General features: G+C 47.8%; 1 protein-coding gene across 1 annotated transcript; it reads left to right on the forward strand.

Annotated features, from left to right (window-relative positions):
- The first annotated feature begins 13,736 nt into the window (after positions 1-13,736).
- Positions 13,737-46,410, forward strand: LOC139275672 (5-hydroxytryptamine receptor 3A-like). Its single transcript, XM_070892838.1, has 9 exons — positions 13,737-13,800; positions 23,292-23,452; positions 27,655-27,699; positions 34,761-34,870; positions 38,182-38,351; positions 42,295-42,461; positions 43,641-43,851; positions 45,618-45,851; positions 46,127-46,410. Exons 1-9 carry the CDS (start codon positions 13,737-13,739, stop codon positions 46,408-46,410), a joined length of 1,446 nt encoding a protein of 481 aa, XP_070748939.1.
- Positions 46,411-72,089: the final 25,679 nt, after the last annotated feature.

The raw sequence follows: 72,089 nt of genomic DNA on the forward strand, positions 1-72,089 counted from the left end.
GAAAGGTTCAGGGAGGGAACTTGGGAGCTTAGAGTATGGGCTCAGAAAATCCCAAAAGGGGACCTTTTGTTGCAAGGTTGCATTTAGAAATTTCATTTTTAAAGCCTCCAAGCTTAAAATATTTGAAGCGTAACCTCAAAGGAAATCTAGCCGCAAATTAATTTTGCCAAATCCCAATTGAGATTTTGGGGAATCCAGTCTTCAGATACTCAAATCTGAATGATAAATTGGGATTTCCCCACAGTCCGATGAGTCTTTTGAGGGCTTTTGGTGAAACCTGTGCTCAAACTAACGTGGACAAACCCTCGGTATGGATTCACCACACTTTACTGTCAATGAGGTGGAGACAGAGTCAAAATTAACCTTATGAGCAAGTTTGGAAATTAATAAATTGAACTGGATTCCCATGAGATTTGGAAGCAATGTCGTATCAAATCTTCGTAACATAGTGCTGTCCATACCCTTCACCCTGGGTATCTTTGGACAACTGACCCTTGGAGACTCTACGTGGGCAAACAGCTCTTGGAGAGCCTCCTTGTTGTGATGGTAAAGAAGATAGCTGTGGATTACCATCCCATGTTCACTGGGACTAGCCAACGCTGTTTCCCTGTCTTGTACATTCTGATGTTCCTATATTAGTGAATGCCATGTTTGCATGTACACTTCTTGCCCTTTATAAAAGAGCTCTTGTGTAAACTGAATGTACAAAAAAATACATTAAACATATTGGGCTGGATTATCGGCTCTGCTCATTTCGGGGCGGTAATGGCGACGGGGCGGTAAAGTTTGCGCCCGGGAACAGTTTGCGCCTCAGTCAGCAATATTGGGCAGCTGGGCCCCGAGTGTGGGGCGGGGCGCTAAGGGAGGCATTGCACACCTCTCTCAGGGCGCTAGGCCGGCTGAGCAAATGAAAATCCCGAGCTAAACAGCCAGCCTCGGAGCACTCTGAGAGAGGGCTCGGGGGGTGGGGGGGGGAGAAAAAAAAACACCAAACACATTCCCGATAAATAAGTCACGCCACCACAACATAAATCGCTAAAAAAAAAAAAATCACACTTACCTGAGGTCGACACTACTTACCTCACCGGGGCTGCTACAGCTCGGACTGCCCGTTTTCACAGGCGGTCCCACCAGGGGGCGCTCTACGCAGCGCTACGGGTTGGGCGGCAGCCAAACATCGAGCCGGTGTCACAACCGGGGGAGTTGCACACCGGCTCGCCTCTTCCGGGCAGTCATGCTCCGCGCCCTGCCAAAATCGGCCCCAAAAGTCCCAGCGGGGCACTGGAAGCTGGCCGCCCGCCCGGAAGTGCTTACCTCCGCCATTGCCGCCCCCTCCAGGGCGAAAACAGAGGCGGCAACAAGCGGAAACTCCAGCCCTAATTCTGAATGAAATGCGACCTTTTGTCTAAATTTTTCTACGGAGAGACAGAGGTGGAGGGCCAAGGTCCTATTGTGTGACAGCACCAAGAGTGAAAGGAGTCAGAGAGAAGGTGAGATAAATCAGATATTCAGGATCAGGCGAGACCAAACATGGGTTTTAAAAGTCTGAAGACTTCAGGAGGAAGATAAGACCAAAGGAGCACCACAGTGCTGAGATCTTTTGAAAGACGGAGTTAGATTATGAGGTGGTGCAATTCAGCCTTGACTTTCATCAGCGAAGGTGCAGGAAGGAAGAAGATGCATTTATATAGCGCCTTTCACCACCTTAGGATGTCCCAAAGTGCTTCACAGCTAATGATGTGCTCTTGAAGTGTAGTCACTGTTGTAATGTAGGAAGCGCTGCAGACCATTTGATCACAGCAAGGTTATACAAACAGAAGGTCAAGTCCAGCTCCAGAGACTTGAGGACAATAACCGAAGCTGACACTCTCAGTGCAGTACTGAGGGAGCGCTGCACTGTCGGAGGTGCAGTACTGAGGGATTGCCGCACTGTCGGAGGGGCAGTACTGAGGGAGCGCCGCACTGTCGGAGGGGCAGTACTGAGGGAGCGCTGCACTGTCGGAGGTGCAGTACTGAGGGAGTGCCGCACTGTCGGAGGGGCAGTACTGAGGGAGCGCCGCACTGTCGGAGGTGCAGTACTGAGGGAGTGCCGCACTGTTGGAGGGGCAGTACTGAGGGAGCGCTGCACTGTCGGAGGTGCAGTACTGAGGGAGTGCCGCACTGTCGGAGGGGCAGTACTGAGGGAGTGCTGCATACTGAGGGAGTGCTGCACTGTCGGAGGGGCAGTACTGAGGGAGCGCTGCACTGTCGGAGGGGCAGTACTGAGGGAGCGCCGCACTGTCGGAGGGGCAGTACTGAGGGAGTGCTGTACTGTCGGAGGGGCAGTACTGAGGGAGCGCCGCACTGTCGGAGGGGCAGTACTGAGGGAGCGCCGCACTGTCCGAGGGGCAGTACTGAGGGAGCGCTGCACTGTCGGAGGGGCAGTACTGAGGGAGCGCTGTACTGTCGGAGGGGCAGTACTGAGGGAGCGCTGCACTGTCGGAGGGGCAGTACTGAGGGAGCGCTGTACTGTCGGAGGGGCAGTACTGAGGGAGCGCTGCACTGTCGCAGGGGCAGTACTGAGGGAGCGCTGCACTCGGAGGGGCAGTACTGAGGGAGCGCTGCACTGTCGGAGGGGCAGTACTGAGGGAGCGCTGCACTGTCGGAGGGGCAGTACTGAGGGAGCGCTGCACTGTCGGAGGGGCAGTACTGAGGGAACGGCGCACTGTTGGAGGGGCAGTAATGAGGGAGCGCTGCACTGTCGGAGGGGCAGTAATGAGGGAGCGCTGCACTGTCGGAGGGGCAGTACTCAGGGAACGCTGCACTGTCAGAGGGGCAGTACTGAGGGCACCCACACTGTCGGAGGTGCCATCTTTCAGATGAGACATTAAACCGAGGCCCTGTCTGCCCTCCCAGCATCCCGAAGGGAGAAAACTGAACAGTGGCACGTGCCTGCAGTAAACACACCACCTGCTAGCTCAGCTCATAGTGACAGTGACACAGAAGCTGTGAGGTGGGTATGATCTCTGCCACCTTCTCAAACAGGGCCGTGCCAGAAATCCAAAAAAAAAACCGAAATGTGGAGACCAAACGTCAAACGTGGCTTGCCAATAACCACAGCCGCCCTGATTGGCAGCAGCACTAATGAAACGGTACAGCGGGAACTGTATCTATGTTGCTGTGTGTTGCCTCTTGATTGAAAAAAGGTTGCATTCAAATGAAAATGTCTGTGTGCAATTAGCAAAATAGTTTTAGTCTCTGAATGAAGGGCTAACTGCACCTCGGATCTATCCAAATTCATTTTCGTGAAGCTGATTGACAGAGAGGAAGGAACATGAATGAACAATCAACTGGTCCATATGCATTTCAGATGCCGTTAATGACCATCATTAGACATCAAAAAGACCACAATGACATTGGATAAACAGAGGTTAGTTAAATTGTTCCATTTGAAAAAGGTCAGGAGAGAAAATCCCGATAATTTCTTGACCTTTTCAGAAGCGTCACCTTAAGTTAGAGACAGTTTGAAGTAAATGTTATTTTTCTTGTGTAGTTCTTCGCTGATTGTACAAAGCCCTCACCTTTCCCCTTGACTCAGTCCCATGGTTTTATTCACAGCAGATTTCAATACACTCGAACGGGAAAGCACCTTTATTGTGGCCCGTGTCGTAAACTGTAAAGATATTTAGGAACAGGAAAAGCCAACGAGATCGATCAAGCCTGTGCCTTTAACTCCTCTGAAACTGCTACAATTGCCAAGGCCTCCACATCGTATCCAGATGGCCTGTCAGCTGTGGCTCAGTTGGTAGCAATTTGCCTCGGAGTCAGAAGATTGTGGGTTGAACACAAAATCCAGTCCGACACTCCCTGTGCAGTACTGATGGAAAGTGCTGCGATGTCGGAGGTGCCATCATTCAGATGAGATGTTAAACCTATCTTCCCTAGCAGGTCGCTGTAAGAGATCTCATGGAATTATTTTGAAGAAGAGCAGGGGAGATATCCCTGGTGCCCTGGCCAATATTTATCCCTCAACCAACACCTACAAACTGATTGTCTGGTTATTATCACATTCTGATTGTGGGAGCTTGCTGTGCACAAATTAGCTGCTGCGTTTCTCACATTACAACAGTGACTACACTTCAAAGATACTTCATTGGCTGTAAAGCGCTTTAGGGCGTGCTGAGGTTGTGAAAGGCGCTATATAAAACTTCTCCCTCCAGAAATGTATCTAAAGGCATTTTCACACCGCGTGTCAGTTTCAGCAAAGTCGGGTTATACCAAGCACTGCTTTCCCTGTCTACCATTTCCACCTAACACCAGCCTCTGCCAGTCATTGGCCAAAAATGACGAATCATAAGACCAACAATAAGTGGGTCTTCACTGGAACAAGATCATTTTATATCTCTAACCACAGATTAGGGAGAGAAAATCAGCAGCAGGTTTTAAACATAATACAAGCAGTAGCTAAATTGTCTCTTAAGCAATTGCTATTCACTTCAATGCTCAGTGGGCAGCACTCTCGCCTCTGAGTCAGAAGGTCGTGGGTTCAAGTCCCACTCCAGAGACTTGAGCACAATAATCTAGGCTAACACTCCAGTGCAGAGCTGGGAGAGTGCTGCATTGTTGGAGGGGCAGTACTGAGGGAGTGCTGCACTGTCGGAGGGGTAGTACTGAGGGAATGCTGCACTGTCAGAGGGGCAGTACTGAGGGGGCGCTGCACTGTCGGAGGGGCAGTACTGAGGGGGCGCTGCACTGTCGGAGGTGCCATTTTTCGGATGAGGCGTTAAACCGAAGCCCCGTCTGCTCTCTCAGGTGGATGTAAAAGATCCCATGGCCTTATTTCGATGAAGAGCAGGGGAGTTCTCCCCGGTGTCCTGGCCAATATTTATCCCTCAATCAACATAACAAAAACAGATGATCTGGTCATTATCACATTGCTGTGTGTGGGAGCTTACTTTACATAAATTGGCTGCTGCGTTTCCTACATTACACTCACACTTACAGTCACACTCCAAAGGTACTTCATTGGCTGCAAAGCATTTTGAGACATCCAGTGGTCATGAAAGGCGCTATATAAATGCAAGTCTTTCTTTAACTCTTTATCCTGTGATTGAAAAGGGCTTGACAACCAATATTGCACCCAATTTCCTCAGTTGAACTAGTTTCTTCTGGTATTTGAGCCCTTCAACATGGCCAACAATTAGACTGGGCCCGTCTCATCGATACCCTTCATATAGTTTTAAAAACTTTACTCAGGTCACCTTAAAGTCACCTCTTTTCTGAAGGAAGCTAGCTGAACACTTTGATGCAAGAGAAATTGGTTGTGTCTTGTGAAAGCACTGCTGAAGATTGGTGCATTTAAAGTAGAAAAGTGATCGGGGGAATGCGTGTGTCATGACAGCACTCGTAAGCCAAGCAGCAGCGTGGGACCATAATGTAATAAAGGCCAACATACCATTTACTATCCTACTTGCTTGCTGTATCTGCATGTTAACTTTGTGATTCGTGTACAAGGACCCCCAGGTACCTGTGAACACCAACATTTCCCAGTCTCCCATCATTTAAAACATATTCTGCTTTGCTATTTGTCCTACTAAAGTGGATAACTTTGATAAACGCAGACTGATCTAATCAGGGCCAAACAGATTAAAACTAATGAACAAGTTAATTGAGGCAATTTGGATAACATATTCTGATTTAATTGGCAAATTTAAGAGATGATTACCAACAGGTTTCTGGTCATTTGAAAGGCAATAGGTCAAGTGACATTGATCCCAACTGCAGCCACAACCTTTGATGGTGGAAGGAATGTTCCAGCACAACCCAATTACGTTTGTGAAGTGCACTGTCATCAGGGTTTGCATTCGAAGAAAGAAAGACTTGCATTTATATAGCGCCTTTCACGATCACCGGATGTCCCAAAGCGCTTTACAGCCAATAAAGTACTTTTTGGAGTGTAGTCACTGTTGTAATGTAGGAAACGCGGCAGCCAACTTGCACACAGCAAGCTCCCACAAACAGCAATGTGCTAATGTTCAGATAATCTGTTTTAGTGATGTTGATTGAGGGATGTTGATTGCCAGGACATAGAAACATAGAAAATAGGTGCAGGAGTAGGCCATTTGGCCCTTCTAGCCTGCACCGCCATTCAATGAGTTCATGGCTGAACATGCAACTTCAGTACCCCATTCCTGCTTTCTCGCCATACCCCTTGATCCCCCGAGTAGTAAGGACTTCATCTAACTCCTTTTTGAATATATTTAGTGAATTGACCTCAACAACTTTCTGTGGTAGAGAATTCCACAGGTTCACCACTCTCTGGGTGAAGAAGTTTCTCCTCATCTCGGTCCTAAATGGCTTACCCCTTATTCTTAGACTGTGATCCCTGGGATAACTCTCCTGCTCTTCTTCGAAATAGTGCTATGGGATCTTTTACATTCACCTGAGGGGGCAGACGGCGCTTCGGTTTAAAGTTGCATCCGAAAGACGGCACCTCCGACAGTACGGCACTCCCTCAGTACTGCCACTCCGACAGTAAGGTAGTCCTTCAGTACTGCCCCTCCGACAGTACGGCACTCCCTCAGTACTGCCACTCCGACAGTAAGGTAGTCCTTCAGTACTGCCCCTCCGACAGTGCGACACTCCCTCAGTACTGCCCCTCCGACAATGCGACACTCCCTCAGTACTGCCCCTCCAACAGTGCAGCACTCCCTCAGTACTGCCCCTCCGACAGTGCAGCATTCCCTCAGTACTGCCCCTCCGACAGTGCAGCACTCCCTCAGTACTGCCCCTCCGACAGTGCAGCAATCCCTCAGTACTGCCCCTCCGACAGTGCAGCACTCCCTCAGTACTGCCCCTCCGACAGTGCAGCACTCCCTCAGTACTGCCCCTCCGACAGTGCAGCACTCCCTCAGTACTGCACTGGGGTGTCAGCCTCGATTTTTTTGTGCTCAAGTCCCTGGAATGGACTTGAATCCACAACCTTCTGACTCAGAGGCGAGTGAGCTGCTCACTGAGCCACTGCCTGATACCGTCAGGATAAACAGAATCCCTATTTCTTTGCTTCTCATTTCCCAGCCCTGCCACACTGAGCCCTCGCTGAATGGGATTGCCAACCAGTGCTGATTTGTGCTGTGTAATGGCCACTGCAGTGAGGCACCAGAGGGCGATCAACAACGAGGGAATGGCAGCCCAACATGAGTCGGCAACTCCAGCAAAGGAAAGGGAGAAAAGTTAAGGGATTTAGTTGTACGCATCAAGGTGAGGATTAGCACAGCTGAGAAGTGGAACACTTCCATGTTCAAGGCAAGTGTCGCACCGAGCAATTCCAGGTCAGGTCCAGCAAGGCCCAGTTCCCTCCGCTCCAGCCCCAACCATTGCCCTGCACGCCACACCTCGGAGTACCTCCCACTGCACCATGCCTTGCTCCATTTCCCAAACCATCCTCGGTCCTGTCCGAGCGACATTACTAAACGGGCATCAAATTAGGGGGCAGTTTGGTGCAGCAAGCACGCGCTCAATATGAACTGGATCGAGACTGGCCAATTTCATTTCACATCGGCCTTTCGCAGACTGAAGGGACTTTATTCTACACAAATCATTGTTGAGCTTGTTGGGCCTATACTCATTGGAGTTTGGTCAGCCTGACATTGGCAGTGGGTAAAATGATGGAATCAATTATTAAGGATGTCATAGCAGCGCATTTGGAAAGAGGTGACATGATAGGTCCAAGTCAGCATGGATTTGTGAAAGGGAAATCATGCTTGACAAATCTTCTGGAATTTTTTGAGGATGTTTCCAGTAGAGTGGACAAAGGAGAACCAGCTGATATCAGAAGGCTTTCAACAAGGTCCCACACAAGAGATTAATGTGCAAAGTTAAAGCACATGGGATTGGGGGTAGTGTGTTGACGTGGATTGAGAACTGGTTGGCAGACAGGAAGCAAAGAGTAGGAGTAAATGGGTACTTTTCAGAATGGCAGGCAGTGACTAGTGGGGTACCGCAAGGTTCTGTGCTGGGGCCCCAGCTGTTTACATTGTACATTAATGATTTAGACGAAGGGATTAAATGTAGTATCTCCAAATTTGCAGATAACACTAGGTTGGGTGGCAGTGAGAGCTGCGAGGAGGATGCTGTGAGGCTGCAGAGTGACTTGGATAGGTTAGGTGAGTGGGCAAATGCATGGCAGATGAAGTATAATGTGGATAAATGTGAGGTTATCCACTTTGGTTGTAAAAACAGAGAGACAGACTATTATCTGAATGGTGACAGATTAGGAAAAGGGAAGGTGCAAAGAGACCTGGGTGTCATGGTACATCAGTCATTGAAGGTTGGCATGCAGGTACAGCAGGCGGTTAAGAAAGCAAATGGCATGTTGGCCTTCATAGCGAGGGGATTTGAGTACAGGGGCAGGGAGGAGTTACTACAGTTGTACAGGGCCTTGGTGAGGCCACACCTGGAGTATTGTGTACAGTTTTCGTCTCCTAACCTGAGGGACATTCTTGCTATTGAGGGAGTGCAGCAAAGGTTCACCAGACTGATTCCCGGGATGACGGGACTGACATATCAAGAAAGGCTGGATCAACTGGGCTTGTATTCATTGGAGCTCAGAAGAATGAGAGGGGATCTCATAGAAACGTTTAAAATTCTGACGGGTTTAGACAGGTTAGATGCAGGAGGAATGTTCCCAATGTTGGGGAAGTCCAGAACCAGGGGTCACAGTCGAAGGATAAGGGGTAAGCCATTTAGGACCGAGATGAGGAGAAACTTCTTCAGCCAGAGAGTGGTGAACCTGTGGAATTCTCTACCACAAAAAGTTGTTGAGGCCAATTCACTAAATATATTAAAAAAGGAGTTAGATGTAGTCCTTACTACTAAGGGGATCAAGGGTATGGCGAGAAGGCAGGAATGGGGTACTGAAGTTGCATGTTCAGCTATGAACTAATTGAATGGCGGTGCAGGCTCGAAGGGCCGAATAGCCTACTCCTGCACCTATTTTCTATGTTTCTATGTTTCTATCCGGGAGGACGCTGAGCACCTCGAGTCTCATCACCGAGAGCATGTAGAAATCAAGCGCAGGCAGCGGAAGGAGCGTGCGGCAAACCAGACTCCCCACCCACCCTTTCCTTCAACCACTGTCTGTCCCACCTGTGACAGAGACTGTAATTCCCGTATTGGACTGTACAGTCACCTGAGATCTCACTTAGAGTGGAAGCAAGTCTTCCTCGATTTTGAGGGACTGCCTATGATGATGATGGTTCTCTCGGTCAGCCTGATGCAAAGATTGACACCCTCTGACACACTCTTCCCATCAATGAAAACGCAAGCAGAATGCAGAACCAAGGTCGCTCTACACAACAGAAGGAGGAGTCTCCAAGTTGACCCAAGTGCAAAAATGGTCCCATCCTGTATGCTCAACACCCCCGTATTCAGTACCACAGAGGTAGATCCTCAGAGGCTTCATAAAATCATGGAAACAGAGAAATTTACAGCATGGAAGGAGGCCATTTCGGCCCATCGTGTCCACACCGGCCAACAAAGAGCTACCCAGCCGAATCCCACTTTCCAGCTCTTGGTCCGTAGCCCTGCAGGTTACGGCACTTCAAGTGCACATCCAGGCACTTTTTAAATGCCATGAGTATTTCTGCCTCTACCACCCTTTCAGGCAGTGAGTTCCAGACCCTCACCACCCTCTGGGTGAAATGTTTTCCTTTATTACGGAGCAGATCTTTCTGTTTGTCAATGAAGTGCGGGCTGTCGCCTGTCTTCTCAGACACGAGAGCAGCGATGCTCGCTGCTGCAGCTGCACATTCTCCAGAAAATCCTCCACTCCGGTGACAGTGCTGTGTTTGGTCCAGATCCTCTGCTTCTTGTTGAGTCTTCTGCATGGCAGGGGTGGGGGTGGGGGGTTGTGCAGTACCAGCTCCTTTCTTCTTTCTTTGTTTTTCTAAGATTTATCTGCCTCTCTTTTATGGATGTAGCTTACACCACTGTCTGATATTCCGGGTCCTAACAACACTCCGCGTAAAAAAACAAATTCCGAATCTCTCCCTTTTAATAATCGTAAATTAACATAAAAAATAGGAGCAGAAGTCGGTCAATTGCCCTCCTCCCCCACCCCCCGCTCCACCATTCAATAAGATCTGATCTTGGGCTCAGCTCCACTTCCCTGCCCGCTCCCCATAACCCTCGACTCCCTTATCGCTCCATGTTAACTATATTCAATGACCCAGCCTCCACAGCTCTCTGGGGCAGAGAATTCCAAAGATTCACAACCCTCTGAGAAGAAGTTCCTCCTCATCTCTGTTTTAAATGGGCGACTCCTTATTCTGAAACAATGCCCCCCTAATTCTAGATAACTTCACGAAGTGAAACAGCCTCTCTGCATCTACTCTGTCAAGCCCCCTCATAATCTTATATGTTCTAATAATTGGAGTCTATAATTCCCTGTTTTCTCTCTCCCTCCTTTTTTAAAAAGTGGGGTTACATTGGCTACCCTCCACTCCATAGGAATTGATCCAGAGTCTATGGAATGTTGGAAAATGACTGTCAATGCATCTGTTATTTCCAAGGCCACCTCCTTAAGTACTCTGGGATGCAGTCCATCAGGCCCTGGGGATTTATCGGCCTTCAATCCCATCAATTTCCCCAACACAATTTCCCGACTAATAAGGACTTCCCTCAGTTCCTCCTTCTTTCTAGACCCTCTGACCCCTTTTATATCCGGAAGGTTGTTTGTGTCCTCCTTCAATTGGTCTGCCATTTCTTTGTTCCCCATTATGACTTACCCTGATTCTGACTGCAGGGGACCTACGTTTGTCTTTACCAATCTTTTTCTCTTTACATATCTATAGAAGCTTTTGCAGTCCATTTTAATGTTCCCTGCAAGCTTCCTCTTGTACTCTATTTTCCCTGCCCTAATCAAACCCTTTGTCCTCCTCTGCTGAATTCTAAATTTCTCCCAGTCTCTGGGTTCACTGCTATTTCTGGCCAATTTGTATGCCACTTCCTTGGCTTTAATACTATCCCTGATTTCCCTTGATAGCCACGGTTGAGCCACCTTTCCTTTTTTATTTTTACGCCAGACAGGGATGTACAATTGTTGTAGTTCATCCATGCGGTCTCTAAATGTCTGCCATTGCCCATCCACAGTCAACCCCTTAAGTATCATTCGCCAATCTATCCTAGCCAATTCACGCCTCATACCTTCAAAGTTACCCTTCTTTAAGTTCTGGACCATGGTCTCTGAATTAACTGTTTCCTTCTCCATCCAAATGCAGAATTCCACCATATTATGGTCACTCTTCCCCAAGGGGCCTCGCACAATGAGATTGCTAATTAATCCTCTCTCATTACACAACACCTCCTCCACCTCCTCCACTTAGAATCACGCTGGTATGGTCTTGCGCTGCTGGTTGCTATTGCACGTCCTTATATATATAGTGCCCTTCATGACCTCACTACTATAGCGTTTCCCACATTACAACAGTGACTACACTCCAAAAGTACTTCATCGGCTGTAAAGCGCTTTGTGATGTCTGGTGGTCGTGAAAGGCGCTATCGAAATCGGAGTCTTTTTTTCTTTTACAACCCTCGAGGACCCCTGGCTTGTCATATTTAAGCTGCCTGTTTCGGATGGGCAAGTTGCTCGTCCGTTTAAAAGCCTGCCTGAAAATTGCGTGAGGCAGGACCTCGGGTATCAGTGGGGCGGCTGAGGTGTGCGCCCCTCCACCCCACCCTTCCCCCCAACCCAACAGTCAACTTTTGGCCATCCATTGTTCAGGCGAGAAACGGGCAGTTGGCAGATGGCTTGGTTAAAAAAGAGACAACATTTCAGAATTATTCAGAAAACTAGAAAACGAATGTCTGACTATTGAGCAGATAGCAGGCCTGATATAGTTCAGGAGCCAGGAGGTTCAAATATGGTGCTGGAGATTAAACAGTATGTTTTAATAACTCACTTAAATGATATTAAATCTGCTATTAGTATCATACTGTTCTCTGCGTTATTGATAATGAAAAATCTCTGAGTGTCATTTTGGAACAAATTAAATTAATATTGTTCTTTTTAAAACTACCTTATTTTGTAAGTATATATATCTGCGTGCTGACAGCAGTTCATCAAAATCCCAAACTTATTTCCGATCAATTTAATAAGATTCGGTTACATCTGATCTACTTAGCAAGTTCTCTGCAAGTCATTCGACCCTGATTACTGGCAGGCTTGATTGCTTCCATCCGAGGGGGAAGAGATTCCTTCGGGAAAATATCAAGTGCAGAGCACAGCCTGGCGAACACACATCATTGCATTTTCTCTCTCGGTCTGAAACCCGAAGCTAAATGGCTCCTTTTTATTACATTATTGGGAGAAGCAAAGTATGGCAGAGGCACAGGCCGGTCCATTAGCACCATTAGTAAGCTGCTGGACAATCGGATTAAACCTCTCTTTTGTCGTCTTCCCCCTCCCCCACACCCGCTCTCACCACCCCATCCCCTTTCTTCCTCATTCCAACCGAAGAACTGAGAAGAGAGATAAACTATTTCACTGTCGCTAGGGTTGCAAAATTTCTCGCAAAGTTTGGACGAGATGAGGAGATTGGTTTAATGCAAAAAGTGGCTCCTCCGTGGAGTATCAGGGTAACGGGGGGGTGTGGGGGGTGGGGGAGGTGGTTGCCTGGGCAACAGCCAAGCACAGGCATCTTCCACCCTACAACATGTAGTTCGGGATCTGGAATATTAGGTCCTTCATTGAAACACCTGTGAACTCATCCCTTTTTGGCGTGGAAGCAAGTCATCCTCGATACGAGGGACTGCCTATGATGATGATGATGATGATGGAGTGAAAAGAAAGAAAGACTTGCATTTATATCGCACCTTTCACGCCCACTGGACATCTCAAAGTGCTTTACAGCCAATGAAGTACTTTCGGAGTGTAGTCACTGTTGTACGTTTAAGTCCGTTTGTCCCACCTGTGACAGAGACTATAATTCCAGTATTGGACTGTTCAGTCACCTGAGAATTCATTTTTGGAGTGGAAGCAAGTCTTCCTCGATTTCGAGGGACTGCCGATGATATGGTGATGATTAGTTCCCACCTGTTCCCTCAGTGCCAGGGACTTGAAAACTGCAGCCCTGTAATTATTGTGAATTGCGCACTCTCTTATTTACCATATAATCATCCAATTAAAAAAATATTCTACAAAGCAATAAAAATCTCAATATTTAAATGGATCATATGGTAATGTAATACAAAAATGTATCCATACAAATTATCACGTTGAACAAATCACAGCGCATTAAAATGTAATTTATTTATCTCCTTGGCCAATTTTTAAATGTCTGTCTGCTACCATTTTTATTTGAAGGCGATTTTTGATTTGGTTCTCGAGTTGTCAGCCCGCTGTGTTATGGGAATCACCAGCGCTCTTGGGTCTGTGCTGTACAGGCAGACCACAGCAATGACATCAGCCAGCAAGCCTGGCTGAAACCCGATGCAGATCTGTCCTTCGCATCTGATTACGCGACCAATTAATCATCGCGAGTTGCCAAAAACACGAGGAGAGGCCAGATGGGGAAAAAAAAAATCTCCTGTGGATTTGGGTCCAACTCAGTTTTGATGGAGAGAAGAAGATCATCACAAGGCTTCAACTGTCGTGGAGAGCTGTCGGTTCCACCTGCGACGCACTGGTCCACAGAGGCTCCGGCTACTGCCTTGGAAATCACTGGTCAACATTGGCTCGAGGTGGAAGGAGAGGCACAATGAGATTCTGCTCATTCTGGGCAACTGTTGCTTTGCTCCTCACAGCTTTGCTGCTTTCCGAAGGTAAGTCGATCTTCATTGTTCCTTTAAAATCACACATAGACAGCTGCCCCTTTAAATTCCATCCTTATCCTGCTTGGTATCCAGCTTGCGAAGTGCCCCGAGACATTGCTTTTACAGGCCCTATATAAATGTAAATTGCTGCCGTGCTCACCCTGATAAAGCATTATGTTGGTCAGTATAAACCGACAGCGGCTGCCACGTAATGCACCCGAACTCCAATACGTGACCCAAATTGTTTAATAGATATTGCTCTCGTGATTGGCCATTAGCAGCATTAACTGAAAGAAGGCTCGACGATACCAGCCTGTAAATGGTACTTTGCTGTCCTGTTCTGTCAGCACCATCGTGGTTTCTTGATAAATTAGCCAGCTAGTCAGTTCCCTCCATGACATTCACTGAGCATCCAGTTAGAAGGTCCTTAAAGCTGATAGCACAGATATTTTGCTGTACTTTCCAAGGTAGTTCCCCGAAAAGAATCACTTATTTATATTGCTTGATAGCTTTCACTATATAAACAAAAAAAAATGACAACACGCAGTGCACATTAAAGCACTGGCTCAGTGGGCAGCACTCTCGCCTGAGTCTAGAAGGCTATTGGGTCAAGTCCCAGTCCCGAGACTTGAGCATAAAAATCTAGGCTGACATTCCCAGTGCAATGCTGAGGGAGTGCTGTACTGTCGGAGGTGCCGTCTTTCGGATGAGACGTTAAACCGAGGCCCCAACTGCCCTCTCAGGTGGACGGAAAAGATCCCATGGCACAATTTCGAAGAAGAGCAGGGGAGTTCTCCCTAGTGTCCTGGGTTCAATATTTATCCCTCAATCAACATAACAAAAAATAGATGATCTGGTCATTTTCACATTGCTGTTTGTGGGAGCTTGCTGTGTACAAATTGGCTGCCGCGTTTCCTACATTACAACAGTGACTGCACTCCAAAAAGTACTTCATTGGCCGTAAAGAGCTTTGGGACCTCCAGTGGTCGTGAAAGGCGCTATATAAATGCAAGTCTTTCTTTCTAGTATTGGAGGCAGTGAGGAACCCACTGAGGAAGCAAGTTAGGAAGTCATGGATGTCGGATGGTGTTTCTGAAGCTTATGGATAAATACAGAGTGTTACTAATACAGCATTCTCGGAGCTGATGCTACTTTCCTGGTTTATGTTGAAGTAATATTCAGGGTTTCCCGGTTTATAACCCGGGATCGATGGATACTCTTCTAACATATTACACCTCCCAATCTCTTTCACTGGCAAATAACAAAAACATTGAGCTGCACCTTTCTAGAAGGGTACTGTGCCGGGCTTTGTCGAGTCCACCGAGACACATGATGATAAAGCAACTTCTGCTGATGGAGCACATCCAGGATTAATTAGTAACAGTGGAAAGGGAGTTTCTGATAAGGGTCATTCATTGGTCGTAAAGCGCTTTGGGACATCCGGTGGTTGTGAAAAGTGCTATATGAACGCAAGTCTTTCTTTAAACCTAATGCCAGTCTAGAACAGAATGGAAATAAAAGCATTCTGGCCATATGAGCCATGAGGAATTTTAGCTATGAGGAAAGATTGGATAGAACTGGGCTTGTTTTCTTTGGAACAGAGGAGGCTGAGGGGAGACCATATTGAGATGAATAAAATTATGAGGGGCCTAGTCAGAGTGGATAGGAAGAGCCTATTTCCCTTAGCAGAGGGGTCAATAACCAGGGGGCACAGATTTAAAGTAATTGGTAGGAGGCTTAGAGGGGATTTGAGGGGAAATTTCATCACACAGAGGTGGTGGGGGTCTGGAACTCATTGCCTGAAAGCGTGGTAGAGGCAGAAACCCTCACCACATTTAAAAAGTACTTGAATGTGTACTTGAAGTGCCGTAACCTACAGGGTTACGGACCTAGAGCTGGAAAGTGGGATTGGGCTGGATAGCTCTTGGTCGGCCGGCGCGGACACGATGGGCCGAAATGGCCTCTTTCCGTGCTGTAAATTTCTAACATTCTATAAAAAATCAAAAAAGGGGCCATTGTGTCTTAAAACCAACACTGCTCACCTCTCTCCTGATGTATAAATATGGCCCCTCTTTGAGAAACACAACAGCCAATCGCTGCCTCTGTGGTACATCTTTGGCAATGTACTACATATTGGATGTCGATACAACATATTAATGTAAATGTAAACTGAACTTCAACTGAATTTTTTCCCCTGTGGGGTTTAATGTTGCTGCATCACTTTCTATAGCTTTCAATTTCTAGACAGCTTCTTTCTTTCGGAAACCACTGATCCATTTGGTACATGAGCATTACAGCAACATCACTTCAATAATGATAAGTAGATAACAAGGGAGTTAAACCAATTAACTAGACTTCCAAAGGCTCCCCTGCTGATTAGTGTGGAAAGGCAAACCAAGATTCATCCGTGTTCCGTACCAAGTTAGCGGATATTAGGTGGGACAGAGGTAACCACCCTTGGGCTGAACTAGAGAACAATCGTTCAGTGTTCCCACTAATCATTATTATCCATTGACCCCCAACACGGCAGCGTTGATGGAGCTGACCGCTCGGTCCATGTTGGACAGCATGGTCTCCATGCTATCCGTGCAGCATCCTGACACACTGGGAGTTGGACTCCTGCATGCTCCGCGACTCCGGGGACCAAGGGATAGGGGGGATCGGGCGGGAAAGTGGAGTTGAGGTAGAAGATCAGCCATGATCTCATTGAATGGCGGAATAGGCTCGAGGGGCCGGATGGCCTATTCCTGCTCCTAATTCTTATGTTCTTATGCGGCAGTGTGGGCACAAGCTCTCTGGCATGTTGGCCAGTGCACCGAACACTAAGACCATGGGGGGGGGGGACGACAGTTGGTCGTCAGTGGCAGTGCGAAACAGATGATAATGAATTGGCCGCCCATCTCACACCCTGCGTGAATTTCTTTTCAATTGACTTCAATGGTAACGTAAATCGGGCAGGGTGTAAAGCGGCCTACCAGATTGACTATTACCCCACAGAAGACCGATTTCACCCCCTCACCCCCATGGGGGTAACTTGGACAGCTGCTAATAGTGCGAATTGGGCGATATTGGATTGGCTGTCCGTCATACATTTCTCCCGATTATCGTTCCCACCGCACACAGTTAAAAATAACCACCCATGAGTGCTTGTTGGTTCAGCTGTGCCACCTCCCAACTTGCGACGCTTCCTCACTGGGTTCGCACGTAATGAACGCTTATTGAGTGTGGTACTGGAGGGCACCCAGCACCCATGGAGCCGTGCCCCGGTGAGAACCACCCCTTCAAGAAAGAAAAGCAAAGAAAGAAAGACTTGCATTTATATAGCGCCTTTCACGACCTCAGGACATCCCAAAGCACTTTGTAGCCAATTAACTACTGATTGAAGTGTAGTCACTGTTGTAATGTGGGAAACGCTAATCTGGTTTTTTGGTGGTGTTGATTGAGGGATAAATATTTGCCCAAGATACCGAGGAGAAATCTACTTTGAAATATTGCCATGGGATCTTTTATATCCATCTGAGAGGGCAGATGGGGCTTCGGTTTAACGTCTCATCCGAAAGACGGCACCTCCGACAGTGCAGCACTCCCTCAGTACTGACCCTCCAACAGTGCGGCGCTCCCTCAGCACTGACCCTCCGACAGTGCGGCACTCCCTCAGCACTGCCCCTCCAACAGTGCAGCGCTCCCTCAGCACTGACCCTCCGACAGTGCGGCGCTCCCTCAGCACTGCCCCTCCAACAGTGCAGCGCTCCCCCTCCGACAGTACCGCGCTCCCTCAGCACTGCCCCTCCGACAGTACCGCGCTCCCTCAGCACTGCCCCTCCGACAGTGCGGCGCTCCCTCAGTACCGCCCCTCCAACAGTGCAGCGCTCCCCCTCCGACAGTACCGCGCTCCCTCAGCACTGCCCCTCCGACAGTACCGCGCTCCCTCAGCACTGCCCCTCCGACAGTGTGATGCTCCCTCAGCACCGCATTGGAGAGTCAGCCTAAATTTTTGTGCTCAAGTTTCTGGAGTGGGACTTGAACCCACAACCTTCTGATTCTGAGGCCAGGGTGCTGCCCACTGAGCCACAGCTGACACTGTCACAGGCAAAAGTGGGAAAGAATACTCATACTATTAATTAAGGAAAAGGTTTTTTTGATAGCGTCTCGGTCCATGTTTCTGATAGATTATTCTTGGGTGACTGTGAAAGACTTCATATTGTGATGGTACCGAGAAATGTTTTGTATTTTTTTCCCTCTGTTTATCTACAATTCCAATTGGAGTTCAACTTCTGGTGCACTTTGAAGTCATTTATTCCAATATTGTAAGATTTTGCGACAGGACAATGTTTTTATTTCCCGTTACTTTGTGTCATTTTGAGCCAAAGATAATTATGTGGAGATCAACATTCTGTCTGCTGAGGTCCCGACCATTTGCAAGCACATTAATGGATTGTCATTTAACAATGAAATGTAAATAGACATCTTGCCGATGCATCAAGGGTGTTTATCTAACCCCAAATAATTTTCCCATAGCATTCTTCATTTTAATTGTTGGGAACCCTTGCATTGCCCAAGCTGAGGGAATAGAAAGCTTTGCTACTCTTTCCGCTCAATCTCAGCCTTGTTCTACATAAGAATATAAGAAATAGGAGCAGGAGTCGGCCATTCGGCCCCTTGAGCCTGCTCCACCATTCAATAAGATCATGGCTGATCTTCGACCTCAACTCCACTTTCCAGCACTATCCCCATATCCCTTTGTTCCCTTAATATCCAAAAATCTATCGATCTCTGTCTTGAATATTCTCAAAGACCCCTTATTATATAAGAACATAAGAAATAGGAGCAGGACTCGGCCATACAGCCCCTCGAGCCTGCTCCGCCATTTAATACGATCATGGCTGATCCAATCATGGACTCAGGTCCACTTCCCTGCCCGCTCCCCATAATCCCTTATCCCCTTATCAGTTAAGAAACTGTCTATCTCAGTTTTAAATTTATTCAATGACCCAGCTTCCACAGCTCTCTGAGGCAGTGAATTCCACTGATATTCTGAGACTGTGGCCCCTGGTTCGAAACTCCCCAGCCCGGGGAAACATCCTCCCTGAAACTACCCCTGTCAAGCCCTGTAATAATTCGATAGCAACTAAGTTTGGCACTTCTACAACACTGTCCAAACAAATATCCTCAGAATCCCGCACACGACTGCTCCAGTGTGATAGTCCCATGGAAACGAAGGTGAGTTCGAGAGTGCTCGAGGTACTCAACGCATCCTGTTCATGGACACACTCAAAATCAGAAGAATCCTTGTTCCACCCAACTTTCTTGCCCATGTTTATTTGGTCTTTTCCTTCGAACTGCAGGAATTTCTGTCTGTACGAGCGCATTGGCCATGACATAAAGCTGCCTGCGCCATTTGAATGAGTGTCGGACAAACAAGGGATACTGCACAAGGGGAAGGGGAAATGCACATGGGGTGTTCTAACCTCCATCCCTACACCAACTGAAAGCCGGACTTGGGGGTACAGTTGTTTGCATCTGGCCCCGATGTTCACAGCTCAGACCTTTCATTGCCCCGCCCTCCTCCCCAAGAGGAATAACTATGGGTCTACAAATTGGATCACTCCCGAAAATGGGCCTGCAGGGCGGGGCGTACATTGCACGCAATATTCGTGTTGCTAATTAGAATCATCGTTACCCCCGCTATTCATTGGCTGCACCAATGTCAGGGGTACAATATATGGCATCTATGATGCTACTTAAAGGTAGCCAGCACATCTTAAAGGGGAGGTGCATTCTGGTTGCAGACACCCAAGAAACAACTTGAGTAACAACTGGCTGGCAGAGGGAGCAGAGGGCACTAGGGTTCTCCGATGCTGCACTGGAGGCCTTTGGTGCAGACAGTGGGAGAGGAGGATGGACGTCCTTTCCCCCTCCCCAACCCCCCCACCTTCCAGGGGCAAGAAACCTTCCAAGGCATCTACTGAGGAGGCAGCGGGAGGAGAGCACAGAGTCTGTCAACGCCAGGGGTGCTACAATGACGGAAGGAAGTTCAGTGATCTAACTGGAGTAAAGCCACCTGTTTCTCGGTGTTCCTGGAGCATTGGGGAGCGTGTGTGGAAAGTGGAGCTGAGCCCAAGATCAGATCAGCCATGATCTTATTAAATGGCGGAGCGGGCTCGAGGGGTCAAATGGCCGGCTCCTGCTCCTATTTCTTATGGTCTTATGAATGAAGTAAAATGGGGCAGAGAAGGCCTTTTACTGAAATCCCGGTCTTAAAAATGGGCGGCAGTATTTTCCTCCACCCCCTGAATGTAGTCACCTGCTTGTTGTCTGCCCCCCCCCCACCCCTACATGTAAATGATGGTGAGCGGGCTCGGAATCTAGTATCCCTCCCTCTGCTCCACTGATCAGACAGAAGGCCAGCAAGGAAGGGCCATTGGGGTAAACGATGGCAGTAGCAGGCATGTAGAACAGCCCCTTACAGGACTACCGAAGGCGAAGTGGCCACTCCAGGCTGGGATTATTGCATAGAATGGCACGTCACCATGCACAGTCTATGGGCTGAGAATCCTACACCCAACAGTGGATGGAAGATAAAGTTCTCCCTTGGGTTCAACTTTCAACTGAATAGAACTTCATTTTCGTTACTTGCTTAACACCTCGGTGTGTTGGAAACAATTAGAAGCCATTCAGAATATGCTGAATGCTGGGGAACAAAGAAACTAAACTCTATTTGCCACCAAGATAAATGAACACAACACCCACGGAGGTCCTCGCTGTCTATCCCGATGCTTCATGGTGGATAGTAAAGATCCCACGAAGAAGAGTAGGATGTTTTCGAGTGCCCGGGCCAACATTCCATCCTCAAATAACATCGTCAAAAATAGATTAGGTTGAGCAGGTTGGGCCGATACTCATTGGAGTTTAGAAGAATGAGAGGTGATCTTGTTGAAATGTATAAGATTTTGAGGGGGTTCGACAGGTTGGATGCAGCGAGGATGTTTCCATTGATGGGGGAAGACTAGAACTAGGGGGCATAGTCTCAGAATAAGGGGCCACGCATTTAAAACAAAAATGAGAAAGAATTTCTTCACTCAGAGGGTCGTGAATCTTTGGAATTCTCTGCCCCAGAGAGCTGTGGAGGCTGGGTCATTGAATAAATTAAAGGTGGAAATAGTTAGATTTTTAAAGGGTAAGGGAGTGAAGGGTTATGGGGAGCGGGCAGGGAAGTGGAGTTGAGGCCAAGATCAGATCAGCCATGATCTTATTGAATGGCGGAGCAGGCTCGAGGGGCCGAATGGCTGACTCCTGCTCCTATTTCTTATGTTCTTATTAACTGCTCATTCATCTCACTGCTGTCTGTAGGATCTTGCTGTGCTCAAAGTAACCCATTGTACATGAAGCCGTTTGGGACAATTCTAAGAGATGTGCACAAAAATGCAGGGCTCTCAGATTTGCAAAAATAAGGCACCAAAACAGCATTTGTACCAAGCCTGGTAAAGATACAAAATCTGCTCAATTATGGTCAACTCTGGACACCACTCTGGAGGAAGGATGTCAAGGCCTTGGAGACGGTACAGGAAAGATTTACTAGAATGGTACCCGGGATGAGGGACTTCAGTAACGTGGATAGACTGGAGAAGCTGGGGTTGTTGTTTTAAGATAAGAAAAGGATGAAAGGAGATTTGATAGAAGTGTTCAAAACCATGAAGGGTTTTGATAGAGTAAATGAAGAGAAACAGTTTCCAGTGGTAGAAGGGTTGGTGACCAGAGGGCAAAGATTTATGAATAATGTTTATAAATAAATAATAATTTGTACACAATGAATCTTAAAGCCAGCTAATAACTGATCTAATTTGCTTCAATTGCTGATTTTCTAATTTTAAACTTAACTTATAATTATGGCATATGTTATTTAATTTTGTTTAATTATAATTAATCTTTATTATAATGATTTTACTATTATATACTCCTTATTGTATTATTTACAATGTAATTTGAATTTAAAACATTTTGAAAAGTTTTTTCGCCTGTGTCTATCTGCGGTGCATTTTAGCTGCCGCTTCTGACCCGAGCATTTAATCTCTTTTCACAAGTCCTTCTCCCGCATTTTCTCTCTCTTTCCCTCAATGGTCACTATCTAACGTGTTGGAAAATTGCCGTGAAACGCCTTGGGACATTTTGCTACGTTAAAGGCGCTATATAAATAAAAGTTATTATTATTTAAGGTAATCGACAAAAGAATCAGGAGTGACATGAGGAAACATTTTTTTTTACACAGTGAGTTGCTGTGATTGGGAGCACGCTGCCTGAAAGGGCAATGGAAGCAGATTCAATGGTAACTTTCAGAAGCGAATTGTCTAAACACTTGAAGGGACAAAGTACAGGACTATGGGGAACGAGCAGGGAGAGTGGGACTAATTGGATCGCTCTACCAAAGAACGGGCACAGGCACGACGGACCAACTTACATCCTTACGTGCTGCATCAACAAAACAACTTGTATTTATCATCATCATCATCATAGGCGGTCCCTCGAATCGAGGATGACTTGCTTCCACGTCAAAAAGTTCACAGGTGTTTCAATGAAGGAGCTAATATTCTAGATCCCGAACTACATGTTGAAGGGTGGAAGATGCCTGTGCGTGGATTTTTTTAACGTGGGGTGGCCGTTGCACACCAGCCACCACACGGGCTTGGCAGAGCGAGGTCTTGGTCCAGTGGCAGTGTATTTATATAGCGCCTTTAACGTAGCAAAACATCCCAAGGCGCTTCACAGGAGTGTTATAGGACAGACATTTGACACTGCGCCATCTAAGGAGAAATTACAGCAGGACTTGGTCAAAGAGGTAGGTTTACAGAGCGTCTTAAAGGAGGAAAGAGAGGGAGAGAGGCGGAGGTGTTTAGGGAGGGAGTTCCAGAGCTTGGTGCCTAAGCAACAGAAGGCACGGCCACCAATGGTTGAGCGATTGTAATCAGGGATGCTCAAGAGGCCAGAATTGGAGGAGCGCAGACATCTCGGGGGGTGGGGGGGAGATTACAGAGATAGGGAGGGGTGAGACCACAGAGGGATTTCAAAACAAGGATGAGAATTTTAAAATTGAGGCATTGCTTAACCAGGTGCCAATGTAGGCAAGAACAGGGGTTATAGGTGAACGGGACTCTGTGAGTGAGTTAGGACACTGATAGCCGAGTTAATCATTCTATGAATCTATGCTCTCGGGCATAGAAAGCCATATATTTAAAACCTACTTTATTACTCATCCCTCAACCAACAACAGTAATACAGATTATCTGGTCATTTGTTTCATTGCTGTTTGTGGGAGCTTGCTGTGCGTAAATTGGCTGCTGCATTTCCTACATTATAACAGTGACGGCACTGAAACAAAAGTACTTCATTGGCTGTAAAACATTATGAGACATCCTGAGGTCGTGAAAGGCGCAATATAAATGCAAGATCTTTCTTTCTTTTCTGATACTTCCACAAATAAAAATTGCCAGCAATTATCTTTCCAGGACGGAGAGGCGTAAACCAAACAGCGAGTCCCAGAGCGAGTTTACTGCAGCTGTCTGACTACCTAATGGCCAATTATTCCAAAGGGGTTCGCCCAGTGCGGGATTGGAGGAAAACAACAACGGTGGCCATTGATGTCATGGTGTATGCGATCCTAAATGTGGTACGTACTCTCGACCTGTCAGCATTCTGTAACGTGATGCTGTCTAAATGCTCGGAATTGTTAAATTGGCTTTTGAAAAATACTCCAAAGTGGTCCCTCACTTATTATTACCTTTCGTTTCTCTCAGCACTTTCCGCCATGGTTACATGAAGGGGTACGGTGGTGCAGTAGTTAAATTACTGGACTGGTCATCCGGAGAATCTGAGTTCAAATCCCACCGTGGCAATGAGAGAATTGGAATTCCGGTTTAACAATAGGGAATTAAAATGCCACAGTCTGTAAAACAAAAAGTGATCGTGAAGCTTGTTGTTAAAAACCCAACGTGGCTCACGGATGTCCCAGCCAATCTGGCCTACATGTGACTCCAGTCCCACACCAATGTGGTTCACTCTTAACTGCCCTCTCTGGAGTGGCCGAGCCAGCCATTCAGTTCAAACCGGGGATGGGCCATAAATGCAGGCCTTTGCCAGTGACGCCCAAATTTTGAGAATGAAAATAAAATGACAGCAAGGCTTTTGCTCTGCACCTGGCTGATAAACTCTTGGGAGACTGGGGGGCAACACATTAGAACATGGCTACTGAATAAACACAGACATGTAGAACTTGTAAAACACATGGGTTTTCTTCAGTATCATTACTTCGTGGGTTCTTTGCTTAAGAATTCATAGCAGCACATTGCTATTAAGAACTAGTTAGTTTATTAGCAAAGATTTAACAATCACACTACATATTACCAGTTCATCCACCAGGCTCACAACCATCATGGATCCCCCCGAACCCAACTGGCTGGGGTTTTATTGAGTCTTGTGAACATCACGTGACTGGCTAAGCCACTCCCAACTCAACAGCTCTACAACTGTTTTGTTTAACCTATGAGTCAAATGCCCCCTTGTTAAAGGGGCACTACAACCGACAAATTAATCAATTAACTTTTTAACCAGAAACTGAAATCAAATTAGAATTTGGTTGCCGGGGGTGATGATGCACTCCAGTCCCTCCGGTGCCCACCGCTCGTGGCAGGCCGCGAGCGTACCGGTGGACACCGCGTGCTCTATCTCCAGGGACACCTTGGCTCGGATGTAACCGCGAAAGAGAGGCAGGCAGTCGGGCTGAATGAACCCCTTCAACAGCTCTACAACTATTTTTGTACAACTCTTTTAAAATAAACAAAACAAACATTAGATCAAGTGCCCCCTGATCTGAGGGACACTACAAACATTTCCCAAGGCCCTTTTTTTTTTGTATTTTTGTAGGTTTTTTTTGTGGTTTTTTTGGGGGCTCTAAAACCATAATTTACAAGTGCCCCCTATAAAAGGGGAGGGGGGCACTAAAACCGGAATTTAAAACAAATTAAACTTTAAAACATATAAAACCAAATTAAAATTTGGTTGCCGGGGCTGACAATGCACTCCAGTCCCTCCGGTGCCCACATCTCGCGGAAGGCCGCGAGCGTACTGGTGGAGACTGCGTGCTCCATCTCTAGGGACACCCTGGCCCGGATGTAGGCACGGAAGAGAGGCAAGCAGTCAGGCTGAACTACCCCCTCGACCGCCCGCTGCCTGGACCAGCTGATGGCACCCTTAGCTGTGCCCAGGAGCAGTCCTACGAGGAGGCCCTCGGACCTACCCGCTCCCCTCCGCACAGGGTGCCCAAAGATCAGGAGTGTGGGACTGAAGTGCAACCAGAAATTGAGGAGCAGCCCCTTTAAATAATAAAACAGGGGCTGCAACCTCGCACACTCCATAAAAACGTGGAACACGGACTCTTCCAGACTGCAGGAATTGCAGGCGGCCTGGGAGCCCGTGAACCGACTTAAAAATTTATTGCACGGGACTGCTCCGTGCACCACTCTCCAGGCCAAGTCCCCAATGAATAGTGGGAGGACTCCCGCGTAGAGTGCCCTCCAGCGGGGATCCCCGCCTCCTCCGAACGGCAAGATGGTACGCCATGGCGTGTCCGGACGGCAGGCGAGGATGGCAAAGTTGAGAGTGTGCAGGAGCAGCCCGTACATGAAACCCCTCCGCGCAGAACTGAAAGGCACGGAGGGGATTTCCCCGAGGCGGCTCAAGTTGTGAGGCGCCGGCTCCCGAGGGAGGTTCCGGGGTTTGGCGCCGATGAGGAATTCCATCCGGTCGGGGGTCAGTTCGGACGTGATCTCCCCACGTGCTTGAGCCTCCTCGACACACCTAACGGAGTCAGGGCCCAGAGCTATTTTTAGCGACTCGATGGCATCGGCCGCGCAGCGGACGTCGGCCGAATTTAGGCGCCGCGCCAGCATGTCTGGCGCCATCCAGCGCGCTCCTCCGCCATTGAGCAGGTCCCTGACCCTGGTCATCTCACCAGCCACAGCCCTCTCGTCCGCCTGCCACCTAAAACCTCGGTCGTGGAGGTACGGATTCCCGAGCAGCGGCTCCTGCAGGACAGCCACCACTCCAGCCGGTGGAGAGCTGCGCTTGGTGGAGACTTTGTTCCAGACCCTGGTGAGTTCCTTGTAAAAGACAGACAGCTCCCGGAGGGCGGTCCTGACGCCCCCCACACTCACAAACAGGAGCTGCGTGTCGTAGTTGAGGCTGTGCTGCTGGCGGAAGAAATATGTCGCCAGCGCACGCCACCTAGGAGGGGGCTCGACATAAGGGTATCTCTGCAGGGTCTGAAGCCGGAAAGTCGCTAGCTGGGTGCTGATGCACACCAACGACTGACCGCCCTCCCCAAGCGGGAGACTCAAGACCGTGGCAGAGACCCAGTGCTTCCTGTTGTTCCAGAAGAAGTCCACCAGCTTCTTCTGTATCTTGGCGACAAACGCAGGGGGAGGGGTCAAAGTGATCAGCCGGTACCACAGCATAGCGGCCATCAGCTGGTTTATGACTAGCACTCGACCCCTGTAGGACAGCACTCGGAGACTATTTTTGTACAAACCTGTGAGCATCCTCACAGGTGCTTACATTACTGAGGGCTAATGCAATGCTGGCCTTTATCTTGAGGGGAGCTGGAACACAAAGGGGAGGAGGTGAAGCTTCAGTTGTACAGAGCCTCGGTCAGACCCCAGCGGGAATAACTGTGTTCAGTTCTGCGTCCCGCCCCTCAGGTAGGAGATATTGGCCTTGGACGGGGTGCAATGCAGATTCACCAGAATGTACCGGGGTTAGTTAGTTAAATTATGAGGACAGGTTGCATAAACTTGATTTGTATTCACTGGAGTATTGGAGATTAAGGGGTGATGTAATGGAGATATTTAAAATGGTAAACGGATTCGATCGGGTAGATAAAGAGAAACTATCTGCCCTGGTGGGAGAGATCAGAACAAGAGGGCAGAATCTACAATTAGAGCCAGGCCATTTAGAGGCGGAATCAGGGAGCACTTGTTTACACAAAGGGTTGTAGAAATCTGGAACTCTCTCCCTTAAAAGTCTGTGGATTCTGGGTCAATTGAAACTTTCAAAACTGGGGTCGATAGATTTTTGTTGGGTAAAGGTTATGGATCAAAGACAATGGTATTGAGATACAGATCAGCCCCAATTTCAATGAAAGGTAGAACAGACTTGAAGGGCTTAATGGCCTCCTCCTGTTCCTATGTTCAAACCCAGTCTCAAACACACACAACACACACCAAACACCTACTACTATAGGGCAGAAACCATCAGGAAGCATTTATTCACACAACGGATAGTAGAAATTTGGAACGCCGCTTGATTGGCACCCCATCCACCACCTTCAACACTCACTCCCTCCACCACCGGCGCACCGTGGCTGCAGTGTGTACCATCTACAAGATGCACTGCAGCAACTCGCCAAGGCTTCTTCGACAGCACCTCCCAAACCCGCGACCTCTACCGCCTAGAAGGACAAGGGCAGCAGGCGCATGGGAACACCACCACCTCCACGTTCCCCTCCCAGTCACACACCATCCTGACTTGGAAATATATCGGCCGTTCCTTCATCGTCGCTGGCTCAAAATCCTGGAACTCCCTCCCTAACAGCACTGTGGGAGCACCTTCACCACACGGGCTGCAGCGGTTCAAGGCGGCGGCTCACCACCACCTTCTCAAGGGGCAATTAAGCATGGGCAATAAATGCCAGCCTTGCCAGCGAAGCCCACATACCAAAAAAACATTGACGGGCCAATATGCATCTCTGGATCAGCGCCTCCCCACGTATAATTGAGAATGAATCTTTGGTTAATGATGTGATTTATCTAATTACAGGATGAAAAAAATCAAGTTCTAACCACCTATATCTGGTACCGACAGGTAAGAATGTGCAACTTGATTGTGCAGAAGTGATTGTGATTGGAGTATTTTTGTTAAATCTAAAACATAAAAATTTGGTAAAGAGAGATTTATTTAGAGCCAGGAGTGATGCTCCTCTGTGGAAACATGCCATTGTATCTGCAGAGCAGCATTGGTACCTTCCTTCGCAGCTGCCAAGGCACCAAACCCATCAACATCAATCAGGTAGGTTCAGATCAAAAAGGCCCTTCTACCCATTTGATACTGACCCTCCATCTTCCCATTGCAGCATCTCATAGAAATGCTTTTTCCCCATACCCCTTGATGCCTTTTGTTTCTAGAAATCTATCTATCTCCCTGTTAAATATATTCAGTCACTTGGCCTCCACAGCCTTCTGTGGTAGAGGATTCCACAGGTTCACCACCCTCTGAGTGAAAACATTTCTCCTCATCTTGGTCCTAAATTTCCCACCCCGTATCCTGAGACTGTGCCCCCGTGTTCGAGACTTTCCAGCCTCGTTGTTTCCGAAGCTACCCTGAAACCCTGGAGTATCAGTTTAGGTGGTGCACTTAAATCCTGGCATGGGACTTGAGCCCACGAACTTCTGACCCTTTGGGGAGATCGCTACCAGTTCATACGCACATACAAAATTGAGGGGCAGGGAGAGACCAACTGGTCCATCAAGCCTGGCCCCACACCATGATGGCTGGAACATCATGACGAGACATCACTTTTCCCCCCCCCCATCCCACCCTCTCCACCACAGGCATGTAATCTCTTGCGAGAAGCAAAAGAGAAAAAAAACACAGAGCCAATAAATGCTCTGGAGAATTCCTCTCCGACCCGCTCAGGTATTCGAGACCAGTGCAGATTAGATGGAACAAGTGCTATCTACAAAGACACTTGCCTTCTACACGATGCTAGCTCTGCCCCAGTCCACAATTCCCTCTTGCAGGCAATGCAGTGAGTCAGTACCCATCACACCAGGTTCAGTAATCATGTTAAACTAAGCCTGACTGAAATTGTTTTTACATAATATCAGTTTAGAGTCGTAGAAATTTTCGGCCCACCATGTCCACGCTGGCCGACAAAGAGCTATCCAGCCTAATCCCACTTTCCAGGTGTTGGTCCATAGCCCTGTAGGGTACAACACTTCAAGTGCACATCCAGGTACTTTTTTAATGTGGTGAGGGTTTCTGCCTCTACCACCCTTTCAGGCAGTGAGTTCCAAACCCCCACCACCCTCTGTAAAAGAAATTCCCTCACATCCCCTCTAAACCTTCTACCAATTACTTTAAATCTATGCCCACTGGTTGTTGACCTCTCTACTAAGGGAAATAGGTCCTTCCTACCCACTCTATCCAGGCCCCTCATAATTTTATACACCTCAAAAAAGTCTCCCCTCAGTCTCCTCTATTCTAAAAGAAAACTACCCCAGCCTATCCAACCTTTCCTCATAGCTAAAATTCTCCAGTCCAGGCAACATCCTCAGTTTTGGTTCCCGAATCTGAGGAAGAACGTTCTTGCTATTAAGGGAGTACAGCGAAGGTTCACCAGATTAATTCCCGGGATGGTAGGACTGACATATGAGGAGAGACTGAATCAACTGGGCTTGTATCCACCGGAGTTTAGAAGAATGAGAGAGGATCTCATCGAAACATATAAAATTCTGACGGGATTGGACAGGTTTGAGGCTGGAAGAATGTTCCCATTGCTGGTGAGTTCCAAAACCAGGGGTCACAGTCTAAGAATAAGGGGTAAGCCATTTAGGACCGAGATGAGGAGAAACTTCTTCACTCAAAGAGTGGTTAACCTGTGAAATTCTCTACTGCAGGAAGTTGTTGAGGCCAGTTAGTTAGATATCTTCAAGAGGGAGTTAGATATGGCCCTTACGGCCAAAGGGATCAAGGGGTATGGAGAGAAAGCAGGAAAGGGGTACTGAGGTTGAATGATCAGCCATGATCATATTGAATGGTGGGGCAGGCTCGCAGGGCTGAATGGCCTGCTCCTGCACTTAATTTCTATGTTTCTATGTTTCTATGTAAATCTCCTCTGTACCCACTCTAATGCAAGCACATCGTTCCTGTAATGTGATGACCAGAACTGCACGCAGTACTCTAGCTGCGGCCGAACCAGTGTTTTATACAGTCCAAGCATAACCCTCTTGCTCTTGTATTCTATGCCTTGGATAATAAAGGCAAGTATCCCGAATGCCTTCTAAACCACCTTATCTACTTGTCCTGCTACCTTCAGGGATCTGTGGACATGCTCTCCAAGGTCCCTCTGTTCCTCTGCACTTTTAAGCCCAAATGGAATCCTGCCTTTTTATTTAAATTGAATGTTCACATAGTTTAGACATTTTTATTAATGTACGTATTTGAATTATCTGAAACTTGGGGTCTATAATCTGGGAAAAATATCCAACAACTCACCCATTTGTAGGTAGTATATTTGTGCGTAACTCTACAAGTGTTGAGTACATTGTACATGAATGATTTAAACGAGGGGATTAAATATAGTATCTCCAAATTTGTGGATGACACTAAGTTGGGTGGCAGTGTGAGCTGCGAGGAACATAAGAACATAACATAAGAATTAGGAACAGGAGTAGGCCATCTAGCCCCTCGAGCCTGCTCCGCCATTCAACAAGATCATGGCTGATCTGGCCGTGGACTCAGCTCCACTTACCCGCCCGCTCCCCATAACCCTTAATTCCCTTATTGGTTAAAAATCTATCTATCTGTGATTTGAATACATTCAATGAGCTAGCCTCAACTACTTCCTTGGGCAGAGAATTCCACAGATTCACAACCCTCTGGGAGAAGAAATTCCTTCTCAACTCGGTTTTAAATTGGCTCTCCCGTATTTTGAGGCTGTGCCCCCTAGTTCTAGTCTCCCTGACCAGTGGAAACAACCTCTCTGCCTCTATCTTGTCTATCCCTTTCATTATTTTAAATATTTCTATAAGATCACTCCTCATCCTCCTGAACTCCAACGAGTAAAGACCCAGTCTACTCAATCTATCATCATAAGGTAACCCCCTCATCTCCGGAATCAGCCGAGTGAATCGTCTCTGTACCCCCTCCAAAGCTAGTATATCCTTCCTTAAGTAAGGTGACCAAAACTGCACGCAGTACTCCAGGTGCGGCCTCACCAATACCCTATACAGTTGCAGCAGGACCTCCCTGCTTTTGTACTCCATCCCTCTCGCAATGAAGGCCAACATTCCATTCGCCTTTCTGATTACCTGCTGCACCTACAAACTAACTTTTGGGATTCATGCACAAGGACCCCCAGGTCCCTCTGCACCGCAGCATGTTGTAATTTCTCCCCATTCAAATAATATTCCCTTTTACTGCTTTTTTTCCCCCCAAGGTGGATGACCTCACACTTTCCGACATTGTATTCCATCTGCCAAACCTTAGCCCATTCGCTTAACCTATCTAAATCTCTTTGCAGCCTCTGTGTGTCCTCTACACAACCTGCTTTCCCACTAATCTTTGTGTCATCTGCAAATTTTGTTACACTACACTCTGTCCCCTCTTCCAGGTCATCTATGTATATTGTAAACAGTTGTGGTCCCAGCACCGATCCCTGTGGCACACCACTAACCACCGATTTCTAACCCGAAAAGGACCCATTTATCCCGACTCTCTGCTTTCTGTTAGCCAGTCAATTCTCTATCCATGCTAATACATTTCCTCTGACTCCGCGTACCTTTATCTTCTGCAGTAACCTTTTGTGTGGCACCTTATCGAATGCCTTTTGGAAATCTAAATATACCACATCCATCGGTACACCTCTATCCACCATGCTCGTTATATCCTCAAAGAATTCCAGTAAATTAGTTAAACATGATTTCCCCTTCATGAATCCATGTTGTGTCTGCTTGATTGCACTATTCCTATCTAGATGTCCTGCTATTTCTTCCTTAATGATAGTTTCAAGCATTTTTCCCGCTACAGATGTTAAACTAACCGGCCTATAGTTACCTGCCTTTTGTCTGCCCCCTTTTTTAAACAAAGGCATTACATTAGCTGCTTTCCAATCCGCTGGTACCTCCCCAGAGTCCAGAGAATTTTGGTAGATTATAACAAATGCATCTGCTATAACTTCCGCCATCTCTTTTAATACCCTGGGATGCATTTCATCAGGACCAGGGGACTTGTCTACTTTGAGTCCCATTCGCCTGTCCAGCACTACCCCACTAGTGATAGTGATTGTCTCAAGGTCCTCCCTTCCCACATTCCTGTGACCAGCAATTTTTGGCATGGTTTTTTTGTCTTCCACTGTGAAGACCGAAGTAAAATAATTGTTTAAGGTCTCAGCCATTTCCACATTTCCCATTATTAAATCCCCCTTCTCATCTTCTAAGGGACCAACATTTACTTTAGTCACTCTTTTCCATTTTATATATCTGTAAAAGCTTTTACTATCTGTTTTTATGTTTTGCGCAAGTTTACCTTCGTAATCTATCTTTCCTTTCTTTATTGCTTTCTTAGTCATTCTTTGCTGTCGTTTAAAATTTTCCCAATCTTCTAGTTTCCCACTAACCTTGGGCACCTTATAGGTATTGGTTTTTAATTTGATACTCTCCTTTATTTCCTTGGTTATCTACGGCTGGTTATCCCTTCTCTTACCGCCCTTCTTTTTCACTGGAATATATTTTTGTTGCGCACTATGAAAGTCTTCCACTGTTCCTCAATTGTGCCACCGTTTAGTCTGTGTTTCCAATCTACTTTAGCCAACTCTGCCCTCATCCCACTGTAGTCCCCTTTGTTTAAGCATAGTACGCTCGTTTGAGACACTACTTCCTCACCCTCAATCTGTATTACAAATTCAACCATACTGTGATCACTCATTCCGAGAGGATCTTTTACTAGGAGATCGTTTATTATTCCTGTCTCATTACACAGGACCAGATCTAACATCGCTTGCTCCCTTGTAGGTTCTGTAACATACTGTTCTAAGAAACAATCCCGTATGCATTCTATGAATTCCTCCTCAAGGCTACCCCATGCGATTTGATTTGACCAATCGATATGTAGGTTAAAATTCCCCATGATTACTGCCGTTCCTTTTTCACATGCCTCCATTATTCCCTTGATTATTGTCCGCCCCACCGTGAAGTTATTATTTGGGGGCCTATAAACTTTGCTCACCAGTGACTTTTTCCCCTTACTATTTCTAATCTCCACCCACAATGATTCAACATTTTGTTCATTAGAGTCAAAATCGTCTCTCACAACTGCCCTGATACCATCCTTTATTAACAGAGCTACCCCACCTCCTTTCCCTTCTTGTCTATCTTTCCGAATTGTCAGATACCCCTGTATGTTTAATTCCCAGTCTTGGCCACCCTGCAATCACGTTTCTGTAATGGCCACCAAATCATACCCATTTGTAATGATTTGTGCCGTCAACTCATTTACTTTATTTCGAATGCTGCGTGCGTTTAGGTAGAGTGTTTTAATACTAGTTTTTTAGTTTTGTCCCCTCCTGCAGCCCCTTTATATTCATACATATTGTCCCTTCCTATCACCTTGTGGTTTACACTTACCCCAGTGCTACTCTGCTCTGTTGTTACTGCCTTTTGCATTCTTTCTTGGGATCCTGTTCATCTGAGCTCTCACCCATTCTAACTAGCTCAGAGCCCTCTCCTGTGTTCCAAATACACCTTGCATTGAGGCACCGAGCTTTCATGCTTGCCTTTTTATTACACTTTGACCCTTTAGAATTTTGCTGTACAGTGGCCCTTTTTGTTTTTTGCCTTGGGTTTCTCTGCCCTCCACTTTTACTCATCTCCTTTCTGTCTTTTGCTTTTGTCTCCTTTTTGTTTCCCTCTGTCTCCCTGCATTGGTTCCCATCCCCCTGCCATATTAGTTTAACTCCTCCCCAACAGCACTAGCAAACACTCCCCCTAGGACATTGGTTCCGGTCCTGCCTAGGTGCAGACCGTCTGGGGGAGGTGGGACCAGTACAAACCGGGATTCAAATTCCTGCACCACTGCTCAAGCCACGTATTCATCTGAGCTATCCTGCGATTCCTACTCTGACTAGCACGTGGCACTGGTAGCAATCCCGAGATTACTACTTTTGAGGTCCTACGTTTTAATTTAGCTCTTAGCTCCTTAAATTTGTCTCGTAGGACCTCATTCCTTTTTTTACCTATATCGAGGAGGATGCTATGAGGCTGCAGAGTGACTTGGATAGGTTAGGTGAGTGGGCAGATGCATGGCAGATGAAGTATAATGTTGATAAATGTGAGGTTATCCACTTTGGTGGTTAAAACAGAGAGACAGACTATTATCTGAATGGTGACAGATTTGGAAAAGGGGAGGTGCAACGAGACCTGGGTGTCATGGCATATCAGTCATTGAAGGTTGGCATGCAGGTACAGCAGGCAGTTAAGAAAACAAATGGCATGTTGGCATTCATAGCGAGGGGATTTGAGTACAGGGGCAGGGAGGTGTTACTACAGTTGTACAGGGCCTTGGTGAGGCCACACCTGGAGTATTGTGTACAGTTTTAGTCTCCTAACTTGAGGAAGGACATTCTTGCAATTGAGGGAGTGCAGCGAAGGTTCACCAGACTGATTCCCGGGATGGTGGGACTGACATATCAAGAAAAACTGGATCAACTGGGCTTGTATTCACTGGAGTTCAGAAGAATGAGAGGGAATCTCATAGAAATGTTTAAAATTCTGACGGGTTTAGACAAGTTAGATGCAGGAAGAATGTTCCCAATGTTGGGGAAGTCCAGAACCAGGGGTCACAGTCTAAGGATAAGGGGTAAGCCATTTAGGACCGAGATGAGGAGAAACTTCTTCACCCAGAGAATTGTGAACCTGTGGAATTCTCTGCCACAGAAAGTTGTTGAGGCCAATTCACTCAATATATTCAAAAAGGAGTTAGATGTAGTCCTTACTACTAGGGGGAACAAGGGGTATGGCGAGAAAGCAGGAATGGGGTACTGAAGTTGCATGTTCAGCCATGAACTCATTGAATGGCGGTGCAGGCTCGAATGGCCTACTCCTGCACCTATTTTCTATGTTTCTAACAGTTTCACCCATGCGTTTCAGTTTTGGACGGATGAATTCTTGATGTGGAATCCCCAGGACTTTGACGACATCAAACAGATTTCGATTCCCACTGCGAACATATGGGTGCCGGACATTTTAATAAATGAATTGTAAGTGATTCCTGCAAATTATCATTATCTCGGATTGATACCAGGCCACCTTTGGCCCAGACAGATCTATTCTTGAATACCTTCTCAAGATGTTTCTAAACTCTAGTTACCAAAAAGTCCAATTCTCTTTTAATACGGGTCCAATGTTCCTCTCACTGTTCTATCCGAGGTCAAGGGAGCTATCAAGTCCAAAGGTGGGACTACATAACACTTTTTACCAACACCAGGTGTCTCAAAATGATTTACAATGAAATACTTTTGGAGTATAGTTATTGTTGTAATGTGGAAAATGCAGCAGCCAATTTGCGCACAGCAAGCTCCCACAAACAGCAATGTGATAATGACCAGATAATCTATTTTTTTGGTATGTTGATTGAGGGATAAATAGTGGCCAGGACACCAGGGGATAACTCCCCTGCTCTTCTTCAAAATAATGCCATGGGATCTTTTACATCCACCTGAGAGAGTAGACGAGGCCTCGGTTTAACGGCTCATCCAAAAGACGGCACCTCCGACAGTGCAGCACACCCTCGGTGCGACACTGGAGTATCAACCTTGATTTTTGTGCTCAAGTCCCTGGAGCACAAAATTCATTTTATATACATAATACATAAATATTTCCTGTATTTAAAATATTTACACAGTAAAGCTGTCACTACATCTGCATGTTCCTTTAATATTTGGGTTATTGAAAACAAATTCACTGGAGAGCTTTGTTTCAATAAAATCCATCTCTGTTCCCTGGAGTGGGATTTGAACCCACAACCTTCTGACTCAGAGGCGAGAGTGCTGCCCACTGAGCCACGCCTGACACCGTTTAGCTCTGACCTCTGAATTACCAATCCAGTAGCAGAACCACAATACCTGTACTACCTACCGTAAATAGGATGATAAATAAAACTTAAATAATGGCTGGGAATAGGACAGAACATTCCTTGTTGCTCTCTATTTTTTCAATATTATGGTCATTGCTCCCCTGAATTTTCATTGGTTGATTCTGATAGCCATATCATCTTCTACCCTCTCTCATTCTTTGCCAAGATTTCAAAACTCTTCACCTCCTACAATCTATAGGGTTTAAAAACTCTTATCTTTGTGTCACTTAACCATGACTTTTACCTACTCATCCAATCTTTTCAAACTTAGTGCTATCCAACCCAATCGTTTCATGGTCCCATTACTGATACTCGCTTTACTATTCCAGATTTATTTAACTAACTGAATTCAAACTCTCAAACTGCAATGGCCAGATTTGAACTCACTTTAGTCCAAGTCTTCTGGATTACTAGTCCAGTAGCATAACCCCAATATATATATAAACATAAGAAATAGGAGCAGGAGTAGGCCACCTGGCCCCTCAGCCTGCTCCGCCATTCAATAAGATCATGGCTGATCTGATCATGGACTCAGCTCCACCTCCCTGCCCACTCCCCATAACCCTTTACTCCCTTATCGCTCAAAAATCTGTTTATCTCCACCTTAAATATATTCAATGACCCAACCTCCGCAGCTGTTTGGGGCAGAGAATTCCATAGATTTACAACCCTCAGAGAAGAAATTTCTCTTCATCTCATATGAAATATTACAGTTCTGTAGTCTGTCATAACTTGTGCAACACTTCTTGCACATGGGTCAGCCAAGGCTCAGTGGGCACCACTCTCGCTTGTGAGTCAGACGATTATAGGTTCAAGTCCCATTCATAGAAAAAAATAAGTGCAGGAGTAGGCCATCCGGCCCTTCGAGCCTGCACCACTATTCAACAAGATCCTGAGACTTGAGCACAAAATCTAGGCTGACACTCCCGGTGCCTATACTGAGGGAGCATCGCACTGTCGGAAGGGCAGCACTGAGGGAGTGCCGCACTGTCGGAGGGGTAGTACTGAGGGAGCACTGCACTGTCGGAGGGGCAGTACTGAGGAAGCACTGCCCTGTCGGAGGGTCAGTACTGAGGAAGCACTGCCCTGTCGGAGGGTCAGTACTGAGGAAGCACTGCCCTGTCGGAGGGTCAGTACTGAGGGAGTGCCGCACTGTCGGAGGAGCAGTACTGGGGGAACGCCGCACTGTCGGAGGGGCAGTACTGAGGGAGCATCACACTGTCAGAGGGGCAGTACTGAGGGAGCACCGCACTGTCAGAGGGGTAGTACTGAGGGGGTGCTGCACTGTCGGAGGTGCCATCTTTCGGATGAGGCGTTAAACCGAGGCCCCTCACAGGTGGACGTAAAAGATCCCGTAGCACAATTTCGAAGAAAAGCAGGGGCGTTATCGCCAGTGTCTGGCCAATATTTATCCCTCAATTAACATCACTGAAATAGATCATCTGGTTATTATCACATTGCTATTTGTGGGAGCTTGCTGTGCATAAATTAGCTGCAGCATTTCCTATATTACAACAGAGACTACACTTTTTTCTATAAAGTATTTAACTGGCTGTAAAATGCTTTGGGATGTATGGTGGTCCTGAAAGGCGCTATAGAAATGCAAGTCTTTCTTTCTTACAACAATATTCTTTGAACTCACCAGTACCTGTTGGGGTTGTTCTTGTGTAATATTCTTAGGGTCAGTAATAATCCAGCATTAACTGATAAAAGAATAAAAATAATTAATAATGGTTTTAGACGACTTTGCATTCAGCACTGGCAAGCCCCAGCGTTTATTGCCCATCCCTAATTGCCCTTGATGATGTGGTGGTGAGTCGCTTTCCTTAACCGCTACAGTCCGTGTGGTGAAGGTACTCCCACAGTGCTGACTTTGTCGAGTGTCTTGGTACAACCGAGCGGTTTGTCCGGCCACTTTACAGGGCAGTTAAGGGTCAAGCACATTGCTGTGGGTCAGGAGTCACATGTGGGCTAGACCGGTGCTACTTAATCATTCTTAGTCTAAACTCTGGCCATTTCTTGCCTAGACCCAGTTTCTAGCTCTAGTGTCTCGGGGAGTAGTTTTTAGTTTGATCATGTTTTAAAATGTGGGATATCGAATTGACTTCAGTCTGAAGCTAAACAATTGCTTAACTGCAACATCGATACGGCACTTACTGGTATTTAGGGGAATGTCTCTAAATTCTCACATACAAATTGAGAATTTATTTTGGTTATTACATAGAGTTACATAGGTCTACACCACAGACACAGTTCATTCAGTGCAACTGGTCTGTGCCGATGTTTATGCTCCACACGAGCCTCCTCCCACTCCATCAACATATCCTTCTCTTCCTTTCTCCCTCATGTGCTTATCTGTCTTCCCCTTAAATGCATCTATACTATTCGCTCACCTATTCCCTGTGGTGGCGAGTTTAACCATGTGTTTTCTCCCAGTGTTGACGTAGGTAAGTCCCCAGATATTCCTTATGTTTACGTCGACCATGAAGGCCTGGTGAAGAATTACAAGCCAATCCAAGTAGTCACTGCCTGCAGCCTGGACATCTACAACTTCCCGTTCGATGTCCAGAACTGCACATTGACATTCACAAGCTGGCTGCACAACAGTAAGTAGTAGAAAACACATTATTATTTTTGTTGTGGTTTTTGCATGAGGAATGATGGGAATTTGGGTAAAAAGGTGGGAGGGGTAATTTTGACTGCAACAAAAATAAAAATCAAGAGCAATGCAAAACGGGATGTCGATTCACGATCGCCCGTTTTACACAGGGCGGGACATACGGCAGGAATCACAATAAACATAGAAACATAGAAAATAGTAGTAGGCCATTCAGCCCTTCGAGTCTGCACCGCCATTCATATGATCATGGCTGATCCTCTATCTCAACACCATACTCCCGCTTTTTCCCCATATAAAGCAGTCTATTTTACAGCAGACAGAGTCTATTTACTCAGCAAAGGGTCTACAGAATCTATCTAAAGAGTCTCGCCAAACTACAGCGACGTCTCCTGATAAAAGCAGAATTATTTCTCCAGCCCAATGCAGTGAGGAGGAGGACAGTTACACAGTACAAATCATGTGCGTAACATCAATCCCAATCACTTACAGCAGGCATGATTGGTGGGGGGGTGGGGGAGTTACCCAATCATCTCCATTCTGGGCGGAAATAGTAGGATCACTACATGCAGCCAGCAATGTCACAGCAAGTGGAAGGGTGCGACTTCCTGGAGGCAGGAGAGAACGAAAGCATCCAGCCAACCAACTCATACTGCTGCTGTGCACCATCTAGTGGTGGGTTCAGGAACGGCACAGGCAGAATTTTGCCTGCACGGTGCGGGGTGACCCCTGAAGTTCGGGTTTCCCGGCACGCTGTGGAAATTTAACGTGCAACGTCAGGAGCAGGTCCCCCCGCCTGGAGGTTAACCTGATTGACTTCCAATCGCATGGGGAATGCAGACCAGGAGGCCACGGGACCAGGAGGTGCTGGACCCAGGATTGTGGGTAGTGGGCGGGTGGGGGAAATTACCCAATCATCTCCCACTCCCCCCCCGTCCCGTCTGAGCGAAAGGTGAAAGTGGCCGTGTTGGAGGTGGATTGGGGTCAGGGTTCACATTTTTTCAACTTTCACTCCCCCCCCCAATCCACCCACACTTACCTCAGAAAGTTCCTCCCTTAGTACTTCTCAATCTGCCGATGGGAGATTGATGCCTGGCCATGAGCAGACCCTACAGAAATGGGGGAGCTGGGATAAATAGACACATTTATACCAGCTGTAAAACTGCATATTTTTGTTTCCAATTTGTGATGTATGTGCTTCATGGGCTCTTTGCTTAAGTATTCATAACAACACATTGCTATTAAGAACGAGTTGGTTTATTAGCAAAGGTTTAACAACCACACTACACATTACCAGTTCATCCACTAGGCTCACAACTGCATACCTCATCGTGGATGACCTGGTCCCAACTGGCTGGGGTTTTATTGAGTCTTGTGAACATCATGTGACTGGCTAAGCCACTCACAATGCAACAGCTCCACAAACCTGTGAGCATACTCGCGTGTGCATACATTGCACCATTGGTTTTGAATACCCAGGGCAGAAAGCCTCCAATGTGTAGTGGCCTATTTTGCAAATCTACAATATAATCAAAAAATGACAAAGAAAGCAATTTTATTTCCAATTGAACAAGTCTTTCTAATTTAGCATTAGTTGGATGACAGGAACTAACTATTTACAATCTACATTAACGACTTGGAGGAAGGAACTGAGTGTAACGTAGCCAAGTTTGCCGACGATACAAAGATGGGAGGAAAAGCAATGTGTGAGGAGAACACAAAAAATCTGCAGAAGGACATAGACAGGCTAAGTGAGTGGGCAACAATTTGGCAGATAAAGTATAATGTTGGAAAGTGTGAGGTCATGCAGGAACAATCAAAGAGCAAGTTATTATTTAAATGGAGAAAGATTGCAAAGTGCTGCAGTACAGTGCGACCTGAGGGAACTTGTGCATGAAACACAAAAGGATAGTATGCAGGTACAGCAAGTGATCAGGAAGGCCAATGGAATCTTGGTCTTTATTGCAAAGGGGATGGAGTATAAAAGCAGGGAAGTCTTGCTACAGTTGTACAGGGTATCGGTGAGGCCACACCTGGAATACTGTGTGCAGTTTTGGTTTCCATATTTATGAAGGGATATACTTGCTGTGAAGGCAGTTCAGAGAAGGTTTACAAGGTTGATTCCAGAGATGAGGGGGTTGACTTTTGAGGAAAGATTGAGTAGGTTGGGCCTATACACATTGGAATTCAGAAGAATGAGAGGTGATCTTATCGAAACGTATAAGATTATGAGGGGGTTTGACAAGGTGGATGCAAAGAGGATGTTTTCACTGATAGGGGAGACTAGAACTAGAGAGCACGATCTTAGAATAAGGGGCCGCCCATTTAAAACTGAGATGAGGAGAAATTTCTTCTCTCAGAGGATTGCGGATCTGTGGAATTCGCTGCCTCACAGAGCTGTGGAAGCTGGGACATTGAATAAATTTAAGACAGAGATAGACAGTTTCTTAACTGATAAGGGAATAAGAGGTTATGGGGAGCAGGCAGGGAAGTGGACCCGAGTTCATGATCGGATCAGCCATGATCTTATTAAATGGCGGAGCAGGCTCGAGGGGCCGTATGGCCTACTCCAGCTCCTATTTCTTATGTTCTTATGACTGTGTGAAGTTGACTGTACAAGAAGAAAGGAAGAAGTATTAATATTTTATTTTTCAAAGTAATGCTACAGGGTATTAAGTTGTTAGATATAGTTAACCTGGGGCTCACTCATCAACACAATAGAAGCAGAGGTTTTGACATTAATTTATTTTTATAACATAATTGTGAGGAAACCCACATCAGTGCTGATGGGATTCGATTGTTATGCAAGAGAATTTTTATATTATATTAATCATATTGCGTATATTATTCTTCACTCAGAGGGCTCTGAATCTTTGAAATTCTTTGCCCCAGAGAGCTGTGGAGACTCAGTCGTTGAGTATATTCAAGGCTGAGATCGATAGATTCTTGGACTCTAAGGGAATCAAGGGATATGGGGACTGGGTGGGAAAGTGGAGTTGAGGTCGATGATCAGCCGTGATCTTATTGAATGGTGGAGCAGGCTGAATGGCCTACTCACAACTCCTCTTTCTTACAAGATTATATAAATTATGTCATATATAAGATATTATGCTATATTGATTATATCAATTATATTATATTTGTTATATTATATATTAGTTGTTTAAGCCATTCCAACACTCTGTTCCTGGCTCAGAGCCTCATTCGATGGGAGCATGGACTTGGAGAATGTGGTGTCAGGGTCACTTTGTTAGACTGGCGACTCTCTCAGTAACTGATGATTAATTTCCCCAGAGAACTTGGGAAAGAAAGAGAACTTGCATTTATATAACCTCTTTCACAACCTCAGGACATCCCAAAGCTCTTTACAGCCAATGTATTACTTTTGAAGTGTAGTCACTGTTGCAATGTGGGAAACGCGACAGCCAAGCTGCACGCAGCACTGATTATATTGAACTCCAAGATTCATAGCGAGTCCCGATCACCCATCACCCACTGACCTACATTGGCTCCTGTTTCAACAACGCCTTGATTTCAAATCCTTCCGTGGCCTCGCCCCTCCTTATCTCTGTAACCTCCTGCAAGCCTCAGAGATCTCGGAGTTCCTTCAATTCTGGCCTCTTGTGCATCACCGATGTTCATCGCTTCATCATTGTTGCCTGGGCCCTAAGCGCTTCCTAGGAATTCTCTCCCTAAACCTCTCCGCCTCTCCTTCTTCCTTTAAAACGCTCCTTAAAACCTACTTCTTTGACCAAGCCTTGTCCTAATATCTACTATGTGCTCAGTGTCAAAGTTTTCTTAATAACGCTCCGATGAAGCTCCTTGGGATGTTTTACTATGTTAAAGGTGCTATATAAATGCAAGTTGTTGTTACAGTGTGAGTCTAGAATTTAGATTACAAGCTGTTCAATTGTTTTCCCATATATTTCCAGTTCGAGATATCAATATCTCGTTGTGGCGATCCCCTGACCTTGTGAAGTATGACAGGAATGTTTTCATGAACCAGGGCGAATGGGAGCTCCTTTACGTTGATACCCAATTCAATGAATTTAACCTTGAAAGAGGCGTGTCTGACGGCTACGCAGAAATGCGCTTCTTTGTAAGTTCCTCTTACTTAACATTTATGACTAACTTTTGGTCTACGCAAGACTGTACGGTGATATCCTGTCACAAGCTATGTATTAGTAGATTCTTGTAACATTGCAGCATGGAGTGTATTAAACAAACTGTTCTTCCTCATCTGGAGCCCGAGCTGAAATTCAGTCCACGCTGATGGGACAAAGGGTCTTTTATTTTTGCATCAAAAAAATCTCGTTGTAGGACGAGGATCCATTGTACAGGGCACTGAGGTTTGACCAGAAGAGAAAAGATGAGATAAATCAGAAAGCAGTGATTAAGTGACACTGACCTAGGGTCCATTACAAGAATCAGGAAAAACTAAAGGAGGTGAAGAGTTCCATAGTTTAAAAAAATAACTTGCATTTCTATAGCACCTTTCACAACCTCATGTCGTCCAAATAATGATCAAATCATCTGTTTTTAGGCATTGGTTGAGAGATAAATATTTGGCTAGGTCACTAGGGAGAACTCCCCCTTGCTGTTCTTCAAAATAGCACCATTGAATTCTTACATCCACCCGACGGGGCCTCGGTTTAACATCTTATCTGAAAGACACCACCTCTGACAGTGCAGCGCTCCCTTAGCACTGCACTGGAGTGTCAGCCTAGCTTTATGCTCAAGTCTCTGGAGTGGGACTTGAACCCACAATGTTCTGACCCAGAGGTAAGGGTGCTGCTGCCCACTGAGCCACAGCTGACAAGCCACTCAGAGTACTCCAGGTGTGGTCTAACCAGGGCTTTCAATAGCTGTAGCATGACTTCTACTTGTAAATTTTTTGTATACATAGAGCACCACAATCTGAAAACACCTATGTAGTGCCATGTTCTGTTTAGTAATGTATGTTGCAAAGAAATGTAACTGCACCCTCACCCATTTTGTGTACCGTATAGTGTCACATGTAACATAATTGTATTACAATGTATCTTAGATTGTACTGAATTGTATCTTGAAATGTAAAGCAAGCAAATGTGTTGAACGAAACTGCCATCAGTATCCAAATGTATTGTATGGAATTGCTGACTGCATCTAAATGAACTGAACTGCTTTCCAATGTATCGTGCAAATTTTTATATGAATAAAGTATATTTTGAAATTTTAAAAAAAATGACTTCTATCCATGGTAGTATCATGACAATATTTCTCTCTTATTTTACCTCAGCTCGTCATCCGACGGAGGCCCTTGTTCTACGCGGTCAGCTTGCTGCTGCCCAGTATCTTCCTGATGGTTATGGACATCATAGGCTTTTATCTGCCTCCGGACAGTGGAGAGCGGGTGTCGTTTAAAATTACCCTTCTTCTGGGATATTCCGTTTTTCTGATCATCGTGTCCGACACCCTGCCAGCTACAGCCATCGGCACTCCACTGATCGGTAAATGGAAACTTTTCCCACTTCAGAGTCCGCTCTTGGCTTGTGTCGGGAGAAGGTTTGGTTGAACCGGAGGGCACAGATTTAACATGATTGGTAAAAGAACCAACAACTTGTATTTATATAGCGCCTTTAACGCAGTGAAACGTCCCAAGGTGCTTCACAGGAGTATTGTGAGATTTTAAAAATTTGACACCGAGACGCACAAGTAGAAATTAGCGCAGGTGACCAAAAGCTTGGTCAAAGAGGTAGGTTTTAAGGCCAAAGGCGACATGAATCTGGAACTCATTGCCCGAGGGTGGTGGAGGCAGATTTAATCAGTTTTCAAAAGGGAATTGGATAAGTACCTAAAGGAAAATAATTAGCAGTGCTACAGGAAAGGGCGGGAGAGTGGGACTGGCTGAAGGGCTCTTGCAGAGAGCTGGTATGGGCTCAACGGGCTGAATGGCCTCCCTCTGTGCTGTAACCATTCTAACACTGAATAGAATGATCATTTGCTTTTAAAAAGCTGCTCTTTTAAAGTGAAAAACAGTATCAGAGTTTGAACCTGGGGAATGGAAATGTGTTATAAAAGCAGAAAATGCCAGAAATGCTCATTAGGTCAGGCAGCATCTATAAAAAGAGAAACAGAGTTAACGTTTCAGGTCAATGACCTTTTGTCAGAACTGGAAAAAGTCGGAAGGGCAGTGCTGAGGGAGTGCTGCACTGTCAGAGGTGCCGTCTTTCAGATGAGATGTTAAACCGAGGTCCCATCTGCCCTCTCAGGCGGACGTAAAAGATCCCATGGCACTATTTTGAAGGACAGGAGAGGAGTTATCCCCGGTGTCTGGTCAACATTTATCCCTCAATCAACAGAACAAAAAACAGGTGATCTGGGTCATTATCACATTGCTATTTGTGGGAGCTTGCTGTGCGCAAATTGTCTGCTGCGTTTCCTACATTACAACAGTGACTACACTCCAAAAGTACTTCATTGGCTGTAAAGCGTTTTGGGGCATCCGTGTGGTCGTGAAAGGCGCTATATACTTGTGCCTGAAACACAAAAGGATAGTATACAACTACAGCAAGTGATCAGGAAGGCCAATGGAATCTTGGCCTTTATTGCAAAGGGGATGGAGTATAAAAGCAGGGAAGTCTTGCTACAGTTATACAGGGTATTGGTGAGGCCACACCTGGAATACTGCGTGCAGTTTTGGTTTCCATATTTATGAAAGGATATACTTGCTTTGGAGACAGTTCACAGAAGGTTCACGAGGTTGATTCCGGGGATGAGGGGGTTGAAATATGAGGATAGGTTGAGTAGGTTGGGCCTCTACTCATTGGAATTCAGAAGAATGAGAGGTGATCTTATTAAAACGTAAAGGATTATGCGGGGACTTGACAAGGTGGATGCAGAGAGGATGTTTCCACTGATGGGGAAGACTAGAACTAGAGGGCACGATCTTAGAATAAGGGGCAGCCCATTTAAAACTGAGATGAGGAGAAATTTCTTCTCTCAGAGGGTTGTAAATCTGTGGAATTCGCTGCCTCAGAGAGCTGTGGAAGCTGGGATGTTGAATAAATTTAAAGACAGAAAGAGACAGTTTCTTAACCGATAAGGGAAAAAGGGTTATGGGGAGCGGGCAGGGAAGTGGACCTGAGTCCATGATCAGATCAGCCATGATCGTATTAAATGGTGGAGCAGGCTCGAGGGGTCGTATGGCCTACTCCTGCTCCTAGTTCTTAGGTTCTTATAAATGCAAGTCTTTCTTTCTTTCTTTCCATTCCAGGGGTGTATTTCGTGGTGTGCATGGCCTTGCTGGTGATCAGCCTGACGGAGACCATTCTCATCGTGCGACTGGTGCACAAGCAGGACCTCCAGCCCCACGTGCCGGAGTGGGTGAAGCACTGGGTCCTGGACAAAGCCACCGTCTTGCTCTGCATCCGGGATAAGAGGCGATTCCACCCCACGCGGCATTGCGGCGAGACGCCGGACAACGCCAGGGATAATAAGGGCAGCACAGGTGGGTGGATGGACGGCGAGGGAGCGGTGGTGTGGGGGGGGGCGCAAGCGACAGTGCAAACCAGAGACGGAAACCGCAGGATGTGTAAGAGAATCGAAGGAGTGCAGAGATCTCGGGGGGGGGGGGGGGTGGGGAGGAGCGTGGGTGGAGCTGGGTTGGGGGGGTGGGGACTGGAGGAGGTTGCAGAGATCGGGAGGGGTGAGGCCATAGAGGGATTTGTAAAGGAGGATTGTAAAGCGACTGTGTGTGTGTTTTTGTTTTTTTAACGTTGACAGTGCGACTGAATCACTTTGCCTGCGATTATGGGGCGGACAGCGAGAGGCCAGCGGACTCCAGCCAGCCTCCGGCGGACTCCCCCCTCGCTGTGGCCGGCATCCTGCACGAGATCTCGGCTATCCGCCAGTTCCTGGAGAAGCGGGAAGAGTGCCGGGACATCGCCAAGGAGTGGCTGCAGGTGGGCTACGTCCTGGACGTGCTCCTCTTCCGCATCTACCTGCTGGCGGTCCTGGCTTACGGAATCAGCCTGGGCACCCTGTGGTCCATCTGGCAATACTCCTGAGCCCACGGCACGTCCGGCCGCACACCTCCCTCCAACCGGCACAGCACGCATACTTTGCTTTGTACCTCGATTTACGACGGGCTGTACCGAGTCCACGGCACTGAAACAGGCCGTTCGGCCCAACTGGTCTGTGTCGGTGTTTATGCCCCACACCAGCCTCCTCCACCCCTTCTTCGTCTCACCCCATCGGCATATCCTTCTATCCCTTTCTCCCTCATGCATTTAGAGCTTCCCCTTAACTGCATCTATGATTCATTATAAAACATTCAAACTATTCTCTGCAGCCACATAAGAAATAGGAGCAGGAGTAGGCCATATGGCCCCTCGAGCCTGCTCCGCCATTTAATACGATCATGGTTGATCCAATCATGGACTCAGGTCCACTTCCCCGCCCGCTCCCCATAACCCCTTATCCCGTTATTGGTTAAGAAACTGTCTATCTCTGTCTTAAATTTATTCAATGACCCAGCTTCATGCATGAAAAGTTAGTCATCTTGGGTCTTGAGAGGTGTAATGTATTTGCTTCCTGATTTCTTTGCTTAAGAATTCACAGCAACACATTGCTATTAAGAACTAGTTGCTTTATTAGCAAAGGTTTAACAATCACACGACACATTACCAGTTCATCCACCAGGCTCACAACCACCTGCCCTATCGTGGATCCCCCGAACCCAACTGGCTGGGGTTTTATTGAGTCTTGTGAACATCACGTGACTGGCTAAACCACTCACAATGCAACAAGCTCTACCAACCTATGAGCATCCTCACAGGTGCATACATTATGAGGGGAGGGTGCTGAGTGGGTGGGGGCTTTTAATTTAGCCCGCCCGGTGAGATACAGACACAATCGGATGAGCTGCCCGTGTTACACAACACCAATGAAGTCAATGGAATGTAAAATGAGCGGTTTGATCCGATCGCGTCAATTTCCCACCGGGTAAGTTCAGTTGAAATTACTCCTTTAGTTTTATTGCCATTTGCAAGGTTATACATTACCTGGATGAGTCATTGAGCACAAGGGGGCTTTCACCTAACCCGTCTGATTTCACTCTCAACAGAGAGCAATATTGGGCAGGCTATCAAGCTGGCCTTCCACCTGATCCCGTCAAGTCCCCGCTGGACATTTTCGGCTAAAATTAACCTCCCAAATATTGGTGACATTGCAAACACAGCGGGAAGATTTTGCCTCGTCCCACTCTGACTTCTTTAATATTACACGCAGCGCAAAAGATACTGGACTCCCTCTATCTCATCAGCACTCTGCGATGGTCATTCCTGCTCCGAGCTTTCCTGTCTCCGTACTCATATCCCAACATCCAATCCGACACAAGCTTCCCCACACCCCCACTGTGGTGTGATATATTCCTGCAACAACACTAACACAAGATGGCGCTCAACTCTCATCATGTGACTTCGCCACATGATCTTTTATTATTTACATCAGTACAGGTACAACGTCTCAAATCCGGCAACCTCGGGACCAAGACCGTGCCGGTTTTCGAGACAGACAAAGTGCTATAATGGTGGCGTGGGTCAGGTCGGGTCGTGTTGGGTTGAGGGTCATTTGGCTAGGCTCAGACCAATTGCACACCATTTAAAACATAGCAACGGTTTTTGGACAGTAATTCCGGATTTTATTTTACTGAATATCAAATGGGATTTTCTCAAAAATGTCCGTTTTTTTCCGACAATTCCGATTTTCGGACAGCTGGATTTGAGACGTTGTACCTGTAAGTTGCATTACATCAGTAGTCCACTAGGTGGAGCAGTAGTCCACAAGGGGGAGCTATACTACACGCAGCATCTCCTACTGTAACTCACTCTTCCCCAGGATCCCCTGAAACTCCTCAGCTCCCTCAGGTCGTCCCCTCCCTCCGACAACATGCATCGATTCGAAAATTCCAAGCTTGGTGTGACTGAGTCGGCCATTGTTGGCGAGCTCTGTGATCGCTCACCTTGCTGGTGCCATGTACCATGGGCATCCGCCCTTCACTTTCGATTCGCCGTTATAAAATGAACTTTCCTTGCTAAAGGTCACGTGAGAGAAATGCAAGTCTTTTTCCAGAGAGTCTTGTAGTCCTGGATTCATCTTTGAGTGCATTTGGGCCGGGATTTCCTGAAGGAATGGTCTCCCTGATAGACCTCTTCCATCAATGTTCCGACTGGAGATACCGACCAGACTTACTGCAACCTTTGCTTCTCTCTGCACAGATACCTCATCATAATAGTACAAAATATCTCAATAAAACACACGGCAAAAATGTAGATAACATTAGCACAAAAGCAAAATACTGCAGATGCTGGAATCTGAAACAAAAACAGAAAATGCTGGAAATACTCAGTGGGTCGGGCAGCATCTGTGGAGAGAGAAAGAGAGTTAACGTTTCGGGTCTGTGACTCTTCGTCAGAACTGGAAAAAGTTAGAGATGTAACAGGTTTTTAAACAGAACATCTCCGTTCAGTCCGTAAGCGTGACCACGAGCTTCCGGTTGCCTGTCACTTTAATTCCCCGCTCCACTCCCACTCCGACACCTCCGTCCTCGGCCTCTTACACTGTTCCAATGAAGCTCAACGTAAACTCGAGGAACAGCACCTCATCTTTCATTTAGGCACTTTACAGCCTTCTGGACCCAACATCGAGTTCAACAATTTCAAACCATAACCTCTGCCCCTATTTATTTTCTTTTTTTTGGGTTTTTCCCCCAAGGCAGCTGTTGATGATTCTGCCATTTACACCCTATCTAGACCCATCTTTTGTTTCTTGACTTGTCCCATTACCATCCCCTTTTGCCTCGCACCATCATCCCTTTTGTGTCTTAATCTCTCCTGCCTCTCACCCTATCACAGACCTTCCCTTTTGTTCTTTCCTCCCCTCCCATCTTTCCCTTGCCCCGACACTTGCTCAAAAACCTTCAACCAAAAAAAATAGGAATACTGCTGAGAAACCGGGTGGAAATGCTGACCAAGCTCCAGCCCAGTGTGTTGGAGATGCACATCAGTTGGGTTTTCTCCCGGCTAGAAGCAGCGCTCCCAACAGAGAGCGCAGGTCAGGAAATCGTCAGGCCGCAAGCCATGATTTTAGTCATTCATTTTAACAGACAGGTTTATGGGGGAAATGTTCCCTCCCCCTAAGGTGCGTGGCCACGCACCAATCAGGAAGTCCCGCTCACCAGCCGCTGGAAAGGACACCATGCACACGTGACCGTGCAGAAAATTTAAAGGGACTGCACACCCCAAACAAATTCGAAGGGACATTGGTTACATTGGTTACAGGCCCGGAATTTCCTGACCTCAGCCCCAGGAACGCCTGATTGCCAAATCAGCTAATAGTCATCTGCATGGCTAATCAATTGACAAGGAAATTCAATATTGCATGTTTACTTCTACGTTAATCATATATAATGGTCCACATAAGCTTGAACAAAATCTCCCATTGGCTGTAAGGGTCACGCATGAAATGTCCACAAACTCACAGCCTCAATCACCGTGCAAAGCTTTGTAGATCTCCCCATCTAAAAACGCCTGGATGGGAAAATCCCCGGCTGTGGGGAGCAGAGTTTCCTCATCTGCGTTCCCGAATACACCAGGTGCACAAGGCAGAAAATGTGCCCGAAAATCCCCCCCAAAAATCAGTGAATGTTAAGGCAATCAAGGATTAGTAAGCCATGATCTCATTGAATGGCGGAGCAGGCTCGAGGAGCCGAATGGCCGACTCCTGCTCCTAATTCTTCTGCCAAATCATGAGGCCGAATCTTCTTAACCCTGCTTAACTAATTTATCAGGAGCCGATCGAGTCTTTATACAGGGTCGGACTGCTTTGAGTTAGGAAACTATAATTATCATCAATAAAAAGAAAAATAAATTCTGTACAAAAAATAAACAAATCTAGAAATAAAAGTTGCGGGAAAGCTGAAACAAAATAGCAAGGCTGTACAAACAAACTAACTCTTAAAAGACCTCAGTGCTGGCAAGGTTTGATGCTGTATGAAGAACATAAGGTTCTAGACAGCTGTGGAATGATAACAAAGTTTCATTTATATAGCACCTTTAACAAAGTAAAACGTCTCGTGGCACTTCACAGGAGGACCATTAATCAAAATTTAACACAGAGCCCAAGAAGAGCTATCAGGACAGGTGACCAAACGCTGGGTCAGAGAGGTAGGTTTTAAGGAGCGTCTTTAAAGGAGGAGAGAGGCGGAGAGGTTTAGGGAGGGAATTCCAGAGCTCAGGGCCCTGGGCAGCTGAAGGCACGGCCGCCGGTGTTGGAGTGAAGGAAATCGGGCAGAATTGGAGGAGCGCAGAGATCCTGGAGGCTTGAAGGGCCTCCAGATAGGGGCCCCAGAACTAAGGGTCGAGATATTTGTCTCGGGCGCTGGTGCAAAACGGTGCCGCCCATTATATACAGCGCTTGATATTCAGTTCCAGTGCAGTGGGAGGCTTTTTGAAGCATCGTTTAAATCTGCTGTATATTCTCCAACTGCGCGAGTGAAATAGATTCAATACACTTGCAATGTTATTTTATCTCCTGTTTGATAGAGAACTTAAGGGTAAATTCATTGATTCCATGCTCACATGACAAGAGAGAATGGAGAATTGGAGCGAAAGTGTTTCACTACTTCCTGCCCACACTCTAACTGCAGCTCCCAGTGGGGAATGGAATGTGTAAATCTATCCTTTAATTAAAACGCGAGATGGAAACCATCCTGTGTAAGAGTAACATCCCTTGCTTTCCATGTATCCCTCCAGACTGCAGCACGTCAACAGGACAAGGCATTAAAGTTGGGTTTCTTTTTCACCGTTTTGATCTGTTGACCAATGTCGGCCCATAAAATGGACAATGTCTCCTTTGAGGGGACTGGGGCTAATTGGACGGCTCTCTCACGGGCACGATGGGCCGAATGGCCTCCTTCGGTCCTGTGAGATTTCATGATAAAGAAACTTGCCCCATCCTGTTGGAAGATTCTGCATGTCCATTGAATCTAATTCTCCCAGACCGGGTAAGGACAGCAGATTTCCCTCCCTAAAGGACATTAGTGAGTCAGATGGGCTTTTAACGACCAGATTTATTAATTAACCAAATTTAAATTCCCCCGCTGGTGTGGTGGGATTTGAACTTGTGTCTCTGGGATCATGGATTACAAGTCCAGCAACATGACCATTCTGCTACCGTGCAGACAGTTGTTCTGTCAGGGCTTTGACAGCAGTTATTTTGTGACTTCAATGTTCGATGAGTTGGCTATCATAGAATTACAGAGGACCTGAAATTGGTTATGGCCGTTTTTGAGGCGGTGTCACTGCCCGAGTGCTGATTTTAACGCCGGGCATTAGGTGTGGGCTCAAACTGCAAAATTTGTTTTTTACGCCCAAAGACGAGAGAGCAGCGCTAAAGGTGATGTTGTGCACTCACCCTCGGGCGATAACGGGGCGGGAGCTCAGGAGGCCCACTCAATCTCGCCACGGGAGCCTGCCGACATACCAGGTGAAAAAACAGAAAGGAAAAAACAAACTCAAACTTCTCCGACCCACACACACACACACTTTCCCACTGGCACAACTAATGAAAAGATGAAATAAATGTTTTAAAAAAACGTACCTTGATCCCTGGGCGAATACGCCCAAGCCCCGCGATGTTCCCTCCACGTTTCCCAGGCAGTCCGGATGCCCAGCCACTAGGCGTCCGTGCAAACCGAATATCGCGGGAGCGGCGCCAAGGGGGCGTGGCACGCTGGATGACGTCACCACGTGGGAGGGCGCAGCGTTACCTCTTGACGGCTCTACCAAAGAGCCCACCTTATTGCTCCGGAGCCGTGGACGCCGCTTAACGCAGACGGGTGAGCCTTTCGCGCCCGTTAGCCGCCTGGCACCGGTGCTAACCGGCAGCGTTATAAAGGCAATTTCAACTCCATAGTATTTACAGCACAGAAACAGGCCATTCGGCCCAGCAGGTCCGTGCCGGGGTTTATGCCCCACTCACGCCTCCTCCCATCCCTTCATCTCACCTGGTCAGCCTATCCGGAAATTCCTTTCTCCCTCCTGTGCTAATCCAGCTTCCCATTAAACGGCAGATGTTTACAGCTTGGTCAATGTGGGAAGGAAATAAATCCCCGTCTGGACCAGAAAAAAAATCATTAGTTCTTGTTCTGAAAATGCCTCGCAGTTGTTATGAGCTTATTAACCCTACGTTGGCCATTTGTTCTCATGCCATGTAAGCTTTATCACAAGGTGACATTTGCAAGACGTTTTTACTCTCTTTGTTCTGATGAAGATTGCATGTGTCTGATTTACTCGACCGAGACTTGTTGCATTTTGTAACTGTCATGTCCCTCTGAATGATGTAACGCTTGTACTCAGTATGTTCCTATTGTGTGTCTATTGCTAACGAATGTAACCTTGGTCAATAAATGAACTCTGTGACAAAAGAGGTGAATAATAATGTCATTAACGCACACCGCTGCACAAATCTCAAATTTAAAAAAAAAAATGAAACCGCTCGAAGAACAACATTTGAGTGAGAAAAGTTGGGTTAGTGTCAGATATAGGCACTTCTCCAGAACTTATTCATTAGACTTTACCTCACAGAAACAGGCCGTGCGGCCCAACTGCTCTGTGCAGGTGTTTATGCTCCACACGAGCCTCCTCCCACCCAATTGCATCTATCTGCATATCATTCTATTCCTTTCTCCCAAGCAACCACTTATTAGCAGCATGTCATTCTGGAGGCGTCCGCCCCTGAAATGATGTCCCACCTTTTCTCTTTACACATCCTGATGGACCATTGAGCAGGTCTAACACGTCTGGTTTTTGCTTGAGTTTCCAACATTTGAAGCTTGTTAGAAAGAATAGAAAGACTTGCATTCATACAGCGCCTTTCACGATCTCAGAACGTCCCAAAGCACTTTACAGCCAATGAAGTACTTTTGGAGTGTAGTCACTGTTGCACTGTAGGAAACAAGGCAGCCAATTTGCGCACAGCAAGCTCCTACCAACAGAGATGTGATAATGACCAGACAATCGTATCTGGAATGGGGGCGGGGGGAGAGCATGCCAGCGGATCTCAGAGACATGGTAATCGTGACCATCTTCAAGAAAGGCGACAAGTCCGATTGCGGTAATTACAGAGGAGTTTCCCTGCTGTCTGCCACAGGGAAAGTCATCGCAAGAATCCTCCTCAATCGTCTTGCTCCCTTTGGCTGAAGAGATCCTCTCAGAGTCGCAATGCGGATTCCGCCCACTCAGGGGTACAGTTGACATGATCTTCACCGCGCGACAAATCCAAGAGAAAGGCAAGGAACAGCACCAACCCTTGTACATGGCCGCCTTTGACCTCACAAAGGCCTTTGACCTCACAAAGGCCTTCGACAACCGTGAGGGATTGTGGAGCTTCCTCCTCAAATTCGGCTTCCCCCAAAGGTTTGTCACCATCCTCTGCCTGCTTCACGATGACATGCGAGCCATGATCCTGACCATTGGATCCCTCACAGACCCATTCCACGTTCGGACCGGGGTCAAGCAAGGCTGTGTCATCGCACCAACGCTCGTCTCGATCTTGCTTGCTGCAATGCTCCATCTCACCCTCAGTAAGCTCCCCGCTAGAGTGGAGCTAATTTATAGAACAAACGGGAATCTGTTCAACCTCCACCACCTCCAGGCCAGATCCAAGATCGTCCCATCCTCTGTCATTGAATTACAGGACACAGACATCTGTAAGACAAAGTTCATCTACCCCGCCACACAGCACTGCCCCCCGATTATCAAAATCAACTGTGAGGCCTTGGTCAACGTGGACTATTTTCCATACCTCGGGGGCCTACTATTAACAAGGGCAGACATCGATGACGAGGTTCAATACCGCCTTCAGTGTGCCAGTGCAGCCTTCGGTCTCCTGAGGAAGAGAGTGTTTGAAGACCAGGACCTCAAACCCGGCACCAATCTCATGGTCTACAGAGCGATGGTGATTCCTGCCCTCCTATATGGCTCAGAGACATGGGCCATGTACAGCAGGCACCTCAAAACACTGGAGGAATACCACCAGCGCTGCCTCCGCAAGATCCTACAAATCCATTGGCAGGATAGACGCACCAACGTCAGTGTTCTCGCTCAGGCCAACATCCCCAGCATCGAAGCATTGACCACGCTCGATCAACTCCGTTGGGCGGGCCACATTGTCCGCATGCCCGACACAAGACTCCCAAAGCAAGCGCTCTACTCGGAGCTTTGACACAGCAAACGAGCCCCAAGTGGGCAGAGGAAACGCTTGAAGGACACCCTCAAAGCCTCCTTGAAAAAGTGCAACATCGCCACCGACACCTGGGAGTCCCTGGCCCAAGGAGGAGAAGCATCCGGTAATGCGCCGAACACCTCGAGTCTCATCGCCGAGAGCAAGCTGAAGCCAAACGTCGACAGCGGAAGGAGCGCTCGATAACTCAAGCACCCCCACCCACCCGTCCCTCCAACCACCGTCTGCCCCACCTGTGACAGAGACTGTAGGTCCCGCGTTGGACTCATCAGTCACCTGAGAACTCAGTGTGGAAGCAAGTCATCCTCGACTCCGAGGGGCTGCCTAAGAAGAATTTGCTTTAGTGATGTTGGTTGAGGGATAAATATTGGCCAGGACACTGGGGAGAACTCCGCTGCTCTTTTTCGATATAGTGCCATAGGAGCGTTTACGTCCAACTGAGAGGGCAGACGGGGCCTCGGTTTAACGTCTCATCTGAAAGACGGCACCTCCAGCAGTGCAACAGTTCCTTCGGTTTATTTTGAAATGGTTTATTTTCATCCAGATTTGAAGATTGACGCAGTTGCTACTAGGGTACTGGAGGAATGGGCATTAATGGTAGGGTTAGGCTACAGGAATGATGGACTTTAATGGAAGGGCTAGTTTACAACATCATATAAACCTTTCTTATCCAGCACGACGGGACCAAGCTCCCCAATCACCCAGTTGGTGAATATACCACTCAGTGCAGAGCAGAGCCATGCAGTCCACGAGCACTGAGGTTCTGACCTTGATCATGTGCTGAGTTAGTAAGGCAGCAGTAGGGCACCACATTGGCTTCACTGGCCCTAGCTTAAGGAGGGTAAAAACCAACCCATGATGGGTAAACAACACTGCTGACCCCAATCCTGTCCTCGCTCAAGGTTTGTACATTTTTACTGTGGGTCAGTGTGCAGCACTCTCGCCTCTGAGTCAGAAGGTTGTCGGTTCAAGTCCCACTCCAGGGACTTGAGCACAAAAATCTAGGCTGACACTCCAGTGCAGTGCTGAGAGAGCGCTGCACTGTCGGATGGGCAGTGCTGAGAGAGCGCTGCACTGTCGGAGGGGCAGTGCTGAGAGAGTGCTGCACTGTCGGAGGGTCAGTGCTGATGGAGTGCTGCACTGTCGGAGGGGCAGTGCTGAGAGAGCGCTGCACTGTCGGAGGGACAGTGCTGAGGGAGTGCTGCATTGTCGGAGGGGCAGTGCTGAGGGAGTGCTGCATTGTCGGAGGGGCAGTGCTGATGGAGTGCTGCACTGTTGGAGGGACAATGCTGAGGGAGTGCTGCATTGTCGGAGGGGCAGTGCTGATGGAGTGCTGCACTGTCGGAGGGACAGTGCTGAGGGAGTGCTGCATTGTCGGAGGGGCAGTGCTGATGGAGTGCTGCACTGTTGGAGGGGCAGTGCTGAGGGAGTGCTGCACTGTCGGAGGGGCAGTGCTGATGGAGTGCTGCACTGTCGGAGGGGCAGTGCTGATGGAGTGCTGCACTGTCGGAGGGGCAGTGCTGATGGAGTGCTGCACTGTTGGAGGGGCAGTGCTGAGGGAGTGCTGCACTGTCGGAGGGGCAGTGCTGATGGAGCGCCGCATTCTCGCAGGGGCAGTACTGAGGGAGTGCTGCACTGTCGAAGGGGCAGTAGTGAGGGAGTGCTGCACTGTCGAAGGTGCTGACTTTCGGATGAGACGTTAAACCGAGGTCCCATCTGCTCTCTCAAGTGGACGTAAAAGATCCCATGGCCACTATTTTGAAGAAGAGCAAGGGCGTTATCTCCGGTGTCCTGGGCCAATATTTATCCCTCAATCAACATATCAAAAAAACAGTTTATCTGGTCATTATCACGTTGCTGTTTGTGGGAGCTTGCTGTGCGCTAATTAGCTGCCGCGTTTCCCACATTACAACAGTAACTACACTCCAAAAGTGCTTCATTGGCTGTAAAGCGCTTTGAGATGTCCTGAGGTCACGAAAGGCGCTATATAAATGCAAGCCTTTCTTTTTGCTTTCCAAGCAGTCACTGGATAGTGACCAGCAATCCTGGCTGGTTTCCCCTCCCGACCAGAGTCCCACTCTAGCTCCTCCGTCACCATCCTGACATGGATCAATTGTTTGCCTGACAGTTGCTGGTCAAACTCAGTCGGTGTGTTATTTACTGATTATATATTGGCAGAAGCTGTAGTTGATAAGTCAATAAGTGCAGTAAATCAGGGCATTGATTGGGGACAAAGGCCAATAATGCTGCAGAACCAATCCATCATAACAGCCAATTAACATCATAGAGTAATACATGTCAGGGAAGAGGCTCCCACAGTCAAGCCCCATGATAGAGTGATCTCGAGCCTCCCTCTATTGACCAGAACGCAGCTCAGTAAAATTTAATTTATCACCCACATTATTCCAGCATTACAACAGTGACTGCACTCCAAAAGTACTTCATTGGCTGTAAAGTGCATTGAGATGTCAAATGGTCGTGAAAGGCGCTATATAAATGCAAGTCTTTCTTTCTTACCACCTCAAGACTGAAATATTCTGCATTGAATAGAGTCTCTACTTGCACTCTTGGAATTTCTTTATGGAGGACCGACCGCCAAGTGAGGGGTCAAGGGGCAAAGTGCAGAAGATCATCGAGGTTGAAAAGAGGAGGAACGAACATGGGACGAATCAGGAAGTAGTGGCTAAAAGAATATAGATTATAGGATGACATAGGGGGTGAGGAGGTCCCGAGTTTGAAGTACTCGGGAAAGAGTGGGTTAGTGCCAGCCGTGGCTCAGTGGGTAGCACACTTGTCCACGAGTCAGAAGGTTGTTGGTTCAAGACCCACTCCAGGGTTTTGAGCATATAAATCCAGGCTGACACTCCAGTGCAATGCTGAGGGAGCGTTGCACTGTCGGAGGGACAGTTCTGAGGGAGCGCTGCACTGTCGGAGGGGCAGTGCTGAGGCAGTGCAGCGCTGTCGGAGGGGCAGTGCTGAGGGAGCGCCGTACTGTCGGAGAGGCAGTGCTGAGGGAGCGCCGCACTGTCGGAGAGGCAGTGCTGAGGGAGCGCCGCACTGTCGGAGGGGCAGTGCTGAGGGAGCGCCGCACTGTCGGAGGGGCAGTGCTGAGGGAGCGCCGCACTGTCGGAGGGGCAGCGCAGAGGGAGCGCCGCACTGTCGGAGGGGCAGCGCAGAGGGAGCGCCGCACTGTCGGAGGGGCAGTGCAGAGGGAGCGCCGCACTGTCGGAGGGGCAGTGCAGAGGGAGCGCCGCACTGTCGGAGGGGCAGTGCAGAGGGAGCGCCGCACTGTCGGAGGGGCAGTGCAGAGGGAGCGCCGCACTGTCGGAGGGGCAGTGCAGAGGGAGCGCCGCACTGTCGGAGGGGCAGTGCAGAGGGAGAGCCGCACTGTCGGAGGGGCAGTGCAGAGGGAGCGCCGCACTGTCGGAGGGGCAGTGCAGAGGGAGCGCCGCACTGTCGGAGGGGCAGTGCTGAGGGAGCGCGCACTGTCGGAGGGGCAGTGCTGAGGGAGCGCCGCACTGTTGGAGGGGCAGTGCAGAGGGAGCGCGCACTGTCGGAGGGGCAGTGCTGAGGGAGCGCGCACTGTTGGAGGGGCAGTGCTGAGGGAGCGCGCACTGTCGGAGGGGCAGTGCTGAGGGAGCGCCGCACTGTTGGAGGGGCAGTGCTGAGGGAGCGCGCACTGTCGGAGGGGCAGTGCTGAGGGAGCGCCGCACTGTTGGAGGGACCGTCTTTTGGATGCGACATTAAACAGAGACCCCATCTGCTCTCTCAGATGGACGTAAAGATCCCATGGCACTACTTTGAAGAGCAGGGGAGTTATCCCCGGTGTCCTGGCCAATATTTATCCCTCAATCAACATCACTAAAAACAGACGATCTGGCTATCATCACATTGCTGCTTGTAGAGCTTGCTGTGCGCAAATTACAACAGTGACCACACTCCAAAATGTACTTAATTGGCTGCAAAGCGCTTTGAGACATCCAGTGGTCATGAAAGGCGCTATATAAATGCAAGTCTTTCTTTCTAGTATCGGAGGCAGTTGATGTGATTTCAACCCAATGAGGAAGCAAGTTAGGAAGTCATGGATGTCGGATGGTGTTTTTGAAGCTTATGGAGAAAGACAGAGTGTTACTAATCTGAGGAAGGACGTTCTTGCTATTGAGGGAGTGCAGAGAAGGTTCACCAGACTGATTCCCGGGATGGCAGGACTGACATATGAGGAGAGACTGGATCGACGGGCATGTACTCACTGGAGTTTAGAAGGATGAGAGATCTCATAGAAACATATAAAATTCTGACCGGACTGGACAGGTTAGATGCAGGAAGAATGTTCCCAATGTTGGGGAAGTCCAGAACCAGGGGACACAGTCTAAGAATAAGGGGTAAGCCATTTAGGACTGAGATGAGGAGAAACTTCTTCACTCAGAGAGTTGTTAACCTGTGGAATTCTCTACCGCAGAGAGTTGTTGATGCCAGTTGATTGGATATATTCAAGAGGGAGTTAGATGTGGCCCTTACGGCTAAAGGGATCAAGGGGTATGGAGAGAAAGCAGGAAAGGGGTACTGAGGTGAATGATCAGCCATGATCTTACTGAATGGTGGTGCAGGCTCGAAGGGCCGAATGGCTTACTCTTGCACCTATTTTCTATGTTTCTATGTTTCTAATACCGCATTCTCGGAGATGATGCTACTTTCCTGGTTTATGTTGAAATAATATTCAGGCTTTGCCTGTTTATAACCCGGGATCAATGGATACTCTAACATATTACACCTTCCAATCTCTTTAACAGGCAAATAACAAAAACATTGAGAGCTGTACCTTTCAGAAGGGTACTGTGCCGGGCTTTGTCGAGTCCACCGAGACACATGATGATAAAGCAACTTCTGCTGATGGAGCATATCCAGGATTAATTAGTAACAGTGGAAAGGGAGTTTCTGTTAAGGGTCATTCCTGACATGTTTGCCGCTGGTAAATCGAACGAGCTGTTAACAGGAGTTGCTGTACTGCAGAATATAACAGGAAACGTAAGTAAAGAGGCTGTGTAAACTGATCCAAGATACCGTGGGTCCCCCTGCATAGCACCATTATATATAATACAATGAGTCTCTGTGACCTGTGCTAATTCTCTGCACCACTCAATAGCTCCTTGTCTCAATGAAAGTCGCATTTTATTTTTGTGATACTTGCACCTGGTTCAGCTTCCACTAATGGTTCTTTAAGGGTTGGAAAATTCATTTAGATCAGTCCAAAAAAACAAATTCCTTCTCGGGAAGGGAGAGGTATGTTGTCATTTTAGGATTGCGAGCAGTGATATTCTCCTCCGGGGAAAGGGGGTCAGTGGCCGGTGGCCATAGCTTCTAAATCATCGGGAAAAGATCTGGAGGGGAAATGCGGAGAAAAGTTTACACTCAGTTGTCGGGAACTGGAGTGCTCTGTGGTGGAAGCCGATTCCATCAATAATTTTAAATCATCATCATCATAGGCAGCCCCTCGGAATCGAGGAAGACTTGCTTCCACTCGAAAAATGAGTCCTTAAGTGTTCAACAGTCCAATATGGGAATTACAGTCCCTGTCACAGGTGGGACAGACAGTCGTTGAGGGAAAGGGAGGGAAGGACTGGTTTGCCGCATGCTCCTTCCGCTTGGTTTCTGCATGCTCTCGGCGACAAGACTCGAGGTGCTCAGCGCCCTCCCGGATGCACTTCCTCCACTTAGGGCGATCTTTGGCCAGGGACTCCCAGGTGTCGGTGGGGATGTTGCACTTTATCAGGGAGGCTTTGAGGGTGTCCTTGAAACGTTTCCTCTGTCCACCTTTGGCTCGTTTGCCGTGAAGGAGTTCCGAGTAGAGCGCTTGCTTTGGGAGTCTCGTGTCTGGCATGCGACCAATGTGGCCTGCCCAGCAGGTTTTAAAACCAAGTTGGACAGGGACATGAGGATGAGGGACTGACAGGGTTAAGGACAAATAGCGGGGATTTGGGACTCAGCACCATCGCTCTTTCAAAGAGCCGGCACAGGCACAATGGGCTGAATGGCCTCCTTCTGTGCTGCAAAAAAACAGATTGTCTGGTCATTATCACATTGCTGTTTGTGGGAGCTTGCTGTGCGCAAATTGGCTGCCGCGTTTCCTACATTACAAAAGTGACTACACTTCAAAAGTACTTCATTGGCTGTAAAGCGCTGAGAGATGTCCGGCGGTCGTGAAAGGCGCTATATAAATCCAAGTCTTTCTTTAAGTCTCCATGAATCAACAAGTCTGTTGTTCCCACTCTACAAAAGGGGAAATGCTTTTCTTCCATATTGAAAGATATCTTCACACGTTCTCCCTTTTGGGGTTATGTTCCTCCTATGTTCAAAGCGACCAGTTTGCATTTTATGTGGAAAAACGAGTGGAATTGGGGAATGTGATCCTGGTAAAGTATGTAAAAATCCCAGAGCGTTGTGTAACAAAAACAGAATTTGTCTTCATCAGTGACTGTGGACCAATGGCCCTGCCCAGCACATAAAAGACCTCTGTGCAGGGGAGTGATCCAGTTCCCTTATCTTGAGTAGAATTTTACAGACACAGAAACAGGCCATTCGGCCCAACTGCTCCGTGCCGGGGTTTATGCTCCACACGAGCCTCCTCCCACCCCTCTCCATCTCACCCTATCACTATATCCCTCGATTCTTTTCTCCCTCATGAACTTATCCAGCTTCCCATTAAATGCATCTGTGGTATTCACCTCAACCACTCCATATGATGGCCAGTTGCACATGATCACAAATCTGAGTAAAGAAGTTTCTCCTGAATATCTTAATGGATTTATTAGTGACCAGCTTACACTTATGGCCCCCAACTTTGGATACCCCAACAAGTGGAAGCATCTTCTGTACATCTACCCTATCAAACCCCTTCAGAATTGTAAAGACCTCTATAGGTCATTCCCTCAGTCCTCTCTTTTTGAGAGAAAGGTCCCAGCCTGTTCAGTCCTTCCTGAAAATTATCATTTCTCAGTTCTGGTATCATTCTTGCACCTTCTCCAGTACCTTGATGTCCTTTTTGTAACATGGAGACCAGAACTGTGCACGGTGCTCCAAGTGTGGTCTAACCCAGGTATATGGAGACCAGTACTGTGCGCGGTGCTCCAAGTATGGTCTAACCAAAGTATATAGAAACCCGAACTGTGCACAATGCTCATAGTGTGGTCCAACCAAGGTACATGGAGACCAGAACTGTGCACAGTGCTCCAAGTATGATCTAACCAAGGTACATGGAGACCAGAACTGTGCACGGTGCTCCAAGTGTGGTCTAACCAGTGTATATGGAGACCAGTACTGTGCACCCTGCTCAGAGTGTGGTCCAAGTAATCTTCTATATGCACACTCCAGTTCTCAGGAAGTCAACGGCAGATATAGTCCTCACTGCACGTAGCGGGTATGTTCGCGCGGACATGACTTGCCCGTTACACGCGGTGGATGGTAAAATCCATCCGATTGACGCCGCCCGAAGTCTACACTTTGCAGTTGCCAACAGTGAGAATGGCTGATTGAGGACCTGACTTGGCCGGAAATGAGCCGAGCTTCTAAACCGGCGAGTGATAAACGGCACGAAATAGCCGGAGTGGTGAATACGGTGTAAGCGGCGCCTCGGCGATGGCAAATGGTTAGCGTCCTTCGCTCGACATACGCGGCAGATCATGAGGCCCGGCGGTGGGGATGGTACCGGGAACTTTTCAGTGTAACTCACCGTAAAGTACATGAGGCACCATCCACCTGACCACAGCAGAAGCACACACCACAACTCCACTCAACGCTGGTGACATGGCTCAGTGGACAGCACTCTTGCCTCGGAGTCAGAAGGGATCGGGTTCAAGCACAAAAAAAATCTAGGCTGACACTCCAGTGCATTGCTGAGGGAGCGGCGCACTGTCGGAGGGGCAGTGCTGAGGGAGCGGCGCACTGTCGGAGGGGCAGTGCTGAGGGAGCGGCGCACTGTCGGAGGGGCAGTGCTGAGGGAGCGCCGCACTGTCGGAGGGGCAGTGCTGAGGGAGCGGCGCACTGTCGGAGGGGCAGTGCTGAGGGAGCGGCGCACTGCTGAGGGAGCGGCGCACTGTCGGAGGGGCAGTGCTGAGGGAGCGGCGCACTGTCGGAGGGGCAGTGCTGAGGGAGCGGCGCACTGTCGGAGGGGCAGTGCTGAGGGAGCGCCGCACTGTCGGAGGGGCAGTGCTGAGGGAGCGCCGCACTGTCGGAGGGGCAGTGCTGAGGGAGCGCCGCACTGTCGGAGGGGCAGTGCTGAGGGAGCGCCGCACTGTCGGAGGGGCAGTGCTGAGGGAGCGCCGCACTGTCGGAGGGGCAGTGCTGAGGGAGCGCCGCACTGTCGGAGGGGCAGTGCTGAGGGAGCGCCGCACTGTCGGAGGGGCAGTGCTGAGGGAGCGCCGCACTGTCGGAGGGGCAGTGCTGAGGGAGCGCCGCACTGTCGGAGGGGCAGTGCTGAGGGAGCGGCGCACTGTCGGAGGGGCAGTGCTGAGGGAGCGGCGCACTGTCGGAGGGACAGTGCTGAGGGAGCGCCGCACTGTCGGAGGGGCAGTGCTGAGGGAGCGCCGCACTGTCGGAGGGGCAGTGCTGAGGGAGCGCCGCACTGTCGGAGGGGCAGTGCTGAGGGAGCGCCGCACTGTCGGAGGGGCAGTGCTGAGGGAGCGCCATACTGTCGGAGGGGACGTCTTTCGGTTGAGACATTAAACCGAGGCCCTGTCTGCTCTCAGGTGGATGTAAAAGATCCCATGACACTATTTCGAAAGAGAACAGGGGAGTTCTCCCCGGTGTCCTGGGCCAATATTTATCCCTTAATCAACATTAAAAAAAATGACTACACTCCAAAAAGTTGGCTGCAAAGCGCTTTTGGGACATCCAGTGGTCGTGAAAGGGGCTATATAAATGTAAGTCTTTCTTTGTTTCAGTAGCAGCTGCTGATTGCCCCTCTGCTGCTTATTAAACAGGCGCCGAGCCCTGGATATATCAGCACGTGGTCTCATACCTGCCCTCCAGGTAATGCCCTCCAGAATAAACGCTACCCCATGTCTCCGCCTTCTCACCGGTTATGGACAGGGCAGCACACTTCCTTTTAGTTCATTGATATATTCGAGACATCCGGGCCCAGCGCCAGGCAATAGACTTACCCATCACCAACTGCGGAATCCAGTTGGCAAAAGAGGTGTGCCCATCGCCAGACTGACGCCATTCCCAGGGCAATCGGTGACACGCCAGTTCTAATTGAAATATATTCCAGGCTGCCTGTGGTGTGATCTGTACTTGACTTACCTCTCCACAAGATGGCGACAACCTCCTGAACCATAATCACAAAGTCAGTGACCGAGAATGCAACAGCATTTCATAAAGATCACCGCGGTCAGATGTCTTAATTTTGCATTTTTGGGTAGAATCGCCAAGAAAGAAAGAAAGACTTGCATTTATATTATATATGACATAAAATTTATAACACGGAAACGAGTCCAACGGGTCCGTGCCGGTGTTTATGCTCCACACGAGCCTCCTCCCACCCTAATAGCATATCCTTCGATTCATTTCTCCCTCCTGTGTTTATCTACATTCCCCTTAAATGCCTCGATATTATTCGCTTCAACCACTCCCTGTGGCAACGAGTTCCACATTCTCACCACTCTCTGAGTAAAGAAGTTTCTCCTGAATTCCCCATTGGATTTCTTGGTGACTATCTGATATTTATGACCTCAGGACATCTCAAAGCGCTTTACAGCCAATGAAGTACTTTTTGAGGTGCAGTCACTGTTGTAATGTGGGAACCGCACCGGTCAAGTTGCGCACAGCAAGCTCCCAAGAACAGCAATGTGGTAAATGACCAGATAATCTGTTTTAGTGATGTTGGCCGAGGGATAAATATTGGCCAGGACACCGGGGATAATTCCCCTGCTCTTCTTCAAAATAGTGCCACGGGAACTTCTCCATCCACCTGAGAGGGCAGACGGGGCCTTGGTTTAACGGCTCATCCGAAAGATGGAACCACATACAGTGCGGCACTCCCTCAGCACAGCACGGGGAGTGTCAGCCTAGTATTATGCGCTCAAGTCCCTGGAGTGGGACTTGAACCCACAACCTTCTGACTCAGAGGCGAGTATGCTGCCCACTGAGCCATGGCTGACACGTTTAAACGGAGGCATTAAAGGTTTGCATGCTAACGTTCCACCATGTAATGAGTCTGCATTGGTGCAATAAGAATCTTTAATGAATCAGCACAGATTCTAGGGCCAAGCAGCTCGAGTACTTGATGCTGCCATCACGGCCCGAGAGTGAAATAATGAGTTACAGTCCCCAGCACAAACATCCTTCATTCAGATAACCCCCAACCCCCTGCCCAAATGAAAAGTAACCACCAATATAGATTGGTAATAATCAGCACATCGCTGTCTTGGAGAGGTGAGACTTATTATTGTGTGTCAGCCGTGGCTCAGTACCGAGGTACAGTACCGAGGGAGCACTGTCAGAGGGACAGTACTGAGGGAGCGCCACACTGTCGGAGGGGCAGTACTGAGGGAGCGCCACACCGTCAGAGGGGCAGTGCTGAGGGAGCGCCACACCGTCGGAGGGGCAGTGCTGAGGGAGCGCCACACCGTCGGAGGGGCAGTGCTGAGGGAGTGCTGCACTGGCAGAGGTGCCGTCCTTTGGATGAAAGGTTAAACTGAGGCCCTGTCTGCTCTCTCGGGTAGACGCAAGAGCCCCTGGCACTATTTTGAAGAGCAGGGGAGTTATCCCCGGTGTCCTGGCAAATATTTATCCCTCAATCAATATCACTAAAACAGATCATCTGGTCATTATCACATTGCTGTTTGTGGGAGCTTGTTTGTGCAAATTGACTGCCGCGCTTCCTACATTACAACAGTGACTACACCCCAAAAAAGGACTTCGTTGGCTGTAAAGCACTTTGGGGCATCCTGAGCTGGTGAAAGGCGCTATATAAATGCAAGACTTTCTTCCTTTATTGCAATTGGATTAATGCTCCCGGGCTAGAGAGAATAAAAAGTCAGACTCGGGCTCCTGCTCCTGAATGCTGACTCTCCCTACATAAAAGAGTTGTGTGCGGGAAGGTGACAAGATCAGGCTCAGTGACAATGCCACCCCGCCCCTCCCATGGACGAATAGCCTGTGGACAGTCACAACCCATATCATGATTTGGATGAGAGGCCAAATGTAATATATTTGCTGATGATACAAAGCTAGGTGGGAATGTAAGTTGTGAGGAGGATGCAAAGAGGCTTCAAGGGGATAGAGACAGGCTCAGTGAGTGGGCAAGAACATGGCAAATGGAATATAATGTGGAGAAATGTGAAGTTATCCACTTTAGTAGAAAAAATAGAAAAGCAGAGTATTTTTTAAATGGTGAGAGATTGGGAAATGTTGGTGTTCAGAGGGACTTGGATGTCCTTGTACATGAATCACTGAAAGTTAACGTGCAGGTACAGGGTAGATGCAGGGAGGATGTTTCCCCTGGCTGGGGAGTTTAGAACTAGGGGTCACAGACTCAGAATCAGGGGTCGGCCATTTAGGACTGAGATGAGGAGAAATTTCTTAACTCAGAGGGTGGTGAATCTCTGGAATTCTCTGCCCCAGAGGTCTGTGGAGGCTCAGTCGTTGGGTATATTCAAGACCGAGATCGATAGATTTTTGGATATTAAGGGAATTAAGGGATATGGGGATAGTGCAGGAAGGAGGAGTTGAGGTAGAAGATCAGCCATGATCTTATTGAATGGCGGAGCAGGCTCCAGGGGCCAAATGGCCTCCTCCTGCTCCTGTTTCTTATGTACCTGCGTTCACACATGAAAAAGGCGACTTTGACTAGACAGAGGTCGGTTCTCACCTGTACAACAGCAAGCTCTGGGTCTTACAGAAGGGAGAAAGTCGGGAAGTGGTGATGGGGGGGGTGGGAGTGATCATTTAAACGGCAGAATCCCAAGGCAATCTGTCATTGGCGATTCCTGTGCAGCCGATTAATTGCTCCCGTTCTCAAACCGAGCCAGCCTGGCGTCTTGATGAAAAGTGGCTCGTGTATAATAAGGAGAGGAAGGTGAATAAAGCCCCCTGCTCCCCCTCCCGCCCCACCGGCCAGGGTTTGTGATGTGACCCCTCACTGCTCACCTCATTCACACTGCAAGGCACGGGCTGGATTTCCAAGGTCACATCCTCAAGGAGCTATCTTATCGCGAGTGAGGTCGAGCGGATAGGATTCAGAGAGCGGGGTGGGGGGTGTTGGTGTGTGGGTCGGGGGGTGTGTGGGGTGGGGGATTTAAAAGGGGTCAAAATTCATGCTGGTATTGTGCAGCTTTTCATCCATTAGATCATATCTGGGTCAGAGATCATGTAAAGACAGAATCCTTTGCCCGGAACACAAAGACCATTCACTGAACGACACAGGACTCCCATTCAGTCACCTCTTCTCACCCGTATCCACAGTGCCACAGGATTCACACTCAATGCCTAAGACCTTCTTTGATGTTGGAATTTTAAAGTTTTGAAAAAAAAAGAGACAATAACCCTCAGGTTATTTAGTATAACTGCTATTTGAACATGTTACAAAGGGAGATCCCATTAGCCCTCCCATGTGCCAGATGAGCCTCGAGTAGCTAGCCTGACATCTACTGCAGACCTAAACAGTGCGAAGCTATTGAAAAATAAATCACGTATCGCCCTCGGTTCAGAACTCACTGTGACCCGACTCGGCTGGACCTGGCCTTGTCACCTGGCTGAATTATAATTTACGTCAACCGTGGCTCAGTACTGCCCCTCCGACAGTGCGGCACTCCCTCAGTACTGATCCTCCGACAATACAACGCTCCCTCAGTACTGCCCCTCCGACAGTGCAGCACTCCCTCAGTACCGCCCCTCCGACAGTGCGGCGCTCCCTCAGTACTGCTCCTCCGACAGTGCGGCACTCCCTCAGTACTGCCCCTCCGACAGTGCGGCGCTCCCTCAGTACTGCCCCTCCGACAGTGCGGTGCTCCCTCAGTACCGCCCCTCCGACAGTGCGGCGCTCCCTCAGTACTGATCCTCCGACAATACAACGCTCCCTCAGTACTGCCCCTCCGACAGTGCGGCACTCCCTCAGTACTGAACCTCCGACAGTACGGCGCTCCCTCAGCACTGCCCCTCCGACAGTGCGGCACTCCCTCAGCCCTGCCCCTCCGACAGTGCGGCACTCCCTCAGTACTGCCCCTCAGACAGTGCAACGCTCCATCAGCACTGCCTCTCCGACAGTGCAGCGCTCGCTCAGTACTACCCCTCCGACTGTGTGGCACTGCCTCAGTACTGCCCCTCCGTCAATGCACATTCGCCTCGGAGTCAGAATGTTGTGGGTTCACGTCCCACTCCAGGGACTTGAGCACGAAAAATCCAGGCTGACACTCCAGTGCAGTGCTGAGGGGGTGTTGCACTGTCGGTGGTGTCATCTTTCGGATGAGATGTTAAACCGAGGCCCCGTCTGCCCTCAGGTGGATGTAAAAGATTCCATGGCCACTATTTCGAAGAAGAGCAGGGGAGTTATCCCCAGTGTCCTGAGGCCAATATTTATCCCTCAATCAACATAACAAAAAAAAATTATCTGATCATTATCACATTGCTGTTTGTGGGAGCTTGCTGTGCGCAAATTGGCTGCTTCGTTTCCTTCATTACAACAGTGACTACACTCCAAAAGTACTTCATTGGCTGTAAAGCGCTTTGAGATGTCCGGTGGTCGTGAATGGTGCTTTATAAATAGCTGAATCAGACAGGAGCAAAATTAGATTACGCAGATCAGCCCATGAGCACAAGCTGAAGTCTGTACGTTTATGTTTTAATTTGTTCCTGAGATTTGATTGGCGTTGCCAAGCCAATATTTATTGCCCCTCATCGCCCACAAGAATCGACCTCAGATTTGGCAGGCATGGTGGGCTCCATTTCCCGAAGCTCATTGGTTTTTGAAAACCAATCTCCTAAGAACATAAGGAACAGGAGCAGGAGTAGGCCATACAGCCCCTCGAGCCTGCTCCGCCATTCAATAAGAATCATGGCTGATCTTCAATCTCAGTTCCACTTTCCTGCCCGATCACCTTTCCCTTGATTCCCCTAGAATCCAAAAATCTATCTATCTCAGCCTTGATTATATCCAGCAACTGAGCCTCCACAGCCCTCTGGGGCAGAGAATTCCAAAGATTCACCATCCTCTAAGTGAAGAAATTTCTCCTGATCTCAGTCCTAAATGGCCGAGCCCTTATCCCGAGACTGTGCCCCCTGGTTCTAGACTCCCCAGCCAGGAGGGAAAATCCTCTCAGCATCTTAGACTGGGTGTTGTGTAATGAGAGAGGATTAATTAGCAATCTCATTGTGCGAGGCCCCTTGGGGAAGAGTGACCATAATATGGTGGAATTCTCCATTAGGATGGAGAATGAAACAGTTAATTCAGAGACCATGGTCCAGAACTTAAAGAAGGGTAACTTTGAAGGAATGAGGCATGAATTGGCTAAGATAGATTGGCTAATGATACTTAAGGGGTTGACTGTGGATGGGCAATGGCAGATTTAGAGACATTTAGAGACCGCATGGATGAATGGTCAGAGGGTCTATTAAGGAGGAGGAACTGAGGGAAATCTTTATTAGTCGGGAAATTGTGTTGGGGAAATTGATGGGATTGAAGGCCGATAAATCCCCAGGGCCTGATGGACTGCATCCCAGAGTACTTAAGGAGGTGGCCTTGGAAATAGCGGATGCATTGACAGTCATTTTCCAACATTCCATTGACTCTGGATCAGTTCCTATCGAGTGGAGGGTAGCCAATGTAACCCCACTTTTTAAAAAAGGAGGGAGAGAGAAAGCAGGGAATTATAGACCGGTCAGCCTGACCTCAGTAGTGGGTAAAATGATGGAATCAATTATTAAGGATGTCATAGCAGCGCATTTGGAAAATGGTGACATGATAGGTCCAAGTCAGCATGGATTTGTGAAAGGGAGATCATGCTTGACAAATCTTCTGGAATTTTTTGAGGATGTTTCCAATAAAGTGGACAAAGGAGTACCAGTTGATGTGGTATATTTGGACTTTCAGAAGGCTTTCGACAAGGTCCCACACAGGAGATTAATGTGCAAAGTTAAAGCACATGGGATTGGGGGTAGTGTGCTGACGTGGATTGAGAACTGGTTGTCAGACAGGAAGCAAAGAGTAGGAGTAAATGGGTACTTTTCGGAATGGCAGGCAGTGACTAGTGGGGTACCGCAGGGTTCTGTGCTGGGGCCCCAGCTGTTTACATTGTACATTAATGATTTAGACGAGGGGATTAAATGTAGTATCTCCAAATTTGCGGATGACACTAAGTTGGGTGGCAGTGAGAGCTGCGAGGAGGATGCTGTGAGGCTACAGAGTGACTTGGATAGGTTAGGTGAGTGGGCAAATGCGTGGCAGATGAAGTATAATGTGGATAAATGTGAGGTTATCCATTTTGGTGGTAAAAACAGAGAGACAGACTATTATCTGAATGGTGACAGATTAGGAAAAGGGAAGGTGCAACGAGACCTGGGTGTCATGGTACATCAGTCATTGAAGGTTGGCATGCAGGTACAGCAGGCGGTTAAGAAAGCAAATGGCATGTTGGCCTTCATAGCGAGGGGATTTGAGTACAGGGGCAGGGAGGTGTTGCTACAGTTGTACAGGGCCTTGGTGAGGCCACACCTGGAGTATTGTGTACAGTTTTGGTCTCCTAACTTGAGGAAGGACATTCTTGCTATTGAGGGAGTGCAGCGAAGATTCACCAGACTGATTCCCGGGATGGTGGGACTGACCTATCAAGAAAGACTGGATCAACTGGGCTTGTATTCACTGGAGTTCAGAAGAGTGAGAGGGGACCTCATAGAAACGTTTAAAATTCTGACGGGTTTGGACAGGTTGGATGCAGGAAGAATGTTCCCAATGTTGGGGAAGTCCAGAACCAGGGGTCACAGTCTAAGGATAAGGGGTAAGCCATTTAGGATCGAGATAAGGAGAAACTTCTTCACCCAGAGAGTGGTGAACCTGTGGAATTCTCTACCACAGGAAGTAGTTGAGGCCAATTCACTAAATATATTCAAAAGGGAGTTAGATGAAGTCCTTACTACTCGGGGGATCAAGGGGTATGACGTGAAAGCAGGAAGTGGGTACTGAAGTTTCATGTTCAGCCATGAACTCATTGAATGGCGGTGCAGGCTAGAAGGGCTGAATGGCCTGCTCCTGCACCTATTTTCTATGTTTCTATGTTTCTAAGACCAGCGCAGAGCAATGGGCCAAGTGGATTGTCTCTATGCTGTAAATTCCATGCAATGTCTATGTAATGGGCAGCACTCCAGGTACGGTAGCATAGTGGTTATGTTACTGGACCAGTAATCCAGAGGCCTGGAATAATGGTCCGGAGACATGAGTTCAAATCCCACCATGGCAGCTGGAGAATTTAAATTCAGTTAATAAAATAAAAAACTTAGCATGAGTAATGGTGACCATGAAACTACCGGATTGCCGTAAATACCCATCTGGTTCACTAATGTCCTTCAGCGAAGGAAATCTGCTGCCCTTACCCGGTCTGGCCTGTATGTGACTCCAGACCCAAAGCAATGTGGTTGACTCTCAACTGCCCTCTGAAATGGCCCAGCGAGCCACCTCCTTTAGGGACGGGCAATAAATGCTGGCCTTGCTGGTAAATAAATAAATGTTTTAAAACTTGGATTTCCGGGTACCAGCCCCGGCCCAATTGCTTTGCATGCAGTCTAGCCATATATGCTCCCTCCGCTTTCTGAGAAAGAGGGCTCGCTATTAAGTACAGTTCTTCGGTCTATAGCCACCATGCAAACTGCTTCCATTTAAAAACATTGCTGTGTTAATGGTTCTTCAGAGAAATAGGTCGGTTTGATACTTCATTAGTTGCTATTAGCTCTTCCAACAGTGTCCTTGGGGTGGGGAGGAGGGGCGGGAGGGGAATAGGTTTAACAGTTCTGGAAAATCAGCCTCTCTCTAACGAATTATAAGACACCTTGTGACTCCCAAAGGATCAATTTGGCTGCTGAATCATTACATCAGAACAGATAATGGCACAAAACATTAAAAAAAAAACGTAGGGAAATGAGAAAAGGCCCTTTGTTCATCTGAGCCTATTCTTTCCAATTGTCCGCGCACAGTCTTAACAGTCACGGGCACTCCCTAATTTGTTTAATCTGTTCAGGGAAGTGAATAACCCCACGTAATGTTTCCCAAAGGCATAGACTCTGCAATTAACTCTGAACTGGAAGACTGGGATATCGATTGAACAGGAATAAGCTGCTCCCTCAGTGAATCGCTGGATAAATGCATTGCCCAGAGTGGCAATGGTCCATGCAGATTCAAAGGCTTCGGTTTAATCTGCAGGCTGTGCTGATAGGGTAGACATAGAGATGATGTTTCCACTTG

This window comes from Pristiophorus japonicus, chromosome 11 (genome assembly GCF_044704955.1).
Source record: "Pristiophorus japonicus isolate sPriJap1 chromosome 11, sPriJap1.hap1, whole genome shotgun sequence".
In the NCBI taxonomy this organism is placed as follows: Eukaryota; Metazoa; Chordata; class Chondrichthyes; family Pristiophoridae; genus Pristiophorus; species Pristiophorus japonicus.

Excerpts from the sequence above, each read along its gene's own strand:
- LOC139275672 (XM_070892838.1), top strand. The coding sequence starts at position 13,737 with ATGAGATTCTGCTCATTCTGGGCAACTGTTGCTTTGCTCCTCACAGCT. Across the intron at positions 13,801-23,291 it reads AGCTTTGCTGCTTTCCGAAG|GACGGAGAGGCGTAAACCAA; the intron begins GTAAGTCGATCT and ends TTATCTTTCCAG. Across the intron at positions 38,352-42,294 it reads CACAAGCTGGCTGCACAACA|TTCGAGATATCAATATCTCG; the intron begins GTAAGTAGTAGA and ends ATATATTTCCAG.